The 70,486-nt window shown below is 50.2% G+C and overlaps 3 protein-coding genes across 3 annotated transcripts; 2 read left to right on the forward strand and 1 right to left on the reverse strand.

The window, feature by feature from the left end:
• The first annotated feature begins 16,892 nt into the window (after positions 1-16,892).
• Positions 16,893-27,314, forward strand: MTX1 (metaxin 1). Its single transcript, XM_066608947.1, has 8 exons — positions 16,893-16,995; positions 18,948-19,017; positions 19,086-19,165; positions 25,983-26,075; positions 26,176-26,358; positions 26,437-26,513; positions 26,600-26,754; positions 26,834-27,314. The coding sequence occupies exons 1-8, from the start codon at positions 16,915-16,917 to the stop codon at positions 27,049-27,051; spliced, it is 957 nt and encodes a 318-aa protein (XP_066465044.1). The 5' UTR covers positions 16,893-16,914; the 3' UTR covers positions 27,052-27,314.
• Positions 27,315-31,733: 4,419 nt separating this feature from the next.
• On the reverse strand, positions 31,734-59,273 carry GBA1 (glucosylceramidase beta 1). The gene is made up of 10 exons (XM_066608949.1): positions 59,178-59,273; positions 58,794-58,985; positions 58,219-58,365; positions 58,013-58,146; positions 57,776-57,948; positions 57,465-57,702; positions 33,433-33,657; positions 32,497-32,660; positions 32,302-32,418; positions 31,734-32,228 (listed from the first exon to the last, which is right to left on the reverse strand). The coding sequence occupies exons 1-10, from the start codon at positions 59,251-59,253 to the stop codon at positions 32,123-32,125; spliced, it is 1,572 nt and encodes a 523-aa protein (XP_066465046.1). The 5' UTR covers positions 59,254-59,273; the 3' UTR covers positions 31,734-32,122.
• LOC136633306 (uncharacterized) lies at positions 47,683-51,971 on the forward strand. The gene is made up of 2 exons (XM_066608948.1): positions 47,683-48,555; positions 51,656-51,971. The coding sequence occupies exons 1-2, from the start codon at positions 47,714-47,716 to the stop codon at positions 51,672-51,674; spliced, it is 861 nt and encodes a 286-aa protein (XP_066465045.1). The 5' UTR covers positions 47,683-47,713; the 3' UTR covers positions 51,675-51,971.
• Positions 59,274-70,486: the final 11,213 nt, after the last annotated feature.

Genomic DNA, 70,486 nt, shown 5'->3' on the forward strand with positions numbered 1-70,486 from the left:
AAGGCCTCACCCTTCACCCACACCGAAGGCCTCACCCAACACCCAACCTCATCAGTCACCCATAGAGAAGGCCTCACCCATCACCCACGAAGGAGGCGTCACCCTTCACTCACATAGAAAGCCTCACCTGTCACCCACGGTGAAGACCTCGCCCGTCACACATGGAGGAGGTGTCACCCACAGAGAAGGCCTCACCTGTCACACACAGAGGAGGGCTTACTTGTCATCCACGGAGGAGGTGTCACCAGTCACTGATGAAGGAGGTGTCACCCGTCACCCACCACACACAGAGAAGGCCTCACCCTTCACCCACGGAGGAGGAGTCACCCGTCACCCACAGAGAAGGCCTCAAACGTCTCCCACAGAGAAGGCCTTACCCGTCACCAACGGAGGAGGTGTCACCAGTCACCCACGGAGAAGGACTTACCTGTCACCCATGGAGGAGGCATCACCCGTCACCCATGGAGGAGGCCTCACCTGTCACCCATGGAGTAGGCCTCACCTGTCATCCAAGGAGGAGGCGTAACCCACAGAGGATGTGTCACCCCTCACTCACGTAGAAGGCCTCATCAGTCACCCATAGAGAAGGCCTCACCTGTCACCCACGGTAGAGGCGACGTCCATCACCCATGGAGGCCTCACCCTTCATTCACATAGAAGGCCTTATCTGTCACCCATGGAGGAAGCATCAGCTGTCGCCCATGGAGGAGGACTTACCCGTCATCCACGAAGGAGTTATCACCAGTCACCCATGAAGGAGACTTCATCCATCACCCACGGAGAAGGCCTCACCTTTCACCCACAGAGGAGGTGTCACCCATCACCTACAGAAAAGGTCTCAAATGTCTCACACAGAGAAGGCCTCATCTGTCACCCACGGAGGAAGTGTCACCCGTCAGTCAAGGAGGAGGGGTAATTGGTCATAGACGGAGGAGGTGTCACCTGTCATCCACAAAGGAGGCGTCACCTGTCACCCATGAAGAGGGCTTCACCCACAAAGGAAGTGTCGCCCATCACCCATTGAGGAGGCGTCCCCCTCAGACACGGATGAGGCGTCACCCATCACCTATGGAGGAGGCATCACCCATCGCCCACGGAGAAGGCCTCACCCATTACCTACGAAGGAAGTGTCAACTGTCAGGCACGCAGGAGTCGTCACCCTTTAGAATCATAGAATGGTAGTTACTACCATGGAAGTTACCTCGAGGCTCATCTGGTCCAACCCCCTGCCCAGTGCAGGATTCACTCCATCATCCCAGACAGATATCTTTCCAGCCTTTGTTTGAACACTTCCATTGAAGGAGAACTCACCACCTCCCGTGGCAACCTGTTCCACTCATTGATCACCCTCATTGTCAGAAAGTTTTTTCTAATATCTAATTTGTATCTCCTGCATTTCAGTTTCATCCCATTGCTTCTGGTCTTTCCTTGTGCAGATGAGAATAAGGCTGATCCCTCTGCACTGTAACAGTCCTTCAGGTATTTGTAGATGGCTATTAAGTCTCCTCTCAGCCTTCTTTTTTGAAAGCTAAACATTCCCAGATCCTTTATCCGTTCCTCATAGGATATGATTTGCAGACCGCTCACCAACTTGGTAACTCTTCTCTGAACTTGCTCCAGTTTGTCTATGTCTTTTTTAAAGTGAGGTACCCAGAACTGGACACAGTATTCCAGATGAGGTCTGACTAAGGAAGAGTAGAGGGGGATAATGACCTCACATGATTTAGACTCTATGCTTCTCTTAATACATCCCAGAATCCTCATAGGACATGATTTGTAGACCGCTTACCATCTTGGTAACTCTTCTCTGAACTTGCTCCACAGGAGCAGAATAAGCCAGGGAGGAGGTGTCGTCCGTCACCTACAGAGAAGGCGTAACCCGTCAGCCACGGAGGAAGCATCACCTGTCACATACGGAAGAGGCATCACCTCTTCAACCCAGATGAGGCATCAACCGTTACTCACGGAGGAGGCGTCACCCGTCACGTCCGGAGGAGGTGCAACACCCCAGAGGGGAGACCCTGGGTACCGGGCTAACGTGAAGAGCTGGGAGGAATAAGCGCTCTCTGGTCCCTGAGGGATGACACGCAGCCAAGGCCAGAGCAGGATCGCAGGCCAGTTTCGACACTCCTTCGGCAGTGCCAATAAAGGGGATGGGGGTTGTAGTAGTATGTATCACTCGTGACGCCACCGTTCCCACACACCATTATTCTATGCGGCGGAGTAATAAACACGGAGACTTATGTATAGTACCTCAGGTCCCTAGGAACGGTTAGGGCCCAGTATAACTTTTACTTGGTAATAACTTTGTATAACAGGTAGTACAGGTACAATTCACTTCAAGTAGTTACAGGCTATAGCTCAGAGGTAGGGAGGATACACAGGATGAATACGGCCCTACAGTCCACTTTATCTGTATGTTACTTGTCCTGGATTGGGAGCACTCCGGAGGAGGAAGGAGAGTAGGGGTCACTCCGTATACACTCTGGCAAAAACTATTATTCAGGAAGGCTTAGCCAATATACACCCCGCATAGCAAATGCGTGGGTGTCTCAATCAAGTACCTCTGTGCGGTGATCCTAATGATGGACGGCCGCACAGGAAAAGCTTGTAGTGTGAACAGGTACCTGTTTTCAGAAAACTGGGGTTGTGCGCTCTCTCTCTGTTGCTGGGACTCACTCCTCTCACATCCACACTCCAAGTGCTATGGGATGTCGCTCCTCTTCCTCCATTTTCACCTACATGGAAGCTAAAGATGCTTCCATTCGGCTCTGTGTTAGCACTCTCTCCTCCTAAAGATGGACCCCTTTCCCACTCTCAATCTCTCTCATTTATAACCTTACTTATAACACATGACACAAGAGAATAGATATATTCAGCAGACAGAGCTGACAGGCAATGATTTTATTACAGTTAACCCTTCAGACACTGCAGTTGTGCAACACACATACAGAAAATGACAAGACAACTTTGCACAGTGCATACACAGGAGACAATACATGTATGACATTTATGGAGGGGACCAGTATGGTGTTCTGGGCCACAACAGGCATCATCTGTCACATACGGAGGAGGCATTACCCATCCCATACGGAGGAGGCGTCACGCGTCACATACGGAGGAGGCATCACCCGTTACATGCGCAGGAGGCGTCATCCCTTTAACCTAGATGAGGCATCACCCATCAAAAGCGGAAGAGGCATCACCCGTCACACGTGGAGGAAGTGTCACACGTGACACGCAGAGATGTCACCCACAGAGGTGACGTCACCTGTCACACATGGCAGAGGCCTATCCTGTTACCCACACGGAAGGCCTCTCCCACGGGGATAGCCCCAACCATCACCCACGGATGAGGCTTCACCCGTCAGCCATGGAGGAGGCCTCACCCGTCACCCACTGAGGAGGCCTCACCCATCACCCACGGAGGAGGGGGTCACCCGTCATCCATGGAGGAGATGTTGTCCGTCACCCACGGAGGAGGCGTCACACGCCACCCATGGAGATCGCCTCTCCCGTCACCCACGGAAAAGGCGTCACCCACGGAAGAAGCATCACCCATTACCTACGTAGAAAATAATAATAATCTTTATTTGTATAGCGCCAACTTATTCCATGTCGCTTTCAAGCACGGGAGAACACAGGCGATACAATAATTACATGTGATATGCAACCAGTTTGAAACAAACATGGTGGGGGGTGATACAGGAGGTACAAGGGTGGGGCGGGGGGATGAGGCATTGGAGGAACACAGGCAGTATGGGAATTACATGTGGAAATCAGTTATTATGAAGCAAACGGGGTGGGGTGGTAAGGAGGTGCAGGGGTAGGGGTCATAGGCAATAAGTAGGGTGGAAGGTGTGGGGAGCCATAGGGAGGGACAGTTGGACTAGGTCAGGAGATTTGGTATGCCTCGCTGAAGAGGTGTGTTTTTAAGGCGCGTCTGAAGTTTCGTGTATCAGGAATTGTCCGGATGCCTTGGGGTAGAGCGTTCCAGAGGATGGGTGCTGCTATAGAGAAGTCCTGTAGGTGAGAGTGTGAGGTTTGTATTAGAGGGGTGTTCAGTAGATAGAGAGTGTTAGCAGATCAGCCTTTGATATGTGATCCTCTCTGCACTGTATCTAAGCCTTTCGTATGTGATCCTCTGTGTGCTGTATCTAAGCCTATCATTTGTGATCCTCTCTGTCCTGTATCTAAGCCTCTCGTATCTGGTCCTCTCTTACCTGTATCTAAGCCTCTGATATGTGATCCTCGCTGCGCTGTATCTAAGCCTCTCGTAAGAGATCCTTTCTGCACTGTTTCTAAGCCTCCTGTATGTGATCCTCTCTGGTCTGTATCTAAGCCTCTGATATGTGGTCCACTCTGGCCTGTATCTAAGCCTTTCATATGTGATCCTCTCTGCACTGTATCTAAGCCTCTCGTATGTGACCCTCTCTGCACTGTATCTAAGCCTCCAGTATGTGATCCTCTCTGCGCCGTATCTAAGCCTATCGTATGTGATCCTCTGTGTGCTGTATCTAAGCCTCTAGTATGTGATCCTCTCTGCGCCGTATCTAAGCCTATCATTTGTGATCCTATCTGTCCTGTATCTAAGCCTCTCGTATCTGGTCCTCTCTTACCTGTATCTAAGCCTCTGATATGTGATCCTCGCTGCCCTGTATCTAAGCCTCTCGTATGAGATCCTCTCTGCGCTGTATCTAAGCCTCCTGTATGTCATCCTCTCTGCGCTGAATCTAAGCCTCTAGGATGTGATCCTCTTTGCACTGTATCTAAGGCTTTCATATCTGATCCTCTGTACGCTCTATCTAAGCCTCTCGTATGTGATCCTCTTTGCCCTGTATCTAAGCCTCTCATATGTGACCCTCTCTGCGCTGTATCTAAGCCTCTGGTATGTGATCCTCTCTACCCTGTATCTAAGCCTCTCATATGTGATCTTCTCTGTGCTGTATCTAAGCCTATCGTATGTGATCCTCTCTGCACTGTATCTAAGTCTATCGTATGTGATCCTCTGTGTGCTGTATCTAAGCCTATCATTTGTGATCCTCTCTGTCCTGTATCTAAGCCTCTTGTATCTGGCCCTCTCTTACCTGTATCTAAGCCTCTGATATGTGATCCTCGCTGCGCTGTATCTAAGCCTCTCGTAAGAGATCCTTTCTGCACTGTTTCTAAGCCTCCTGTATGTGATCCTCTCTGGCCTGTATCTAAGCCTCTGATATGTGGTCCACTCTGGCCTGTATCTAAGCCTCTGATATGTGATCCTCTCTGCACTGTATCTAAGCCTCTTGTATGTGACCCTCTCTGCGCTGTTTCTAAGCCTCTCGTATGTGACCCTCTCTGCACTGTATCTAAGCCTTTCGTATGTGATCCTCTGTGTGCTGTATCTAAGCCTATCATTTGTGATCCTCTCTGTCCTGTATCTAAGCCTCTCGTATCTGGTCCTCTCTTACCTGTATCTAAGCCTCTGATATGTGATCCTCGCTGCGCTGTATCTAAGCCTCTCGTAAGAGATCCTTTCTGCACTGTTTCTAAGCCTCCTGTATGTGATCCTCTCTGGTCTGTATCTAAGCCTCTGATATGTGGTCCACTCTGGCCTGTATCTAAGCCTTTGATATGTGATCCTCTCTGCACTGTATCTAAGCCTCTCGTATGTGACCCTCTCTGCCCTGTATCTAAGCCTCTCGTATGTGATCCTCTCTGCGCCGTATCTAAGCCTATCGTATATGATCCTCTGTGTGCTGTATCTAAGCCTCTAGTATGTGATCCTCTCTGCGCCGTATCTAAGCCTATCGTATGTGATCCTCTGTGTGCTGTATCTAAGCCTCTAGTATGTGATCCTCTCTGCGCCGTATCTAAGCCTATCATTTGTGATCCTATCTGTCCTGTATCTAAGCCTCTCGTATCTGGTCCTCTCTTACCTGTATCTAAGCCACCTGTATGTCATCCTCTCTGCGCTGAATCTAAGCCTCTAGGATGTGATCCTCTTTGCCCTGTATCTAAGCCTCTCATATGTGACCCTCTCTGCGCTGTATCTAAGCCTCTGGTATGTGATCCTCTCTACCCTGTATCTAAGCGTCTCATCTGTGATCTTCTCTGTGCTGTATCTAAGCCTATCGAATGTGTTCCTCTCTGTGCTGTATCTAAGCCTATCGTATGTGATAATCTCTTCCCTGTATCTAAGTCTATAGTATGTGATCCTCTCTGCCCAGTATCTAGATCCATAGTATGTGATCCTCTCTGCGCTGTATCTAAGCCTATCGTATGTGATCCTCTCTGTACTGTATCTAAGTCTATCGTATGTGATCCTCTCTGCACTGTATCTAAGCCTCTCGCATCTGAATATCCCTGCCCTTTATCTAATTCTATAGTATGTGATTCTCTCCGCCCTGTAACTGAACCTCTCGTATCTGTTCCTCTCTGTGCTGTATCTAAGCCTATCGTATGTGATCTTCTCTGTGCTGTATCTAAGCCTATCGTATGTGATAATCTCTTCCCTGTATCTAGATCCATAGTATGTGATCCTCTCTGTCCTGTATCTAAGCCTCTCGTATCTGGCCCTCTCTTACCTGTATCTAAGCCTCTGATATGTGATCCTCGCTGCGCTGTATCTAAGCCTCTCGTAAGAGATCCTTTCTGCACTGTTTCTAAGCCTCCTGTATGTGATCCTCTCTGGCCTGTATCTAAGCCTCTGATATGTGATCCATTCTGGCCTGTATCTAAGCCTCTGATATGTGATCCTCTCTGCACTGTATCTAAGCCTCTTGTATGTGACCCTCTCTGCGCTGTTTCTAAGCCTCTCGTATGTGACCCTCTCTGCACTGTATCTAAACCTTTCGTATGTGATCCTCTGTGTGCTGTATCTAAGCCTATCATTTGTGATCCTCTCTGTCCTGTATCTAAGCCTCTCGTATCTGGTCCTCTCTTACCTGTATCTAAGCCTCTGATATGTGATCCTCGCTGCGCTGTATCTAAGCCTCTCGTAAGAGATCCTTTCTGCACTGTTTCTAAGCCTCCTGTATGTGATCCTCTCTGGTCTGTATCTAAGCCTCTGATATGTGGTCCACTCTGGCCTGTATCTAAGCCTTTGATATGTGATCCTCTCTGCACTGTATCTAAGCCTCTCGTATGTGACCCTCTCTGCCCTGTATCTAAGCCTCTCGTATGTGATCCTCTCTGCGCCGTATCTAAGCCTATCGTATATGATCCTCTGTGTGCTGTATCTAAGCCTCTAGTATGTGATCCTCTCTGCGCCGTATCTAAGCCTATTGTATGTGATCCTCTGTGTGCTGTATCTAAGCCTCTAGTATGTGATCCTCTCTGCGCCGTATCTAAGCCTATCATTTGTGATCCTATCTGTCCTGTATCTAAGCCTCTCGTATCTGGTCCTCTCTTACCTGTATCTAAGCCACCTGTATGTCATCCTCTCTGCGCTGAATCTAAGCCTCTAGGATGTGATCCTCTTTGCCCTGTATCTAAGCCTCTCATATGTGACCCTCTCTGCGCTGTATCTAAGCCTCTGGTATGTGATCCTCTCTACCCTGTATCTAAGCGTCTCATCTGTGATCTTCTCTGTGCTGTATCTAAGCCTATCGAATGTGTTCCTCTCTGTGCTGTATCTAAGCCTATCGTATGTGATAATCTCTTCCCTGTATCTAAGTCTATAGTATGTGATCCTCTCTGCCCAGTATCTAGATCCATAGTATGTGATCCTCTCTGCGCTGTATCTAAGCCTATCGTATGTGATCCTCTCTGTACTGTATCTAAGTCTATCGTATGTGATCCTCTCTGCACTGTATCTAAGCCTCTCGCATCTGAATATCCCTGCCCTTTATCTAATTCTATAGTATGTGATTCTCTCCGCCCTGTAACTGAACCTCTCGTATCTGTTCCTCTCTGTGCTGTATCTAAGCCTATCGTATGTGATCTTCTCTGTGCTGTATCTAAGCCTATCGTATGTGATAATCTCTTCCCTGTATCTAGATCCATAGTATGTGATCCTCTCTGTCCTGTATCTAAGCCTCTCGTATCTGGCCCTCTCTTACCTGTATCTAAGCCTCTGATATGTGATCCTCGCTGCGCTGTATCTAAGCCTCTCGTAAGAGATCCTTTCTGCACTGTTTCTAAGCCTCCTGTATGTGATCCTCTCTGGCCTGTATCTAAGCCTCTGATATGTGATCCATTCTGGCCTGTATCTAAGCCTCTGATATGTGATCCTCTCTGCACTGTATCTAAGCCTCTTGTATGTGACCCTCTCTGCGCTGTTTCTAAGCCTCTCGTATGTGACCCTCTCTGCACTGTATCTAAACCTTTCGTATGTGATCCTCTGTGTGCTGTATCTAAGCCTATCATTTGTGATCCTCTCTGTCCTGTATCTAAGCCTCTCGTATCTGGTCCTCTCTTACCTGTATCTAAGCCTCTGATATGTGATCCTCGCTGCGCTGTATCTAAGCCTCTCGTAAGAGATCCTTTCTGCACTGTTTCTAAGCCTCCTGTATGTGATCCTCTCTGGTCTGTATCTAAGCCTCTGATATGTGGTCCACTCTGGCCTGTATCTAAGCCTTTGATATGTGATCCTCTCTGCACTGTATCTAAGCCTCTCGTATGTGACCCTCTCTGCCCTGTATCTAAGCCTCTCGTATGTGATCCTCTCTGCGCCGTATCTAAGCCTATCGTATATGATCCTCTGTGTGCTGTATCTAAGCCTCTAGTATGTGATCCTCTCTGCGCCGTATCTAAGCCTATTGTATGTGATCCTCTGTGTGCTGTATCTAAGCCTCTAGTATGTGATCCTCTCTGCGCCGTAACTAAGCCTATCATTTGTGATCCTATCTGTCCTGTATCTAAGCCTCTCGTATCTGGTCCTCTCTTACCTGTATCTAAGCCACCTGTATGTCATCCTCTCTGCGCTGAATCTAAGCCTCTAGGATGTGATCCTCTTTGCCCTGTATCTAAGCCTCTCATATGTGACCCTCTCTGCGCTGTATCTAAGCCTCTGGTATGTGATCCTCTCTACCCTGTATCTAAGCGTCTCATCTGTGATCTTCTCTGTGCTGTATCTAAGCCTATCGAATGTGTTCCTCTCTGTGCTGTATCTAAGCCTATCGTATGTGATAATCTCTTCCCTGTATCTAAGTCTATAGTATGTGATCCTCTCTGCCCAGTATCTAGATCCATAGTATGTGATCCTCTCTGCGCTGTATCTAAGCCTATCGTATGTGATCCTCTCTGTACTGTATCTAAGTCTATCGTATGTGATCCTCTCTGCACTGTATCTAAGCCTCTCGCATCTGAATATCCCTGCCCTTTATCTAATTCTATAGTATGTGATTCTCTCCGCCCTGTAACTGAACCTCTCGTATCTGTTCCTCTCTGTGCTGTATCTAAGCCTATCGTATGTGATCTTCTCTGTGCTGTATCTAAGCCTATCGTATGTGATAATCTCTTCCCTGTATCTAGATCCATAGTATGTGATCCTCTCTGTCCTGTATCTAAGCCTCTCGTATCTGGCCCTCTCTTACCTGTATCTAAGCCTCTGATATGTGATCCTCGCTGCGCTGTATCTAAGCCTCTCGTAAGAGATCCTTTCTGCACTGTTTCTAAGCCTCCTGTATGTGATCCTCTCTGGTCTGTATCTAAGCCTCTGATATGTGGTCCACTCTGGCCTGTATCTAAGCCTTTCATATGTGATCCTCTCTGCACTGTATCTAAGCCTCTCGTATGTGACCCTCTCTGCCCTGTATCTAAGCCTCTCGTATGTGATCCTCTCTGCGCCGTATCTAAGCCTATCGTATATGATCCTCTGTGTGCTGTATCTAAGCCTCTAGTATGTGATCCTCTCTGCGCCGTATCTAAGCCTATCGTATGTGATCCTCTGTGTGCTGTATCTAAGCCTCTAGTATGTGATCCTCTCTGCGCCGTATCTAAGCCTATCATTTGTGATCCTATCTGTCCTGTATCTAAGCCTCTCGTATCTGGTCCTCTCTTACCTGTATCTAAGCCACCTGTATGTCATCCTCTCTGCGCTGAATCTAAGCCTCTAGGATGTGATCCTCTTTGCCCTGTATCTAAGCCTCTCATATGTGACCCTCTCTGCGCTGTATCTAAGCCTCTGGTATGTGATCCTCTCTACCCTGTATCTAAGCGTCTCATCTGTGATCTTCTCTGTGCTGTATCTAAGCCTATCGAATGTGTTCCTCTCTGTGCTGTATCTAAGCCTATCGTATGTGATAATCTCTTCCCTGTATCTAAGTCTATAGTATGTGATCCTCTCTGCCCAGTATCTAGATCCATAGTATGTGATCCTCTCTGCGCTGTATCTAAGCCTATCGTATGTGATCCTCTCTGTACTGTATCTAAGTCTATCGTATGTGATCCTCTCTGCACTGTATCTAAGCCTCTCGCATCTGAATATCCCTGCCCTTTATCTAATTCTATAGTATGTGATTCTCTCCGCCCTGTAACTGAACCTCTCGTATCTGTTCCTCTCTGTGCTGTATCTAAGCCTATCGTATGTGATCTTCTCTGTGCTGTATCTAAGCCTATCGTATGTGATAATCTCTTCCCTGTATCTAGATCCATAGTATGTGATCCTCTCTGTCCTGTATCTAAGCCTCTCGTATCTGGCCCTCTCTTACCTGTATCTAAGCCTCTGATATGTGATCCTCGCTGCGCTGTATCTAAGCCTCTCGTAAGAGATCCTTTCTGCACTGTTTCTAAGCCTCCTGTATGTGATCCTCTCTGGTCTGTATCTAAGCCTCTGATATGTGGTCCACTCTGGCCTGTATCTAAGCCTTTCATATGTGATCCTCTCTGCACTGTATCTAAGCCTCTCGTATGTGACCCTCTCTGCCCTGTATCTAAGCCTCTCGTATGTGATCCTCTCTGCGCCGTATCTAAGCCTATCGTATATGATCTTCTGTGTGCTGTATCTAAGCCTCTAGTATGTGATCCTCTCTGCGCCGTATCTAAGCCTATCGTATGTGATCCTCTGTGTGCTGTATCTAAGCCTCTAGTATGTGATCCTCTCTGCGCCGTATCTAAGCCTATCATTTGTGATCCTATCTGTCCTGTATCTAAGCCTCTCGTATCTGGTCCTCTCTTACCTGTATCTAAGCCACCTGTATGTCATCCTCTCTGCGCTGAATCTAAGCCTCTAGGATGTGATCCTCTTTGCCCTGTATCTAAGCCTCTCATATGTGACCCTCTCTGCGCTGTATCTAAGCCTCTGGTATGTGATCCTCTCTACCCTGTATCTAAGCGTCTCATCTGTGATCTTCTCTGTGCTGTATCTAAGCCTATCGAATGTGTTCCTCTCTGTGCTGTATCTAAGCCTATCGTATGTGATAATCTCTTCCCTGTATCTAAGTCTATAGTATGTGATCCTCTCTGCCCAGTATCTAGATCCATAGTATGTGATCCTCTCTGCGCTGTATCTAAGCCTATCGTATGTGATCCTCTCTGTACTGTATCTAAGTCTATCGTATGTGATCCTCTCTGCACTGTATCTAAGCCTCTCACATCTGAATATCCCTGCCCTTTATCTAATTCTATAGTATGTGATTCTCTCCGCCCTGTAACTGAACCTCTCGTATCTGTTCCTCTCTGTGCTGTATCTAAGCCTATCGTATGTGATCTTCTCTGTGCTGTATCTAAGCCTATCGTATGTGATAATCTCTTCCCTGTATCTAGATCCATAGTATGTGATCCTCTCTGTCCTGTATCTAAGCCTCTCGTATCTGGCCCTCTCTTACCTGTATCTAAGCCTCTGATATGTGATCCTCGCTGCGCTGTATCTAAGCCTCTCGTAAGAGATCCTTTCTGCACTGTTTCTAAGCCTCCTGTATGTGATCCTCTCTGGCCTGTATCTAAGCCTCTGATATGTGATCCATTCTGGCCTGTATCTAAGCCTCTGATATGTGATCCTCGCTGCGCTGTATCTAAGCCTCTCGTAAGAGATCCTTTCTGCACTGTTTCTAAGCCTCCTGTATGTGATCCTCTCTGGCCTGTATCTAAGCCTCTGATATGTGATCCATTCTGGCCTGTATCTAAGCCTCTGATATGTGATCCTCTCTGCACTGTATCTAAGCCTCTTGTATGTGACCCTCTCTGCGCTGTTTCTAAGCCTCTCGTATGTGACCCTCTCTGCACTGTATCTAAGCCTCTAGTATGTGATCCTCTCTGCGCCGTATCTAAGCCTACCGTATGTGATCCTCTGTGTGCTGTATCTAAGCCTCTAGTATGTGATCCTCTCTGCGCCGTATCTAAGCCTATCGTATGTGATCCTCTGTGTGCTGTATCTAAGCCTCTAGTATGTGATCCTCTCTGCGCCGTATCTAAGCCTATCGTATGTGATCCTCTGTGTGCTGTATCTAAGCCTCTAGTATGTGATCCTCTCTGCGCCGTATCTAAGCCTATCGTATGTGATCCTCTGTGTGCTGTATCTAAGCCTCTCGTATGTGACCCTCTCTGCACTGTATCTAAGCCTCTAGTATGTGATCCTCTCTGCGCCGTATCTAAGCCTATCGTATGTGATCCTCTGTGTGCTGTATCTAAGCCTCTAGTATGTGATCCTCTCTGCGCCGTATCTAAGCCTCTCGCATCTGAATATCCCTGCCCTTTATCTAATTCTATAGTATGTGATTCTCTCCGCCCTGTAACTGAACCTCTCGTATCTGTTCCTCTCTGTGCTGTATCTAAGCCTATCGTATGTGATCTTCTCTGTGCTGTATCTAAGCCTATCGTATGTGATAATCTCTTCCCTGTATTTAGATCCATAGTATGTGATCCTCTCTGTGCTGTATCTAAGCCTATCGTATGTGATCCTCTCTGCACTGTATCTAAGCCTCTCGCATCTGAATATCCCTGCCCTTTATCTAATTCTATAGTATGTGATTCTCTCCGCCCTGTAACTGAACCTCTCGTATCTGTTCCTCTCTGTGCTGTATCTAAGCCTATCGTATGTGATCTTCTCTGTGCTGTATCTAAGCCTATCGTATGTGATAATCTCTTCCCTGTATCTAGATCCATAGTATGTGATCCTCTCTGTCCTGTATCTAAGCCTCTCGTATCTGGCCCTCTCTTACCTGTATCTAAGCCTCTGATATGTGATCCTCGCTGCGCTGTATCTAAGCCTCTCGTAAGAGATCCTTTCTGCACTGTTTCTAAGCCTCCTGTATGTGATCCTCTCTGGTCTGTATCTAAGCCTCTGATATGTGGTCCACTCTGGCCTGTATCTAAGCCTTTCATATGTGATCCTCTCTGCACTGTATCTAAGCCTCTCGTATGTGACCCTCTCTGCCCTGTATCTAAGCCTCTCGTATGTGATCCTCTCTGCGCCGTATCTAAGCCTATCGTATATGATCCTCTGTGTGCTGTATCTAAGCCTCTAGTATGTGATCCTCTCTGCGCCGTATCTAAGCCTATCGTATGTGATCCTCTGTGTGCTGTATCTAAGCCTCTAGTATGTGATCCTCTCTGCGCCGTATCTAAGCCTATCATTTGTGATCCTATCTGTCCTGTATCTAAGCCTCTCGTATCTGGTCCTCTCTTACCTGTATCTAAGCCACCTGTATGTCATCCTCTCTGCGCTGAATCTAAGCCTCTAGGATGTGATCCTCTTTGCCCTGTATCTAAGCCTCTCATATGTGACCCTCTCTGCGCTGTATCTAAGCCTCTGGTATGTGATCCTCTCTACCCTGTATCTAAGCGTCTCATCTGTGATCTTCTCTGTGCTGTATCTAAGCCTATCGAATGTGTTCCTCTCTGTGCTGTATCTAAGCCTATCGTATGTGATAATCTCTTCCCTGTATCTAAGTCTATAGTATGTGATCCTCTCTGCCCAGTATCTAGATCCATAGTATGTGATCCTCTCTGCGCTGTATCTAAGCCTATCGTATGTGATCCTCTCTGTACTGTATCTAAGTCTATCGTATGTGATCCTCTCTGCACTGTATCTAAGCCTCTCACATCTGAATATCCCTGCCCTTTATCTAATTCTATAGTATGTGATTCTCTCCGCCCTGTAACTGAACCTCTCGTATCTGTTCCTCTCTGTGCTGTATCTAAGCCTATCGTATGTGATCTTCTCTGTGCTGTATCTAAGCCTATCGTATGTGATAATCTCTTCCCTGTATCTAGATCCATAGTATGTGATCCTCTCTGTCCTGTATCTAAGCCTCTCGTATCTGGCCCTCTCTTACCTGTATCTAAGCCTCTGATATGTGATCCTCGCTGCGCTGTATCTAAGCCTCTCGTAAGAGATCCTTTCTGCACTGTTTCTAAGCCTCCTGTATGTGATCCTCTCTGGCCTGTATCTAAGCCTCTGATATGTGATCCATTCTGGCCTGTATCTAAGCCTCTGATATGTGATCCTCGCTGCGCTGTATCTAAGCCTCTCGTAAGAGATCCTTTCTGCACTGTTTCTAAGCCTCCTGTATGTGATCCTCTCTGGCCTGTATCTAAGCCTCTGATATGTGATCCATTCTGGCCTGTATCTAAGCCTCTGATATGTGATCCTCTCTGCACTGTATCTAAGCCTCTTGTATGTGACCCTCTCTGCGCTGTTTCTAAGCCTCTCGTATGTGACCCTCTCTGCACTGTATCTAAGCCTCTAGTATGTGATCCTCTCTGCGCCGTATCTAAGCCTACCGTATGTGATCCTCTGTGTGCTGTATCTAAGCCTCTAGTATGTGATCCTCTCTGCGCCGTATCTAAGCCTATCGTATGTGATCCTCTGTGTGCTGTATCTAAGCCTCTAGTATGTGATCCTCTCTGCGCCGTATCTAAGCCTATCGTATGTGATCCTCTGTGTGCTGTATCTAAGCCTCTAGTATGTGATCCTCTCTGCGCCGTATCTAAGCCTATCGTATGTGATCCTCTGTGTGCTGTATCTAAGCCTCTCGTATGTGACCCTCTCTGCACTGTATCTAAGCCTCTAGTATGTGATCCTCTCTGCGCCGTATCTAAGCCTATCGTATGTGATCCTCTGTGTGCTGTATCTAAGCCTCTAGTATGTGATCCTCTCTGCGCCGTATCTAAGCCTCTCGCATCTGAATATCCCTGCCCTTTATCTAATTCTATAGTATGTGATTCTCTCCGCCCTGTAACTGAACCTCTCGTATCTGTTCCTCTCTGTGCTGTATCTAAGCCTATCGTATGTGATCTTCTCTGTGCTGTATCTAAGCCTATCGTATGTGATAATCTCTTCCCTGTATTTAGATCCATAGTATGTGATCCTCTCTGTGCTGTATCTAAGCCTATCGTATGTGATCTTCTCTGTGCTGTATCTAAGCCTAACGTATGTGATCCTCTCTGCCTTGTATCTAAGCCTATCATTTGTGATCCTCACTTCCTGTATCTAAGCCTCTAGAATGTAATCCTCACTTCCGTGTATCAAAACCGCTCGTATGTGACCCACTGTGAGCTGTATTTAATACTCTCGTATGCGATTCTCTCTGTGCTGTATCTAAGCCGCTCGTATGTGATCCTCTCTGCCCTGTATCTGAGCCTATCGTATGTGATTGTCTCTGCACTGTATCTAAGTCTATAGTATGTGAGCCGCTATGCCCTGTATCTAAGTCCTTAGTATGTGATCCTATCTGCGCTGTATTTAAGCCTCGTATGTGACCCTCTCTGTCCTGTATCTAAGGCTCTCAAATGTGACCCTCTCTGCGCTGTATCTAAGCCTATAGTATGTGATCCTCTCTGCGCTGTATCTAAGCCTATAGTATGTGATCCTCTCTGCGCTGTATCTAAGCCTATGGTATGTGATCCTCTTTGCCCTGCATTTGAGCCTCTTGTATCTGATCCTCTGTGTGCTGTATCTAGATCCTTACTATGTGATCCTCTCTGCCCTGTATCTAAGCCAAAATTGCGATTTTGCACGATCACGATTTTAACATTAACAAGTCCCAGAGACCCCTGCAGAAAAAAACGCCGCGAATTTCGCAGTGAAAAAGAACTGTAGTGGGTAGTCACCCTAAGTTTCTAGTATGTGACCCCCTCTGCGCTGTATCTAAGCCTCTGATATGTGATCCTCTCTGTACTGTATCTAAGCCTCTCGTATCTGATCCTCTCTGCCCTGTATCTAAGCCTATAGTATGTGATCCTCTCTGCCCTGTATCTAAGCCTCTTGTATCTGATCCTCTCTGCCCTGTATCTGAGCCTCTTGTATCTGATCCTCTATGCCCTGTATCTAAGCCTCTCGTATCTGATCCTCTCTGTGCTGTATCTAAGCCTATAGTATCTGATCCTCTCTGCCCTGTATCTAAGCCTCTTGTATCTGATCCTCTCTGCCCTGTATCTAAGCCTCTTGTATCTGATCCTCTCTGCCCTGTATCTAAGCCTCTCGTATCTGATCCTCTCTGCCCTGTATCTAAGCCTCTTGTATCTGATCCTCTCTGCCCTGTATCTAAGCCTCTTGTATCTGATCCTCTCTGCCCTGTATCTAAGCCTCCTGTATCTGATCCTCTCTGCCCTGTATCTAAGCCTCTTGTATCTGATACTCTCTGCGCTGTATCTAAGCCTCCTGTATCTGATCCTCTCTGCCCTGTATCTAAGCCTCTCATCTGCAATCTTCTGTGCATCTAAGCCTTTTATGTGTGATTTCCCTGTCGTGTATCTAAACCCCAGGGGTGTCAATACGGCAGATATATGAGGGGTAGACCCCAGGATGGTTATTGGTGTCCGTGATGAAGGAATACAGCAGTGTTGTCATAGGGTCTCCGCGCACTTTGTAGAGGCTGCAGATGCAGTCCACATCAACCAATCACATGGCTGCTCACATGATACACCTGCCTCCCGGATGTGAGAGCCGCGACCTTATTGGTTGCTATGGGCGGGGCCTATTACTCCGGGACGTCAGCCCTAGGTGCCGCACTCCACGTGACAAGCCGGTGGGCGGAGCGTCCATACAGCAAGATGGCGGCGCCCATGGAGCTGTACTGCTGGAGAGGAGACTGGGGACTGCCGAGTGCGGACCTGGACTGTCTGACGGTGCTGGTGGGTAGCCGTGTGCGCGACCCCGTGCCGGTGGTCAGTGTCCTCGTCACCCGGGGGAAGCTCTCGCCTGTCACAGTGTTATGCACTAAATACGCGCATACAAGCCCGCAGATACGCGTTATGTGCCGCGGTGTTGGTAGGAAACGATGTGAAAAAAATATATTCCGCCTTCGTGTTTTTTTTTCTTGCATTCGTAAAAAATACAGTAAAAATGGCTGCGATGCGTGTGTGTCCGCTGTGCGCTAAGAGCGCCGCCACACGCAGCAAAACCGCTCACGGCGGCGGGCGGCCTGCGCAGGGTTAATGCACGGGCTGTGCTCTGTGTTTGCCCAGGGAGGCCCTGCGGTCGGATGAATGGCGCCGTTGTGCTGGACGCCGTCGCTCCTCCGTGTTTACTGAGCGCAGTGGAAAGTCCTGACGCTGCTGGAGCGCGGTCAGCCGAGGAATGCTGGGGGGGCAAGGGTTAATGGAGCATGGGCAGCTCTCCGCTGCCACGTTGGTTGTCGCCTGGGCAGGGGGCGTGGAGACCGGTTTCTGGCCCGCCCCCACCTACTGAATTACAGGGTCCGAGCTGGCATTAACACTGTAACTGCTGGCAGGACTGTGCGCTCCGCCTCAGGACGGAGCAAGCGGGAGACCACAAGGGGCTCCACAGCAGGAAACCCCTCTGCGCTGGCTGTCTACTGGGCAACCCTGTTCTTCTGTGACCCCAGGGGATCCCCCACCGCTGGCCGTCTAGGGTGACCCCACTACTTTGTGACCGCAGGACTCCCCCACTGCTGGCTGTCTGCAGGGTGACCCCGCTCCTCTGTAACCCTCACCATGAGGTGGTCTGTGACCCCAGGGGCTCCCCCAGCACTGGTGGTCTGCTGGGTGACCCTTGCCCCTCTATGACCCCAGGGGCTCCCCAACCACTGGTCGTCTGCCAGGTGACCCCACTCCTCTGTGACCCCAGGGGCTCCCCCACCGCTGGCCGTCTGCCAGGTGACCCCGCTCCTCTGTGACCCCAGGGGCTCCCCCACCACTGGCCGTCTGCCAGGTGACCCCACTCCTCTGTGACCCCAGGGGCACCCCCACCACTGGCCGTCTGCCAGGTGACCCCACTCCTCTGTGACCCCAGGGGCTCCCCCACCACTGGTCGTCTGCCAGGTGACCCCACTCCTCTGTGACCCCAGGGGCTCCCCCACCACTGGTCGTCTGCCAGGTGACCCCACTCCTCTGTGACCCCAGGGGCTCCCCCACCACTGGTCGTCTGCCAGGTGACCCCACTCCTCTGTGACCCCAGGGGCTCCCCCACCACTGGTCGTCTGCCAGGTGACCCCACTCCTCTGTGACCCCAGGGGCTCCCCCACCGCTGGCCGTCTGCCAGGTGACCCCGCTCCTCTGTGACCCCAGGGGCTCCCCCACCGCTGGCCGTCTGCCGGGTGACCTGCTCTTCTGTAACCCCAGGGGCTCCCCCACCACTGGTCGTCTGCCAGGTGACCCCACTCCTCTGTGACCCCAGGGGCTCCCCCACCGCTGGCCGTCTGCCAGGTGACCCCGCTCCTCTGTGACCCCAGGGGCTCCCCCACCACTGGCCGTCTGCCGGGTGACCTGCTCTTCTGTAACCCTCACCATGAGGTGGTCTGTGACTCCAGGGGCTCCCCCACTGTTGTCTGCCGGGTGACCCCGCACCTCTGTGCCCCCCCCCCCCCCCAGCGGCTCCCCCATCGCTGGTCGTCTGCCGGGTGACCCCGCTTCTCTGTGACCCCAGGGCTCCCCCACCGCTGGCCGTCTGCCGGGTGACCAGCTCTTCTGTAACCCTCACCATGAGCCGGTCTATGACATCAGGGGCTCCCCTACTGCTGGCCGTCTACCGGGTGACACCGCCCCTCTGTGACCCCAGGGGCTCCCCCACCGCTGGCCCAGGTGACCTGCTCCTCTGTAACCCTCGCCCTCCCTTGTTCTTTCAGACCTACGCCAAGTTCTCCGGAGCGCCACTCAAGGTCCATAAGCTGTGGAACCCCTGGCGGAGCCCCTCAGGTACCTGCTGCGCCTGCACATGCCCCATTTCTGTCCCATCTGCCTGCTGACCTGCCCTCTTCTTTCAGGTCGGCTTCCTGCCCTGAAGACTCGCCAGGACGGGGTCATCTTCCAGACCAGTAAGATCATCACCCATCTCAAGAAGCAGGTGAGGCGACATGCGGGGGCCAGCGGGCTCCTCCTGGCAGGAGCACTTACAGGGGTTGTCCAGGGTTAGCATTCCTCCAAACACAGCGCCCCCTTGTCTGAGGCTTGTGTCTGGAATTGCAGCTCATCTCTCATCTGCTTCAGTAGAGCTGAGCTGCATTACCACACACAGCCCTGTGGACAAGGGGGGCGCTGTGTTTGCAGAAAATTGGCCATAATTATCTAAGCCTGCGCAACCCCTTTTAGCACCCCGGTGTAACCCCAAGTCCCTTCCACTTCAGGGACGTCAGTCCGCCCAATCAGGCTTCCAGATGGCAATGAAAATGGTCACCTATAATTTGCAGCTAGCGACTTGTCACAAATAGCCATTAATGATTGTGATGCGGAAATGCTTCAGATTCTGTGGTGGAATTTCATGCGGTGTGTAGATATACCCTAAATGGCTATGGAGGGTCTGGCAGACATTCTTACATGCCCTAATAGACCCACCAGGAACATCACTCACATAAGCACTGCGAGAGACTCTGGATGCCGAGGAAAACCTGACTCCTCCCCATCTCCTATAATGTTGTACCATATGGAGGCGCTGTTACTGCGGGAAGGGAGGGGGACACAGAGAGGGCACCTGTGTAGTGGAGGCACTACTACTGCTGGCAGGGGGGGGGCACAGAGAGGGCACCTGTGTAGTGGAGGCACTACTACTGCGGGCAGGGAGAGGGGCACAGAGAGGGCACCTGTGTAGTGGAGGCACTACTACTGCGGGCAGGGAGAGGGGCACAGAGGGCACCTGTGTAGTGGAGGCACTACTACTGCTGGCAGGGAGGGGGGCACAGAAAGGGCACCTGTGTAGTGGAGGCACTATTACTGCGGGCAGAGAGGGCACCTGTGTAGTGGAGGAACTACTACTGTGGGCAGGGAGGGGGGCACAGAGAGGGCATCTGTGTAGTGGAGGCACTACTACTGTGGGCAGGAAGGGGGGCACAGAGAGGGCACCTGTGTAGTGGAGGCACTACTACTACGGGCAGGAAGGGACACAGAGAGGGCACCTGTGTAGTGGAGGCACTACTACTGCGAGCAGGAAGGGGGCACAGAGAGGGCACCTGTGTAGTGGAGGCACTATTTCTGTAGCCAGGAAGGGGGCACAGAGGGCACCTGTGTAGTGGAGGCACTATTTCTGCAGACAGGGAGGGGGGTACAGAGAGGGCACCTGTGTAGTGGAGGCACTACTACTGCTGGCAGGGAGGGGGGCACAGAAAGGGCACCTGTGTAGTGGAGGCACTATTACTGCGGGCAGAGAGGGCACCTGTGTAGTGGAGGAACTACTACTGTGGGCAGGGAGGGGGGCACAGAGAGGGCATCTGTGTAGTGGAGGCACTACTACTGTGGGCAGGAAGGGGGGCACAGAGAGGGCACCTGTGTAGTGGAGGCACTACTACTACGGGCAGGAAGGGACACAGAGAGGGCACCTGTGTAGTGGAGGCACTACTACTGCGAGCAGGAAGGGGGCACAGAGAGGGCACCTGTGTAGTGGAGGCACTATTTCTGTAGCCAGGAAGGGGGCACAGAGGGCACCTGTGTAGTGGAGGCACTATTTCTGCAGACAGGGAGGGGGGTACAGAGAGGGCACCTGTGTAGTGGAGGCACTATTTCTGCAGACAGGGAGGGGGGTACAGAGAGGGCACCTGTGTAGTGGAGGCACTACTACTGTGGGCAGGGAGGGGGGCACAGTGTGCACCTGTGTAGTGGAGGCACTGTTACTGCGGATAGGGTGCTTCCACATGCAGCTGAGTTTGGTGCGGTTTGCTGTGGGTGATCGCGCCCCGCGTCTTATTATACGAACGCCCTGTTTATACGGAAACGATATTGATATTGCCCAGTGGTGCTCTGTGCTGGCTGTTGCACCAGAGCGCGGCCAGCATGGAGGCGGAGAGGACCAGGGAGCATGTGTGTGTCTCCCCCACCCACCATCCCGGCCGCCTCTGCCTCCAGTCACAGTAAGCAGACAGTCCTTCAGAAGTGCCTGACCGTAGTTCACGCGGAACGGCTCGTCAGTCAGTCGCTGCATGCAGTTACACAGGACTGTTATCACTCAAAGTCCCGCGGGAGCCTGAACAGGAGTCGCCCCGTGTAAAAGGCCGTTAATACATATAATAGAAAGTATAGAGCCCAAAATCGATCCCTGTGGCACCCCACTAGTAACTCCTCCAATACTGCCCCCTCTGGTACCCCACTAGTAAGCCCTCCAATACTGCGCCCTCTGGTACCCCACTAGTAACAGTGACCCCTCCAATACTGCCCCCTGTGGCACCCCACTAGTAACCCCTCCAATACTGCCCCATTGTGGTACCCCACTAGTAATTCCTCCAATACTGCCCCCTGTGGTATTCCACTAGTATCCCCTCCAATACTGCCCCCTATCGTACCCCAGTAGTAACGGTGACCCTTCCAGCACTGCCCCCATGTGGTACCCCACTAGTAACGGTGACCCTTCCAGCACTGCCCCCGTTGTATCTCACTAGTAACGGTGACCCTTCCAGTACTGCCCCCTTGTGGTACCCCACTAGTAACGGTGACCCTTCCAGCACTGCCCCCGTTGTATCTCACTAGTAACGGTGACCCTTCCAGTACTGCCCCCTTGTGGTACCCCACTAGTAACGGTGACCCTTCCAGTACTGCCCCCTTGTGGTACCCCACTAGTAACGGTGACCCTTCCAGCACTGCCCCCTTGTGGTACCCCACTAGTAACGGTGACCCTTCCAGCACTGCCCCCTTGTGGTACCCCACTAGTAACGGTGACCCTTCCAGCACTGCCCCCTTGTGGTACCCCACTAGTAACGGTGACCCTTCCAGCACTGCCCCCTTGTGGTACCCCACTAGTAACGGTGACCCTTCCAGCACTGCCCCCTTGTGGTACCCCACTGGTAACGGTGACCCTTCCAGCACTGCCCCCTTGTGGTACCCCACTAGTAACGGTGACCCTTCCAGCACTGCCCCCTTGTGGTACCCCACTAGTAACGGTGACCCTTCCAGCACTGCCCCCTTGTGGTACCCCACTAGTAACGGTGACCCTTCCAGCACTGCCCCCTTGTGGTACCCCACTAGTAACAGTGACCCTTCCAGCACTGCCCCCTTGTGGTACCCCACTAGTAACGGTGACCCCTCCAATACTGCCCCCCCTGTCGTATCCCACTAGTAACGGTGACCCCTCCAATACTGCCCCCCTGTCGTATCCCACTAGTAGTCCCCTCCAATACTGCCCCCTGTGGGCATCCCACTAGTAACGGTAATACCTTCAATATTGCCCCTGTTGTATTCCACTGGTAACAGTGACCCCTCCAATACTTCCCCCCTGTGGTACCCCACTAGTAGCATTGCCCCTCCAATACTACCCCAAGTGGTACCCCACTAGTAACCCCTCCAATACTGCCCCACTAGTAATGTTGTCCCTCCAATGGTGACCCAGAATATGTACCATTAATAACCCCCCTCTGCTTTCTATCACTGACCAGTTACCCACTTATATACATTCTCACCTAGACCAAGTATTCTCATTTTAAATGCCAACCTTTTATGCGCACAGTATCACACAAGATCCAGTGACTCTTCCTGGTCCAGTCTAGAACTTACCTCCTTGTAGAAGCTGATCAGGTTGGTGTGACAGGAGTGACCCCTCATAAACCCATACTGATACAGAGTTCTACAGCTATTTTCCTTGAGGTACTCCAGAATCGCATCTCTTAGAAATCCCTCAAACATTTTACCCACAATAGAAGTCAGACTTACCAGCCTGTAGTTTCCAGGATCACATTTTAACCCCTTTTTGAATATCAGCACCACATTGGCTACACGGCAATCCAGTGGAACAGGCCCCGTCACTACTGAGCTCTTAGATATAAGTAATAAGGGTCTATCACATTACTTAATTCCCTTAGACTCTGGGGGTGTCTGCCCTCAGGACCCGGCGATTTGTCTATTTTAATCTTTTTAAGACTGCTCTGCACTTCTTCCAGGTCTATGGCCCATCAACACGGGATGATAATCCTTCCTGCTCTCTTGTGGGAATTTGGATAATTGTTCTGTATAAATGCATGTAGCAACTAAACGAGAAGCAGTTGTTTAGCTTTGAACGACTGTCTGCTTACTGTGAATGGTGGCGGCGAGGGAAGAACGCTCCATGACCCGTTCAGCCTCCCCACCAGCAGCGCTGTGAACGACGCCAGCGATACTCGCTCCTTTGTAGCCGCACAGGAACTAGCATCACTGTGACAAGTGTTGAGCCTCGTTTCTTGACAGTTCATCTCATGTGAATGACGCATTAGACTGGTGACATTTAGTGGAGAGTTTACTTTAGCACTCTACATCTCATCTGACATTTCATTTTCCTCTATGAATACACTGGAGAAAAAAAATACAGATTTGCTTTCTCCTCATCACCCTCTACAATTTCTCCTACATTATTTATTAAAGGGCCAATACTCTCAGTATTAATCTTTTTACTATTTACATAGTTGAAGAACAGTTTCGGGTTAGTTTTACTCTCCTTGGCAATAAGTCTCTCTGGCTTCATCTTTGCTGCTTTTTACAGAACGATTTTTTTCCTTTTTGCAGGTGTTTAGTGCTTATCCGCTGCTGCCTTGTAGTTTAAATGCTTTTCTTTTTGCTGTTTATTATAATCCCTTCTGAACAGACTGTAACCTTGTAGGTTCACCGCTCAGTAGCAGCTTTCATCCAACCAGGTCTCTGTTATTTCCACTGAGTTGTAGTTTTTCTCAGACCTTATTCCACTTCCAGATACTTCCAGTTCATCTACGTTATTGGTCAGACTCCCAGCGCTGGTCGCTGCCAGGAACCTACAAAATGCCCTCCAGCAGCAGAAAAATAAAAATTTAAGCATAAAACACCCTTTTTCCATATGTATAATAAAAACAAAGCAAGAAAAAAGCAAAAACATGTTTTGTATCGCAGGATTTATTCCATCTCCCTTATTTGCATATTACCCAGAGGAGCGTGCGTGACCATTTGAGTCTCCTCACTTAGTTTATAGGTATAGTTGCTCTCCCTAAGGAGAAAAGAGCGTTTCTGACCCCCGTCCCAGGCCTCTCACTAGCAAAGACAGACACCTACTGTACACTGATGAAGGGCAAAAACCCTGAAACAGCTGTCTGTACATGGAGTCTGACTTTGCTTTTAATACCTGGTCATTGTTACAAGGCTTGCATAAAAAGTCTGACTTTGGCTTGAAGGAATGCTGCCTTTCAATAGGTGGCGCTGTGGAGGATTTATTCCATCTCCCTTAGACACTTGTAGCTCTTGATCATCTCTAAAGCCTGGTTTAGACAACGATTATCGCTCAAAAGACGGCTTTGAGCAATTTTTGAGCAAAAGTCGTTGTGTCTAAAAGGGCTTTAAGATGTTTCTACATCCTGATTGGAGCCACCTGCGGTAAATTCAGCCGCTTGGACATATATAGACAGCGGGGGTCTTTTAAGGTCTCACTGCTCACAATGCATGTCAGAACCAAAAACAAGCCATGAGGAGGACAGAACTGCCTGTAGAGTTCAGAGACAGGATTGTGTGGAGGCTCAGATTGGGGAAGCTGCACAAACATCTCTGCTGCCCTGAAAGTTCCCAAGAGCCCAGTGGCCTCCAGAATCCTTACATGGGATAACAACCAGGACTCTTTCTAGAGTCGCCGACCACACACACCTTCTTAAACTAAGGAGGAGAAGGGACTTGGTGAGAGAGGTGACCAAGACCCCAATGGTCACTCTAGCTTAGCTCCAAAGATCTTGTGTGCAGATGGGAGAAACTTCCAGAAGGTCAACCATCCCTGCAGCCTCCACCAATCTGGGCTTTATGACAGAATGGTCAGAAAGAAGCCTCCTAGTAAAACACATAAAAGCCCCCCTGGAGTTACCAAAAAGACCCTAAAGGACCCTCCGACTGTGAGAAACAAGATGTTCTGCTCTGATGACCCAAAGATGGAACTTTCTGACCTCTAAGTGTTCTGTCTGGAGGAAACTAGGCGCCGCTTATCATCCTCCCAATACCATCCCTATAGTGACACCTGGTGGTGGAGCATCATCATACTGGGGGAGGGGAGGCCGGTCAGGGTGAATGGAAACCAGACGCCGCTCATCACCTGCCCAATACCATCCCTACGATGAAGCCTGGTGGTGGAGCCTCGTGCTGGGGGAGGGGGGACCAGTCAGGGTAGATGGAAAACTGAATGGAGCGAAGTACAGAGATAATGACAACCTGATCCAGAGAACAAGGGACCTCAGACGGGGCAGAAATGTCACCTACCTACAAGACAATGACCCTGAGACCCCAGCCAAGACCACTCAGAAGTGGGGACAACTCTGTGAATGTCCTTGAGTGGCCCGGCCAGAGCCCTGAACCCAATGGGACATCTCTGGAGAGATCTGACAATGGTTGTCCGCAGACAGCCCCCATCCAACCTGACAGAGGACAGAAAATGTCCACAAACCTTGTGGCATCATCCCCAAGAAGACTGGAATCACTGCCAAAGGGGCTTCACCTAAGTGCTGAGTGTTTAAAAACTTACAAAGAGTTTTCCCGTTCTGTTGTCACTTTTTTGTCATTAGGGGGTACTGAGTGCGGAATGATGAAAATGGGGAGAAAAAAAAAGGGTTGCATCATTAAGGGGTTAAGTGTTGCCTTTGTTTTTTTTGAGCAGTGTATGGATGGAGTGACGCCTCTCTGGCTCCTTGGCGCTAGTGTTGGCGGCTCTATGCCAGGTGCTGGGTGATGCAGAGTATATTGGGGTTTAGCTTGTCTGTATGTTGTATCTCCAGAAATATAATGCAGATTACGATCTGTCCGCCAAGCAAGCAGCAGACACACTAGCCTTCATCTCCCTGCTGGAGGAGAAGTTACTGCCGGCCCTGGTGAGTCTTGCCGTCACCTATACCAGTAATGGCTGGCATTCGGTGTAGTACTGGTAATGCCACAGTCTGAAGGGGCTGACCATTTCATCTGCACCACCAGATCCACACTTTCTGGGTCGATGCAAAAAACTACGTGGACCATACTCGCAAGTGGTACGCCGAGACTATTCCATTCCCACTCAACTTCTTCATCCCAAACCAGATGCACAAGAGACACTTGGAGCGTCTCCAACTGATTCGGGGGGAGAGCTGGCGGGAGGATGACGAGACCCTGGAGAAGCAGGTTTGGAGCGGTATGTGTGTGTGGGGGGGGGGGTGCTTTGTGGTGTCGGGGCATTATTGCTGACCGTCTCCTCCACAGCTCTACACAGATGCCCTGGAGTGTTTGACGCTCCTCTCACAGCGGCTGGGGACACACAGATTCTTCTTCGGAGACTCGTAAGTATAATGCTCACCTTGTATTATAACGCAAGGTGGTCTTGCTGGATGGGGGTCCTCTGATATGATGCTTTGGCTCCTTGCAGACCAGCTTCCCTTGACGCCTACATCTTCAGCCACTTGGCCCTGGTCTTAAACGTCAAGCTGCCCAGCAGCCGGCTACAGCAGCACCTGAGATCTCTGCCCAACCTTTGCCAGTACTGTGCGTCCATCCTCACCATCTACTTTACCAGGGATGGAGGTGAGTATACACCGCCGGCCCCCGCGCCGCTCCTGGCCCTGCTTTTTTGGCTGCTAACTTGTGCTTTTCGTCCCCGCAGAGACCTTCCCTCGTCTATCCCCAAAGAGCCCGACAGCCGAGTCTTCCGACTACGAGGAGGAGCCCAACAAGAGGCGTAACCAGATCCTGTCAGTGGCGGTGGGGCTGCTGGCCATGGTTGGCTACGCGCTGCTGAGTGGCATTGTCTCCATACAGCGCGTCTCGGAGGACAAGGCAGTGGAGCTTGGTCTCGCCCTGGAGGAGGATGAGGAGGACTGACAGGGAGCGGAGCATTTGACTGTCGGGACTGGTTTTCATTCCATTCCTGTCATTTCTGCTGCTGCGTGCAGCGTGTTCTTGATGAAGCCACCGCCTGAGGGTCCCGTGTTTGCAGGGCCCCCCTAATGTGCCGAGGGGTGCAGGGACTGCCCTGTAAGTGCCTTTATCTGTTGTATTAGATGGCCTGTGGCTTCCTGAGGGTTGGCCTGTGGCCTGCTGACTCCAACTTCTTACTGTGTAATAAAGCAGGATGACACCATGTAGTCGGTGATGAGCTGTCCTCGCTTAAGGTTGGAGGGGTAACCAACACTCCATTGGCCTCCATTATGGAGGTGCCGCTCTTACACCTCCTTGCACACGTGTAGAATAAGGGTCTGGGTTGAAACGACTGCTGGGTTTTCTAGCCTTCCGGCCCCCTAAGGCCTCGCAGTCCCTGCCACGGTGGCCGTAACAACATCCTAAGGAATGGAACCCCTGCATAAAATGGAAGAAGAGCGGGATCCTAAACCACTGATGGCGCACTCTTTGCCCTAAGGATGCCTACCTACTAGCGATATTTTTTCTTGCGATGCAAGAGCAATGATTATGAAACCAATGATTTTCAATAGTTTCATACTAATTTGCGATTTTTTTTTTTTTTACTCTCAAGCTTCGCAGAACAGAGAAAAAATCAGCGATATCACTCAGTGTTCTCAATGGGGCCGGCGGCAGCAGCATCACCAGCCCCATTGAAGGCATAGGGAGTACAATGCTGCGGCCCCATTGAAAGCGGTGGATTGCAGGCAACCACCAAAGCGATGATTTTCAGGGAAGGGCTTGAAATATAAGCCCTTCCCTGAAAGTCATCCCTAGCTGTAAAAAAAAAAAAAATTATACTCCCCTAGAAGAGCCATCCGGCTCTTCTCCCCGGCCCCATTGAAAACAATGCTTGATATAGCTGAGTTTCCTCTGTGCTGCGAGGCTCTCGCATTGCTAGAAAAAATATTGCTAGTGGGTAGGCACCCTAACTTTGCTGTGCCCACAGGAAGCTCTTCGGCACTTCGGCTAGCGGCACGTGAACTTGGGAGGGAAGAAGCGATGCGTCAGTTCTACATGTTTACAGAGAGCAGAGCCGGCACTGCAGGTCCCGAGAGGGAGAGCGGGTGCCAGACAATGCTGCTTACTGGCATGAGGGGGGGGCTGCACAGGGTGGGGTGGGCTGCTTACCTACACTAGGCTGCACTTATGTGCTGTGCACATGGTAACCTGCAGGGGGCAGCACAGGGTGGGGGACAGTCATTATGTTCTATGTACAGTGAACCATAGGGGCAGCCCAGGGTGGCCATGTTGTCATTGACAAGGGGCAACATTGGGTAGTGGTCTTTATTTTCTATATGCAGTGAGCCATGGGCAGCATGGGGTGGTGGTTTTTATGTTCTATGCACAGTGAGCCATAGGAGGCAGCATTGGGTGGCCATGTTGTCCTTGGCAGGGGGCAGCTCGGGGTGGCGGTCTTTATGTTCTATGCAGTGAGCCATAGTGGGCAGCATTGGGTGGCCATGTGGTATTTGGCAGGGGGCAGCATTGGGTGGCCATGTGGTCTTTATGTTCTATGTATAGTGAGCCATAGGGGGCAGCATTGGGTGGCCATGTGGTCTTTGGCAGGGGGCAGCATTGGGTGGCCATGTTGTCCTTGGCAGGGGGCAGCACGGGGTGGCGGTCTTTATGGTCTATGCAGTGAGCCATAGTGGGCAGCATTGGGTGGCCATGTGGTCTTTGGCAGGGGGCAGCATTGGGTGGCCATGTGGTCTTTATGTTCTATGTATAGTGAGCCATAGGGGGCAGCATTGGGTGGCCATGTGGTCTTTGGCAGGGGGCAGCATTGGGTGGCCATGTGGTCTTTGGCAGGGGGCAGCATTGGGTCGCCAGGTGGTCTTTGGCAGGGGGCAGCATTGGGTCGCCAGGTGGTCTTTGGCAGGGGGCAGCATTGGGTGGCCATGTGGTCTTTGGCAGGGGGCAGCATTGGGTGGCGATCTTCTCCATTTGGAAATTGATGGCAGTAACACATCTCACACAAAGCTGGAAGAGTAATACTAACGAGAGCGCGTTGTCTTTACATGTTGCAGGGCGGCTGTCTGGCATTGGGGTTGTATACACACAGCAGTCTGTATGACACGGGGCTACTTTCAGGGCTTTGCAAAACTGTTCACCCCCCTCGCTGTGTTCCTGTTTTGTTGCATTACAAGCTGGGGTTGATATGGATTTTTGGGGTGTTTACAGCGTGGCGTTACACCAAACAGCGGCTGCGCTGAAGGGGCACCGTATGTAACTAAACAGTCGTTACAGAGCACTTCACTGTAAGTATCCACCCCCGGGGGTCAGTCAGTACCCTGTGCAGCCGTCTCACTGCCCCCCGGGGTTTGTAGCTGCTCCGCTGCTGTGTGTTCTACCTCACTCTAGTTCTGGGCACGGACTAGGTAATGTATTTACACTGCTACAGCCAGAGCCCCGTCAGCGCCCCCTTGTGTGTCACACAGAAATGTCTCCCTTCGTGTTCTAAAGACGGTCAACTGCACTTTTGGAGAAGCCGTGATGGAATCTATGTAACCCACGGCAACCAATCACAGCGCAGCTTTCACTGTACCGGGGCAGACCATGAAGAGAAAGTTGCGCTGTGATTGGTTGCTGTGGGCAACAGGGACAGATGTGAAGTGATTGGTTGCCGTGGCCTCTGCTGTGACAACCGGAGCACCCCGTAATACTACCTTGAAGAAATGGCGGCTCTATTTGCGCGCACAGCTCGCCTGGAGACTTCTTCTCTTGGGGGTGCGCAGAGACCCTACAAGTACGATGGAGCGCCTGAGACCACCAGATAGGAGGACACATTTATCACACCGTCTTCCACCCAGGACAGATAGAAACAGTCGTCCGAGCTGCTGCTCCCATGAAACCGGAAAGCGTGGCAAGTGCAACCGCCAGCCGCGCCTCTTAGCCGGAGGATTGAAGGGAGGTGCTCGGGACCCCCAGTCAGTAGTAGAAGGGACTCAGACGGATTGTAGTTTGGGCCCTAGAGGTAAAAGGTCATTCGCTGCGTGATGGGCGAGCGCGGAGGAGGCTCCATTACGGTCAGGGAGGTGCAGTTGGCGACTTACTAAAAATCTAAGGAATGGTGGATTCCAGGCTCTACCGCAAGATCCTGGGGCGCCGGCCCTTCTGGCCCCCATCTTGTTGGTTGTCGTTTCACACTACAGCAGGACAATGACCCAAAACATGCAGACTGGACATCGGGGGTGAAGAACGCGGCTTGTGACCCAGAGTCCTGGTTACCATCCAGTTCAGCGCCTTTGGGGTCATCAGCACCGATGTGTAGGTCACTGACCAGAGTCACCCCTGGGGGGTGCTGCAAGTGCAGCTGAAACATTAGCCAATGTCATGGAATGCCTGGCATCTGCGCGGCTGAGTGGGAATACAAGTCATCGATAGCAGGCGTGTCCGAGTGACATCCGCCATCACGTACTGACGTGAACGAGCAGTGGTGCGGTAATTACTAGCAGGGCAGAAGCACGATTCTTGGGGGAGAGTCCCTGCACACAAGGATGACACAGATGTAGCTGACAGGCAGTAAGGAGTTAACACATTCTCCATAGCGCTTTCCAAGCCGAAAGCCTGTGACTGAGGCTGGACCCCTACTCTATAAAGTTACGTCACTGCCCAGCAATGCTGCCGGCTGCCAGGAAGTGCAGGGTGGAGCCGTTGTCGTGAAGCTTCTGGCACTATGGGCGTCTAGAACGATGAGTGCAGCTGTAGACGAGGAACGCTCCATAGCTGCCAGGAAATATTCAACAGGCCAGAGGTAGACATGTGTCCAGTACTCCACAACTGCCAGGGCGAGAGCGCCACCTGCTGGCCCCAATCCCACATTTACTGGGATGGATGAAGGGTTCATGTATGGTAGAATGCCTCCACAGTGCCACCTCATGGAGGACAGCTGCCTTATAAGTCAATGTATGACCTTCTGCCCAGCCTTATAACATGAACCCTAAAGAAGGCGTTGGGGATTGTATGAGGTGGGAGCCGATCTCAGTCCATACACGGCGGGTGCCGGCTGTCTGACACCCCCAACAACAGCCGTTAGCCCTTTACATGTTAGCGGTAATCCTGACTGCAACGTCTACATGCCCTGATCCGTGTTCAGGGGTCCTAAACAGCCCATAAGGGGCTGTTGGGTGTCATGGCACCCAGAGGCCTTCTACAGGCCCCTAGGGCTCACATGACTGATTGCCTGTGACACGTCTTAATATACTGCCTATCTAACATAATCCCAAACACTCACAGGTTCGGGCCTCCGACGGGACTATAAAAAAATGAGTAAAAGGAAAAATACAGTTTTATGAATTAGAACTTTTTTTTTTTTTTTTTAAAAACAACCATATTTGGTATCACCGCAGCTAAAAAAATCCAACCAAAGTAACGTGTGTACCCCGCCTGGTGAACGGCGTCAGAACATACATACACACCGCCAGCAGGGCACTTTTTTGGTTGCCCCGTCTCCAAGAGAATTTTTGAGAAAAAGCGATGAGTCACACGAACTCCATTATGGTACCGATAGAAACGACAGGACGTCCCGCGAAAAACCGAGCCCTCGCACAACCGTGTCAACGGAGAAATGCAAAAGTTAAGGTGGTAAGAAAATGGCGGCAAAAAATAATTTAAATCTTTAATAGTAGTACAGAGAGAAAAATCACTAAGTTTGGTGCCATAATTGTACCGCCCCACAGAATAAGGCTGCCTTCAGACCGGGATTTTGCGCAATGCGAGAAAATGCAGAATTATGAAACCCATGCTTTTCAATGACTTCATTCCCATCTTCCTTTTTGAAATTGCAGAGGAAAAAACAAAACAAAAAAAAGGGCCACCCCCTTAAGGGGTTAAGGGTACAAGCTGAAGGCACAGCCTTCTCCAGAAAGAAGAGGTAACCATGGGTAGACAGCTGTGCTGGGGTTCTTGCCCCTCAGCAGGGCACAGTAAGGTTCTGGTTGGCAGCCCCTGGTGGAGGTTGCAGAACACGTGATCAGTGCTGGAGGCGGAGGGCTCAGTGGCGCCTCCACAGGTACGTCTGGATGGAGTTTGCGGGTGAAACGGCTTCTATCAGCCCCAGAGAAGGATCAGAAATGGAGAAGTGGATGTCTTGAGAATACCTGCAGCGAGAATAGAAATATGAGCAACATCTACCCGAGCCGCCATGCCCCGTACAGCAGCACGCTCACTTACCTGTTAAGGACAACGACTGCGGCCGAGCCATCTGGGCGGAGGAACGCCACCCACTCCAGGCATGACTTCTGGTTGGCATCCAATCCAACACGTTGAGCCCCCACTGGGATAAACTTACTGTAAGCAGCAGACAGCAGAGGTCAGCCATGCAGCAAGGGCAACACACACATCTACGGGCACAAGGGGGCATCTCACCTGAAGTGTGCCATGTGGTAGAAGGTGGGCTGCTTATAGAAGACATCGCTTTCCACGTCCACAATGATGGGGCTGTCCACATTGTTACCCACCCATGTGGGACCACCACTCACATCCAAGGCCAAGTTCCAGTCCGTCCAGCCAGTCACATGGTGATTAAGATCCTGCGGATGACAAATACCCTCGTCGGAGGGGGGAGAGGTGACACTTTAACCCCTTAGTGACGCGCCCTATTTTGGGTCTAAGACGTGATGATTTTTGGGGGGATTTAATCTCCAGTTTTCAAAAGCCATAGTGGTGGTATTTTGGCTCCTTTCTGCTTCTTCTTTCATAGTGCTTGCTGTACGGACAAAGAGGGGCTTTAGTGTAATTGTATGGCATTTTTTTATGTCCCTGTAGGGACTTGAACCTGTGAATCTACGATCACTCTGATAACACACTGTAGTACTTCTGTACTGCAATGTATTATTGCTTCTTATAGCAATCACAATCCATGGCAACTCATTGGCCCTCTGTGACAGCCCTGTGCCATGTAATTGCAGAGCGAGCACCGCCCTCTGTGAACACTTTACACTGATCATAGCATGTAAGGGGTTAACAGCAGGGATCGGTCTTCTCATCAATCCCCGCTGTTGCAGCAGGAGGCTGGCGGTGAGGCACTCATCTCCTAAGATCGGGCTATTCATAACTGTACATCCATTAATGGGAACCCCTTCCCAGCCAAGACGTACATTTACACCCTGGGTTGGGAAGGGGTTAAAGAATCCAGACAGCTAGCCATCACATTGTCTGGTCTACAGGGGGTGTACCACTTCCTGCCAGAGGAGGAGGGCAGAAGTGGTACCCACTATGTACATCGCTGTGCCCTCCATACACAACAGACGCAGCTGCCGCTGGGGGTCACTGTGGAGGGTAAGGTCATTCCTCGGCACTCACCTCCAGGATCCGCTGGCTGTACTCGTTCCCCCTTTCCCAGCATCCCAGGCACACCCCCTTATCCAAGGGAGAGAAGCCGGAACATGCCTCCGTGGCAAACAGGTAGTATTCGGGGTAGAGGCGGTGGGTGCTGCCGAGACTGATGTCTGCTGGGATCCAGGCATCCAGGTACCAGTGTACAGCGATGCCATGCACATGGCGGGCGGCCCGTAGGTCAGAGAGGATCTGCAAGACAAGAGTAGTGATGTGTAAGGAAGAAGAGCACCACTGGGGGTGCCACATGCTGCATCGGTATGACGCTATAAAGAGGGACCACAAGCTTACTGCTGCTATTAAGAACCACCAGAATAGTGAGTGCAGCTCTGGAGTATAATACAGGGTGTAACTCAGGGTCAGTACAGGATAAGTGATGTATGTACACAGTGACTCCACCAGCACAATAGTGAGTGCAGCTCTAAAGTATAATACAGGATGTAACTCAGGCTCAGTACAGGATAAGTAATGTATGTACACAGTGACTCCACGAGAACAATAGTGAGTGCAGCTCTGGAGTATAATACAGGGTGTAATTTAGGATCAGTACAGGATAAGTAATGTATGTACACAGTGACTCCACAAGCAGAATAGTGAGTGCAGCTCTGGGGTATAATACAGGATGTAACTCAGGATCAGTACAGGATAAGTAATGTATGTACACAGTGACTCCACCGGCAGAATGAGTGCAGCTCTGGAGTATAATACAGGATGTAACTCAGGATCAGTACAGGATAAGTAATGTATGTACACAGTGACTCCACCGGCAGAATAGTGAGTGCAGCTCTGGAGTATAATACAGGATGTAACTCAGGATCAGTACAGGATAAGCAATGTATGTACACAGTGACCCCACCGGCAGAATAGTGAGTGCAGCTCTGGGGTATAATACTGGATGTAACTCAGCATCAGTACAGGATAAGTAATGTATGTACACAGTGACTCCACCCGCAGAATAGTGAGTGCAGCTCTGGGATATAATACTGGATGTAACTCAGGATCAGTACAGGATAAGTAATGTATGTACCCAGTGACTCCTCCAGCAGAATAGTGAGTGCAGCTCTGGAGTAGTATACTAAATGTAACTCAGGAGCAGTAAAGGATAAGTAATGTATGCACACAGTGACTCCACCAGCAGAATAGTGAGTGCAGCTCTGGAGTAGAATACTAAATTTAACTCAGGATCAGTACAGGATAAGTAATGTATGCACACAGTGACTCCACAAGCAGAATAGTGAGTGCAGCTCTGGAGTAGAATACTAAATGTAACTCAGGATCAGTACAGGATAAGTAATGTATGTACACAGTGACTCCACCAGCAGAATAGTGAGTGCAGCTCTGCAGTATAATACAGGATAGTACTCAGGATCAGTACAGGATAAGTAATGCATATACACAGTGACTCCACCGCCAGAATAGTGAGTGCAGCTCTGGGTTATAATACTGGATGTAACCCAGGATCAGTACAGGATAAGTAATGTGTGTAAACAGTGACTCTACCAGCAGAATAGTGAGTGCAGCTCTGCAGTATAATACAGGCTATAACTCAGGATCTGTACAGGATAAGTAATGTACGTACACAGTTACTCCACCAGCAGAATGGTGAGTGCAGCTCTGGAGTATAATACTGGATGTAACTCAGGATCAGTACAAGATAAGTAATGTATGTACACAGTGACTCCACCAGCAGAATAGTGAATGCAGCTCTGGAGTAGGGTGTGTGTTTGAGAGCTCTGCAAGATCCATGGTGTGGTAACCAGCGAGAGGAAAACTTACCCAGCAAAGGCTACAGGTGCTGGGCTTGCTTCAGCCATGGAGTCCCGGACCTCCTCCCTCCGGCTTCGGTTGGGGGAAGGGAGGACTGCACCCCAGGGGGAAAGAAGATCTGGTCAGGGTGGCAGCAATGTCACCCTGACTCCCCTGGAAAAGCCCAAGATGACTCGCAGCCAGAGGAAGAAAGTGGAGGACCATGCAGCAAAACAACAACAACGAGGGCAAGTCGGCGACGGATGTGGCAACCCGTATTGCCAAATATATGAAAGATTATGGGCAGGTTGGGAGGCAGCTGAATAAATATAGGCAGAAACTGCGTGCTGCCCGCTATGATGCGGAGCGGGCCAAATCCCGTACCAGGAAATTAACCATATCACGGCAGATTAAAGCCGGTGAGGCCATTGACTTCTATGAGGAAGAGAGGGAAAGGATTCTGGAAACAAGTGAGGAGAATTTCAGCAAAATGGCACTTGAGCAGCGGCAGCATTAACTCCTTTAGTGGCATGTCCGGAAATTTTCCGGGACGAGCTCCACTGCCCATAGTGATATAGCCTGGAAGATTTGCGGGCTATGTTTCACTATGGGAGCTGCAGAGCACAATGCCATAAGCTGTGACAGTGTGCTCTGCCTGCACAGTCCCACAGAGAACAATGCAGGACTTTTAAAAGCGTCATAGCCTGTCTAATACCCTGCAGAGTAATAGACGAATTAAAAAAAAAAGTATTATGCAAGTCCGATAAGGGACAAAAATTGAAAAAAGTTTAAAAAAAAAATAAAAAAAAAAAGCCAAAACCCCACCTTTCTCTTTGTAAAAAATTAAAAAACAAAATTATCAATGTGGTATCCCTGCGTTCGTAAAGGCTCAGAGAAGGAAGTTAATACATTATTTAACCCCTTAATGACGCAGCCCCTTTTTCTTTTTCCATTTTCGTCTTTTCCTCCCCCCTTTTAAAAAAAATCGTAACTCCTTTATTTATCCATCGACGTCGCTGTATGAGGGCTTGTTTTTTGCGGGACGAGTTGTAGTTTTCAACGGTGCTATTTAATGTACTGAAAAACTTTTTAAAAAATTATAAGTGGAGAAAAAGGAAAAAAAAAAAAAAGACATTCCTCCATCTTTCAGCGCGTCTTGTTTCTACGGAGCACAAACTGCAACAAAAGTGACATGATAACTTTATTCTATGGGTCGGTACGATTACTACGATACCAAACTTTCACTTTTTTTCAAAGACATTTAATTAAAAAAAAAAATTATTTTCTGCCGCCATCTTTTGCGCGCAATAACTTTTTTATTTTTCCGTCAACGTAGTTCAGCAAGGGCTCATTTTTTGCAGGATGTCCTGTATTTTCTGTTGGTACTAATTCAGAATACAAAACGACTTTTTGATCGCTTTTTATTGCATTTTTTCTGGGAGACAGGGTGACTGACAAAGTGCATTTCTGGCGTTTTTTTTTTTTTTTCGGACGACGTTCACCATGCGGGGTAAATAATGTGCTACTTTGATAGATCGGACTATTACAGACGCGGCGATACCAAATATGTATTTTTCTTTTAGGATTTAGATTTTTTTTAATCATAGATATGACAAATGGGTGGTGATTTAAACTTTTAACATTTTTTTTATTTTTACAATTAATAAAACTTTATTGATCTTATTTTTACTCTTTTTTTAAAGCCTCACCCCAGCTTTTCCCCGGAGAACCACAACTAGCGATGCTTTGATCACTCCTGCAGTATGACATAGTGCTGTAGCATTATGCCCTACTGCGATTTGACAGGCAGTCTATCAAGCCACCCCCCCAGGGAGGGCTTGATAGGCAGTCTGCTAAGGCAGCTCTGGGGCCTTTCAGAAGGACCCCAGCTGCCATGACACCTGTACAGCTCCCTGCGATCTCATGCGGGGCGGCCATGCGGGACCCCTGAACATCCTTCGGGGGATTTAAATACCGCTGTCAGAATTGAGAGCAGCAGTTGAAAGGTTATAAACTTGGTATCGCCGGGATCGTGCTGACTCAGAGAATAATGTTATCACATTCCGCACGCTGAACGCCGTAAAAATGAAATAAAAAAAAACAAATGGCAGAATTTCTTTTTTTTCCCCAATCTCCCTACAAATTTTTTTACAAAAGTTATGCAATACATTATATATACCCAAAAATGATGTCATCAAAAAAATACAACTTGTCCCACAAAAAGCAAGCCCTCATATGGCTGTGTGAATGGAATAATGAAAAAGTTATGGCTCTTGGAACGCGACTGGAAAATTAGTCGAAATTAAATGATTGGCCCATTTTAAAAACCTGCCCTGGTAGGTCTGACAGGGTGGTGGGAAACCCGCCACTGAAGGGGTTAAAGAGCGCTCTGCCAGGCACTCAAGCAGCAGCTCAGCAGAATCTGAATGTGGTTAGGATGGGCAAGCTGGGTGTTCGGGTGAGCAGCAATAGTCTCCGCCAGGTGGGAATACTGGGTCCAGCGTTCCAGCTGAACAGGTTGGCCTGCCGCCTACATCGGGCAAATCTGACTTGGAGGATGCTGATGACAGCTGCACCAGCAGTGGAGAGGGGGCACTAGTAATGTGGCAGATTCGGCTGCAAGGGTCCCCAGATAGACTGCGGTCCTTCCACTTTGGAAAAGATTCACCCCCGGAAACATCTAGCAAGAGGAGAAGGAAAAAGAAAAAAAAATCATATTCAGGAAAAATTTATTTATGTCACCAAGCATTCGGTTTGGCTGCAAAGTCAGACCCAGGTACTAACCCTGAGCTCCTAGTCCCGGGCTCTGTGATGGTTCAGGTGCAGGGTACTGGGGAAGAGAGGGTTAATGCTGCCCAAAACTCCATGCCCGCTTGTGCCAGTAGTGGAAATGGAGAAGTAAAGGAGGTAAAGAAGGGCGCTGGGAAAGTGAAAGGTCGCAGCCAATCCAGAGGTGCTGACGCTGTTGGTCACGTCCCAGTGAGAGGGGGTGATCTGGCGCCAGGTCCCACCTGTGGTGGCTTTGCTTTCCCTCCTATGACCCAAAAACACCTTTCAGGAGCAGAGAGGGTGCAGTGGGTAGTGGCCAAGTCTGCCAATCCTCCCACCCATGGTGAGCATCTGTTGCCAAAAGGAAGGTTGGAGGAACTACAACTCCCAGAGTGGTTAAGGTGGGCGAAGCTACGGGCACAAAAGCCAAGAAAAATGTTGAAGGACTAGACACTGAAGCTGCTGGTGTGCATCTCCTCCAGCCGCCCACTGGAGGTGCCATGGACTTGCTCTCTGGGCATAAAGGGAAAAATAAGGTAATATGGGTTCTGGTCCAGCAGCTAATGGAGAGGTGAGTGAAGTAATGGATGTGGCTGTTGGTACCCCTGCTGCCCCTGTTGTAGGGACTTTGGGAACTCCATGTGTCTCCAGTTAGTATGCCATCTTGTGTACAGGTGGGTGGGGCTTCAGAAGGTAGTCAGGGGGTGGGTCACGATGCAGTTGCCCGTCCAGCGGAGGCAACATCTGGTAGAAGTTATGCTAGTGTCGCCGCTAGAGGGAGGGGAGCGGTGTTCTCCTTGCCTTTAGGCTCTGGCGATGGCATTTTACAGCAAGGCCTCCGGGAGGCTTTGAGGAAAGGGGAGAGCTCAATGAACATAGGGGGTAGAGTAGTGGATTTGTCTCTATGGATAGAGAGACACGGACTCGGTGCCTTCTGAGAGCAAAGGGGAGAGACCGTATGGTCCCCGCCAACAACCGGGCAGGACACTGGCCGCAGGAATGTGGCCCGTCTTCAGTGGAGAGGCAATGATGCATGCCCCTCAAGGAGTAAGGTGGGGTAGAGCTTCTGCTGAAGATGGCGTTCAGGGCAAATGACATCTATGCCCTGATCCATCCTTACGGCACGCCTGAGTTCAACATCAGCTTTGTTCGCCCGGAGGGTCTAGAACTCTTCTAGGGGGAACTACGAATTGGTGACGGATGAGCCCGGCTGGCGAGGTTTCGCTGCGCAAGTGGTAACCCACCAAACTGGGGTCAAGAGAGTGACCATTTGGACTTGCAATGAGTCACTCTCTTGCTATGATATTATGATTTGACTAAGACGTTATGGTGAGGTGGTAGACATGTCCAATAAGAACTAGGATGAGCACAGCATTTGGTCAGGAGCCTGGACTTTTATGGTGAAACTGAAGCGTTCAGGGAACTCGGTGGCCCACATACCATCTGTGGCCTTCCTCGGTAGGGATCGTATCTTGGCCTTCTACCAGGGGCAACCAAAGCTTTGTCACAAGTGTGGTGACCACACATATTTGAGTGCCGCCTGTAAAGTTATCAAGTGCGCTCTGAGTGGCAAGGTCGGTGATCTTGCGGCATCTTGTGCGGCGATTAGATGTCACCTGCGTGGTGACCTCGGTCACCCATTCAGGTCGCTGTCCACGCTCTTCGCCAATGTGGCCATGGCCCCAACGGAGGAGAGCTGTGAGGTTGCTTCTGCAGGGGAAGGGACCAGTAGTGGGCGATGAAGCCCAGAAACTAAGGAAGAACAAGCATGCTGAAGATGCCAAGCTGAGGTGCCAAGAAAGGTGCAAAAGGAGCAGGGACCTGATGGAGGATCATGTGGCAGGTGGGTCAATGCTAGTCCCTGTTTCAGATGTAAATCATGTGGCTGAGGCTCCAAGGGACGGAGAATTGGATGAGGAGGTTTGGAGGATCCAAAAGGGAGGAGGATGCTACTTCTTCAGATTCCTCCCACTATAAAAAAGTGTGGGTGAGGATGACAAGGAGTGGTGAAAGAAAAAATGCAAGCAGGGCACTGGGAAAGGAAAAATGAGGGAAAAGAGATCTTTTCCTACACGAGGCCAGATGCAGGAAGGTAATCCCAACTCTCCTCTTGTTGAGCTCTCCAACAGTTTCAAACTCTCTCCTGTACTTCGGAGGAGGCAGGGGTGAGGTACCTAGGACAAAGGTGAGGCCTACAGGGGGCGCTAAGTCTTCCTTTTGTGAGGGTTCAGTGACCTCCAGGGGGAGGGCTGGCCTGGAGCCCGGCAGTAAGGAGGACAGTGTCGAGGAGCCTCTCACTATGCACCTTTCACTATGGACCTTTCAAAATCCAAAACACATGGCAAGGTGTCATCCTCAGACCCTGAGGAGAAAAAGGTGGGAAGAAAAAAGCCATCTATCCCAATCACCAATGATGGCGGCACCCGGTCCGTTGACGGCAGCATCCTTTAATGTTGCCAACATTAAGTATGATATGGCTAGATTTGCAGCCCTTGATTTTCTTGGCTGCGTTGAAGCCGCCATTTTTTTTTTTTTTGCAAGAGACCATAAGGCAAAGAGGGAGTGGAGGTCTGGTCCATCTTGCTGGTCTCTTGCGGCCGAGCCAAATAGCGGAGTGGCAGTCCTTTTTAATGCAGCGGTTGAATGCTGACGGGTTATTGAGTTAGAAATAGGGAGGTGCCTGATCATTGATGTCCTCATGAAGGGACAAGAGCTTTGGCTTATCAACATCTCAGGTCCACAAACCAAGCAGGACCGCAAGGATCTCGTTATGAGGATCAAGCCGTACCTTTTTACCAGTCGGCAGGTGATTTTGGGGGGTGACTTTAACGTAGTCACGAAGACCCGTCACAGGGGAAGCTCCCAAGTTAAGCTGGCTTAGGATAGAGTCGTGCTTAATGGCATAGCTAGTGAAGCTCGCCTGGTGGATGTCCATATCCGGCACACACCAGGCCATGAGGGGTTCACCTACTATAGAGGCCAGAGCAGGTCTAGAATAGACAGATTTTATTTGGAGTAGGCCATCTCTTCAGTTTCTGTTGTTGAGGTGGAATTCTTCGATCACTGTTGGATGCTGTTTTCCCTGAATGTTGCAGAGACACCCCCCCCCCCCCCCCCCCTCCGGATGGGCAGAGGCTTATGAAGGCTGAATTCGTCACTCCTGGAGAAAGCAGAGATAAGACAGTCCTTTAAGGATTTTCTGCAGAGCCAGGTGCAGTTACTGGATCTTTGTAGCAGTAAGTCAGAGTGGTGGGAGATGCTCAAGAGGAGGGCGGCAAGATTCTTCTACCAGCTCTCTAGCCTTAGGAGGAAACTTGAGTATTTTGTCTTTACTGGAGGTAGCCGCGAGGAGATCTTGAGAGTGAAATCTTTGCTCAGACGGTGCCAGTATAATAGGCATGCATCTTTAGTTTTTGAGAGGGATTTCGGGAAGTACCACTCAAAACACACACAGAAACTGTAAGATGTCAGTGAATCGAAAAGTTGTCACTGGACTGATTGACGGTACTGAATCCCTTAACAGGTCCAGATCAGGGATTCTGGAAGTTGTCAGATCCTTTTACTCGCATCTTTTTAGAAAGAGGGATCTTGATCAGGGATGTGATCAGGGATGTGAGGGCTTTCCAGGGGGCTGTCAAGGAAGTTCCTCGACAAGAGGGTTCTGTTGACCCATTTCCAGAAGCCCCTGGCGCTCAAGGACTGCCCAAGTCGGGACCTGGTGGTAGGGTTGCATTTATTAAATTCTAACAGGATCCCCTTGAAGTTTTGGGCCTTGACTTGGCGCTGTTTCCACGGGAGACTGTATGTAAGGGGTAACTTAAAGAGCAGGCCTCTGATTGATAGGGGTTGCCCCCATCAGGAGTGCAGCAATGTACTGGAATGCATGGAGCATTTCCTGCTTCAGTGTCCCTTCAATACAGGTACAGTACAGTACAATTGGGTGGGAGCCTCCATTGGTTGGCCCAGGTTGGCACGCCTTTCCTATGTGGAATGGGTCTATGGGGCATTCAGGGACCTTGGTGGTAGGGACCGCTGCACTTTATTCCTAGTCAGCTTAATGGTCAGGTTTCACATTTGGAATGCACGGTGTCTAGTGTCGACGGAAGAGAAAATCCTCCCCGCGGATGAGGTGAATAGAAACATCTTGGGTGACCTGATGAAGGTGCGCTCTCTGGATTATGAGAGGTTCGGCACGGATAAGGCCTCTCTCCTATGGAGAGGGTTTGTCTTTCGTTAGGGTCATTTTAGGGGCAGAATAAGGAGAGCTAGGGACTGTTTTTCTGAGGGCAAATTTAAGGGAAGAAGTAGGAACATTTTAGGGATAGACTAACCATAGGAATAAATTTCTTTATTTATCGGTGCCCGGCTTATCATATCCAGGCCTTGTGGAGGGCTGTGTGACACTAGTAGAGTTTTTGTTTTCAGTTTAAGATGAAGTAGCACGAAGTATGGCTGCAGTTAACTGAACTTTAGGCTTTTGGGTAATATTGCGTGATATTTTGCTTCGTTCTTGTTGTAGGGTACGGTATTGTATAAGAGGTTATAGATAGGTTGGTTGGGGGCTTGTTGGGGAGGGGGGATTTATGCCTCAGCCGTAGTTTGACACGTCCCAGACAACGAACACTGGGCACAGACTGTTGGTGCAGATGTGGCCCTCAGGCTGCGGTGGGCAGGGTGTGTGTATGCGGTGCAGCTTGGCCATGACAGAGACATGGAGCACGGACTTGGGATGCAGGCATGGCTCCCAGGCTGCACCAGGGGTGGGGGGTGTGGTGTTTTGTATGTAACTAAACAACAAACAAAATTGATGGTTTATTATTATTGTTAGGTAATTGTTTTTGGAATTTGTTGTTTTTTTAGGTCCTTGTTTCATTTCTGACTGGATCCTGTGGGTTGTGTTTATGGTTCTGTATATATTATTCCTGTCATGGGGTGTTATGTGTATCGGTAAGGGTGAGTGAGTGCGGTCTATGTGTGGTGTGTGGATTAGTTTAGACCAGATGAACCTTTTGGTTTTCCCTGAATTAAGGCGGGTCTTGTTTTTGTTTTGTTCTGTTTATGTTTTCTGAATGATATTTGTGCTCATGTCATTGATATGTTTTTAATTTTATAATAAAAGATCTATAGGATGTAACTCAGGATCAGTAATGTATATAAAAAGTGACTCCACAAGCAGAATAGTGAGTGCAGCTCTGGAGTATAATACTGGATGTAACGGAGATTTGAATGTCACCTGTGTGGTGACCTCGGTCACCCATTCAGCCGCTGTCCGCGCTCTTTCGCCAATGTGGTCGTGGCCCCAAGGGGGAGAGGCATGAGGTTGCCTCTGCGGGGGAAGGGACCAGCAGAGGCGGAAGAGTCCAGGAGCCATTGAGGAACAAACATGTTGGGGGCTGCTGCGCTGAGGCGCCAAGAGAAGCGCAGAAGGAGCAGAGAACTGGTGGAGACGCATGTGGCAGGTGGATTAATGCTGGCACCTGTTCTGGATGCGACTCATGTGGCTGAGGCTCCAGGGGATGGCGAGTTGGATGAGCAGGTCAGAAGGATCCAGAGGGAGGAGGCTGCTACTTCTTCAGATTCCTCCCACTATGAAAGTGTAGATGAGGATGGTAAGGAGTGGCGACAAAAAAAGCGAGAACAGGGCACTGGGGGAAAAAAAGAAAAAAAATGAGGGCAAGAAGATCTTCCCCTATACTGGCCCAGGTGCAGGAAGGTAAACCAAATTCGCCTCCTGTTGAGCTCTCCAACAGGTCCCAAGCTCTCTCTTCTTGAGAGGAGGAGATGGTGGAGGGTGTGGATCCTGGGGCAAGTATGCGGCCTACAGGGGGCGCCGAGTCTTCATCTTGTGAGAGTACAGTGACCTCCAAGGGGAGGGCTGGCCTGGGGCCCGGTGATAAGGACGATGAGGTTGAGGAGCCCCTTGCCATGGACCTTTCAGTGTAAAAAAAAAAAACGTGACAAGGGGTCTTCCTCAGACCCTTAAGTGAAAAGGGGTGGGAAGAAGAAACCATCCAACTCAATCATCAAAGATGGCGGCACCCGCTCCGTTAACGCTGGCATCAATTAACGTTGCCAGCATTAAGTCAGATATGGCGGGATTTGCGGCCTTTGATTTTCTTGGCTGTGTTGAAGCCGACATTTTTTTTTTGCAAGAGACCAGGCTGCCAAATTTAGCAACTATACATAAAGCGAAGAGGGAGCGGAGGTCCGGGCCATCCTACTGGTCTCTTGCGGCCGAGCCATATAGCGGAGTGTTTTTTTGCTTTACCGCAGCGGTTGACAGGTAATTGAGATAGAAATAAGGAGGTGCTTAATCTTAGACGTCCTCATGAAGGGACAAGAGCTACGGCTGGTTAACATCTATGTTCCCCAAAACCCACGGGACCGCAAGGATCTCTTTATGAGGATCAACCCATACCTTTTTACCAGCCATCAGGTGATATTTGGGGGTGACTTTAATACCGTCACGAGGACCTGTGACAGAGGAGGCTCCCTAGATCGACTGGCTTACGATAGCGTCGCACTTAATAGCATAGCTAGTGAATCTCGCCTGGTGGATGTCCACATCCGGCACACCCCGTGTCACGGCAAGTTCACCTATTATAGAGGTGAGAGCAGGTCTAGAATAGACAGGTTTTACTTGAAGGAGGAAGCCATCTCTTCACCAGTATCCGTTGTTGAGGTGGAGTTCTCCGATCACTGTTTAATATTATTTTCTCTGCTTGTTGCAGAGACCCCCCAGATGGGTAGAGGCTTATGGAGGCTGAATTCGTCACTCCTGGAGGAAGCAGAGATAAGACAGTCTTTTGAGGATTTTCTGCAGAGCCAGGTGCCGTTACTGGATCTTTGTAGCAGTAAGTCAGAGTGGTGGGAGATGCTCAAGAAGAGAGCGGCGAGATTCTTCCGCCAGCTCTTTAGCCTCAGGAGTCTGAGGAGGAAACTCAAACATCTCGTCTCGACTGGAGGTAGCCGCGAAGAGATCTCTAGAGTGAAGTGTTTGCTTAAAGGGTGCCAGCATAATAGGCATGCATCTTTAGTTTTTGAGAGGGATTTCGGGAAGTACCACTCGCCCGACCCCTACAGGAACTGCAAGATGTCAGTGAATCATAAGGTTGTCACAGGACTGATTGACAGTACAGGATCCCTGAACAGGTCCAGATCAGGGATTCTGGAGGTCATCAGATCCTTTTACTCGCATCTTTTGGGCAGGAGGGATCTTAATCGGGATGTGATGTCGGCTTTCATGGCTGAGGCTGTCCCTGAGCCAGGTGATGACATCTCTTTTAATGTTTTGACAGAAGAGATCAGAGTAGAGGAAGTTAGATTGGCGATTGATGGGCTTCGGCTCAAAAAGTCGCCAGGTCCGGATGGATTAACATCCGAGTATTATAAGACCTTCAAGGACCCCTTTAGTCCTCTCTTGACGGAGGTATTCAATAAGTATCTTTCCTCGGGCACTCTGCCAAAGTCAATGAGGAGGTCGGACTTGATCATTCTGTCAAAGGCTAGAGATTCGAGCCGTATTGAGAACTGGCGTTCCATAACACTTCTCAATACGGACAGGAAGGTTCTGGCAAAAGTGCTGTTTAATCGGTTGGTGAAATTTGCAACTCTGCTCCTCTCGGGGGCCCAGTACTGCTTTGTTCCAGGCCGTAGCACATTTAGTGCTGTTCTCGGTGTCCGGGAGGCAGTGGAGCAGAGTAGGGCTGGTCACTCGGAGGGGTACTTGCTGTCCCTGGATCAGGCCAAAGCATTTGATCGGGTTAACCACGAGTACCTCTGGTCTGTCCTTCTGAGATATGGCCTGCCAGTGGGGTTTGTCAATTGGCTTCGCACCATTATACGCAGGGGCTAAGACTTTCCCGCTGGTGAATGGTTGGGTCGGCCGCCCTTTTGAGGTAGGGTCGGTCTGGTGTCCGTCAGGGCTGTCCTCTAAGCCCCTTGCTGTGTTTGTCATTGACCCTTTCCTTAGGAGGCTTGATGGTGGACCCGTGGCAGAGGTCGGGATGGATCAGGTGGTGCTGGAAGCCACTCTGGGGGTGGTGGCATACGCTGATGACATAACTGTCTTTGTGTCCTCGAGAGGGGATGCAGAGTACGTTATGGCAGAGGTGGAACACTATTCGGAAGCATCCAGATCTGACATCAACTGGGATAAGTGCAAAAGTCTCTGGCTAGGAAGGAGAGATTCAACTTTCAGTCTCCCGGACACCCTTCCAATGCCCCAGGATTCAGCTAAAGTTCTTGGCATCGAATTTGGCCGGGGAGATTACCCTAAGCTAAATTGGGTGGCTAGGCTTCATGTTGCCACTCAGAGGGTGGTACAGTGGAGGGGTTGGTCTTTGACCCTTCGGGAAAGGGTAAATCTGATCAAAATATACCTGCTCCCATTATTCATTTACTTGGGCAGCATATGCATTTTGCCAGAACCTCTCTGGACTCGGATCTACAACCTGTTCTTCCTAATGTTGAGGGGGAACAGGTTGAACCTAATCAGGAGAGATGTTACATATCGCATGAGGAGACTAGGGGGGTTATTTATGGTCAACCCCGTGGTGTTTCTTGTAAACACCTTTGTTAAGAGCAACATAGGCAACCTCTGGCAAGAGAGTGCTCCTCCGTGGGTATTCTCCTGTCAGGGATGGCTTCGGCCTTTCTTACAGGACTGGGAGACAGGAGGGCAAGTGAAGGACCTTCGCACGCTGCATGGGCATCTTCCGGCTTACGCTACCTTGGCTCTGCAGGTGATCCGCCGGTGGGGTCTGGGAATGTAGGAGATCAGGACTCTGTTGAGGAAGCTCTTTGAGAAGAGGGTCCTGTTGACCCATTTTCAGAAGCCTCTGGCACTCAAAAACAGCCCAAGTCGGGACCTGGCGGTGGGGCTACGTTTGTTGAATTCTGACAGGATCCCGTTGAAGTTTTGGGACTTGGCGCTGTTTTTACGGAAGACTGTGTGTAAGGAGCAACTTGAAGTGCAGGCCTCTGAGTGATAGGGATTGTCCCCGAGCAGAGTGCGGCGATGTGGAAAGCATGGAGCATTTCTCGCTTCAGTGCCCCCTTAGTACAAAGGTGTACAATCAGGAGGGAGCCTCCATTGGTTGGCCTAGGCTGGCAGACCTTTCTTATGCGGAATGGGCTTATGGAGCATTCAGGGACCTTGGTGGTAGGGACCGCTGCACTTCAGTTACAGAATGTATAGGACGTGATGGTTTGGATGGTGTGTAGTGTGTGTTGTATATTAGCCTGACCACCAGGACTGTTTAGTTTTAATTTTAGCCTGAATTAGGACAAGTTTCGTTGACCGAGAGCCGGACGTTTCAGACACATTTTTATGTATTTAGTATTGGTATTACTTTGCATCTGGTTATTGTCACTATGTGAGCCGTCGGTCTGTTCTGTCTTGTTGCTGTTATGTTTTTTAATTTTAGAATAAAAAAAGATCTACAGGATGTAACTCAGGATCAGTAGAGGATAAGTAATGTATGTACACAGTGACTCCACCAGCAGAATAGTGAGTGCAGCTCTGGAGTATAATACAGGATGTAACTCGGGATCAGTAGAGGATAAGTAATGTATGTACACAGTGACTCCACCAGCAGAATAGTGAGTGCATCTCTGGAGGAAGGTTGTGTGTCTGAGAGCTCTGCTGAGATCCAGAGGGTGTGGTCGCCTAAGGCACAGCTCCAGAGTTTTGGCCCAGCAAGGCGTGCAGTTTCTGGGGCTTCCAGGAGCAATGGAGCCCCTGGCCTCCTCCCTTCGGCTTCGGTCGGGGGGAGGGAGGGTTGAATCCCAGGAGGGAAGGCGAGCTAGTCGGGGCAGCAGCAATGTTACCCCGACTCCCCGGGTGGATACAGAGTCCAGGAGGACAAGATCCCAAGCTAAAGAAAAGCAGGTCAGTGCTAAAAAACAGCCTATCAGTTGGGGCGAACGCCAAAAGGGAGAGTCTGTGGAGGAGCTGGCATCCCGCATCGCCACACATATGCGGGATTATGAAGAGGCTGGGAAAGAGCTGGTGAAACAGCGCAGAGAGCTACAAGCAGCCCGCTGTGACATGGAGCGAGCCTCCCGTGGTAAAAAGGTCGCAATAAGCCAGAAAATTAAAATCTGTGAGGAGGCTATAGAAATGTATGAGGAGGAAAGGGAGAGGATCCTGGAGACCAGCGGTCCCTTCAGGGAAAAGTTGCTAAATGACAGGCGGTTCTCCCAGATGGCAGCCAGGAGCCCTGGCAGCAGAAAAACTGCGTGTAAATACCAACCCAGCAGCACAGAAGAATCTGAAGCTTTGGAGGGGCGGGCGGCATGCTCTGCTGAGCAGCAGTCCTCGCTGCAACCAGGAACGGGCACCAGCATCCCTGCGGAGCAGATTGGCCTGCCCTCATCATCAGATGACTCGGATGGCAGTGAGTACGGGAGCAGCAGCAGCGGACAGGGGGCGCTGTTGTTGCAGCAGATCATGCTGCAGGAGTCCCCTGCAAGGATGCAGGCTATGCACTTTGGGGATGAACTACCACCGGAAACAGCAGCGGGGGGAAAAAAGGCAAAGAAAAAGAAGAATCAAGCTTACATCCAGGAGAGGTTTGTTTACGTAACCAAGCACCCTGGCCTGATTGCAAAGTCAGGACAGGGGGCTAGCCCTGGGCTCCTAGACCCGGCCTCTGTTGTGAGTCCGGTGCAGGGGACCAGGGAAGAGAGGGTTAATGCGACCCAAAACTCCAAGCCCGCTTGTGCCAGTAGTTGGACTGGAGGAGTTAAGGAGGCAGAAAAGGTTAAAATGAAGGGTCGTGGCCAGACCGGAGGCACTGACGCTGTTAGTCGCAATCCAGTGGGAGGGGGAGGCGATTTGGCGCCAGGTGGCATAAGTAAAGATGGCGGCTTGGCTGTCCCCCCTGTGTCCCTGAAGTGCCTGTCGGGGGCTGAGGGGCCGCAGTGGGTGGTGGTCGGGTCGGCCAATCCTCCCACCCATCCCGTATGTCCCGCTGCAGATCCCGGAGTCGCTGGTGTGGGCGGAGCTTTAACAAAAAATCCATCTAAATTGCGCAGGGCGAATACGGTTTTGCAGCCTCTGTTGGCTGCTGAGGTTGGGGACTTGCCCTCTGGGGAAAAATTAACTAAACAGAAGACAGGTCCTGGTCAGGAGAAGGGTGTGAATGTGAGTACCCCTGTTACCCCCGCTACTGCTGCTGTTGTTTCTGTACCTCCAAATGTCCCCAAACCCCCAGGTTCATTGCCTGCTGATCAAGCAGGTACAGTTTCAGTAGATGGTCGGGGGGTGGGACAGGATCCAGTTGGCCCTCCAGCGGCGACAACATCTGGCAGAAGTTATGCCAGTGTCGCCGCTGGGGGGAGGGGAGAGGCGTCCTCCTTGTCTTCGGGCTCCGGGGACGGTGTCTTACAGCGGCGTCTCCTGGAGGCTTTGAGGAGAGGGGAGAGCTCAATGACTGTAGGAGGTAGAGTTGTGGACTTGTCTCTTTGGGTAGAGAGACATGGACTTGGAGCCTTCCGAGAGCAAAGGGGGGAGACCGTATGGTCCCTGCCGACAACCGGGCAGGACATTGGCCGTAGGAACGTGGCTCGTCTTCAGTGGAGAGGCAGTGATGCATGCCCATCGAGGGGCAAAGTGGTTGAGCTTCTGCTGAGGATGGGTTTTAGGGCGCAGGACATCTGTGCCCTTATCCACCCCTACGGCTCGTCTGAGTTCGACATCAGCTTTGCTCGCCCAGAGGGCCTTGAGCTCTTCTGGGGGAACTATGAGCTGATGAAGGACGAGCCCGGCTGGCGTGGTTTTGCCGTGCAAGTGGTAACCCGCCAAACTGGAGTGAAGAGAGTGACCGTTTTGACCCGTAATGAGTCACTCTCTTGTTATGACATCATGACTTGGCTCAGTCGGTATGGTGAGGTAGTGGATATGCCGCAAAAAAACAGAGATGAGCACGGCATCTGGTCCGGAGCCTGGACATTCATGGTAAAACTAAAGCGTTCAGGGAACTCGGTGGCCCACATACCATCCGCGGCTTTCCTCGGTAGGGATCGCATTCTGGCCTTCTACCAGGGGCAACCGAAGCTCTGTCACAAGTGCGGCGACCCCACACATTTGAGTGCCGCCTGTAATGTCATCAAGTGCGCTCTGTGTGGCGAGGTAGGTCATCTTGCGGCATCTTGTGCGGAGATTAGGTGTCACCTGTGTGGTGACCTCGGTCACCCATTCAGCCGCTGTCCACGCTCTTTCGCCAATGCGGTCATGGCCCCAACGGAGGAGAGCCATGAGGTTGCCTCTGCAGGGGAAGGGACCAGCAGAGGCGGAGGAGTCCAGGAGCCTGTGAAGAACAAACATGTTGGGGCTGCTGCACTAAGGCGCCAAGAGAAGCGCAGAAAGAACAGAGAACTGGTGGAGACCCAGGTGGCAGGTGGGTCAATGCTGGCACCTGTTCTGGATGCGACTCGTGTGGCTGAGGCTCCAGGGGAGGGCGAGTTGGATGAGGAGGTCAGAAGGATCCAGAGGGAGGAGGCTGCCACTTCTTCAGATTCCTCCCGCTATGAAAGTGTGGATGAGGATGGCAAGGAGTGGCGACAGAAAAAGCGAAAGCAGGGCACCGGGGAAAAAAAGAAAAAAATGCGGGAAAGAAGAACTTCCCCTATACTGGCCCAGGTGCAGGAAGGTAAACCAAACTCGCCTCTTGTTGAGCTCTCCAACAGGTTCCAAGCTCTCTCCTCTTCAGAGGAGGAGGTGGAGGGTGAGGATCCTGGAGCAAGTGTGCGGCCTACAGGGGGCGCCGAGTCTTCCTCTTGTGAGCGTACAGTAACCTCCAAGGGGAGGGCTGGCCCGGGGCCCGGTGACAAGGACGACGAGGTTGAGGAGCCCCTTGCCATGGACCTTTCGGTATCAAAAAAACGTGGCAAGGGGTCTTCCTCAGACCCTGAAGTGAAAAGGGGTGGGAAGAAGAAAGCCATTTAACTCAATCATCAAAGATGGCGGCACCCGCTCCGTTGACTCTGGCATCAATTAACGTTGCCAGCATTAAGTCAGATATGGCGAGATTTGCGGCCTTTGATTTTCTCGGCCGTGTTGAAGCCGACATTTTGTTTTTGCAAGAGACCAGGCTGCCAAATTTAGCAGCTATACATAAAGCAAAGAGGGAGTGGAGGTCCGGACCATCCTACTGGTCTCTTGCGGCCGAGCCATATAGCGGAGTGGCGGTTCTTTTTACCGCAGCGGTTGAATGCCGACGGGTTATTGAGTTAGAAATAGGGAGGTGCCTGATCCTGGATGTTCTCATGAAGGGACAAGAGCTTCGGCTAATCAACATCTACGGTCCCCAAACCAAGCGGGACCGCAAGGATCTCTTTATGAGGATCAAGCCGTACCTTTTTACCAGTCGGCAGGTGATCTTTGGGGGTGACTTTAACGCAGTCACGAGGACCCGTGACAGGGGAGGCTCCCTAGGCAAGCTGACTTATGATAGCGTCGCGCTTAATAGCATAGCTAGCGAAGCTCGCCTGGTGGATGTCCACATCCGGCACACCCCAGGCCACGCGGGTTTCACCTATTATAGAGGCGAGTGCAGGTCTAGAATAGATAGGTTTTATTTGAAGGAGGAAGCCATCTCTTCACCAGTTTCTGCTGTTGAGGTTGAATTCTCCGACCACTGTCTGATTTTGTTTTCCCTGAATGTTGCAGAGACCCCCCGGATGGGTAGAGGCTTATGGAGGCTGAATTCATCACTCCTGGAGGAAGCAGAGATAAGACAGTCCTTTGAGGATTTTCTGCAGAGCCAGGTACCATTACTGGATCTTTGTAGCAGTAAGTCAGAGTGGTGGGAGATGCTCAAGATCAGGGCGGCAAGGTTCTTCCGCCAGCTCTCTAGCCTCAGGAGCCTGAGTAAGTACCGTCTTTATCAGGGCCTGAGGAGGAAACTCGAACATCTCGTCTCGACTGGAGGTAGCCGCGAGGAGATCTCCAGAGTGAAGTCTTTGCTCAAAGGGTGTCAGTATAATAGGCACGCATCCTTGGTTTTTGAGAGGGACTTCGGGAAGTACCACTCGCCCGACCCTTACAGAAACTGCAAGATGTCAGTGAATCGTAAAGTTGTCACTGGACTGATCGACGGTACGGGATCTCTGAACAGGTCCAGATCAGGGATTCTGGAAGTCATCAGATCCTTCTACTCGCACCTTTTGAGAAAGAGGGATCTAGATCGAGATGTGATGTCGGCTTTCCTGGCTGAAGCTGTTCCTGAGCCAGGGGATGACATCTCCCTTAATGTTTTGACAGAGGAGATCAACATAGAGGAAGTTAAACTGGCGATTGATGGGCTTGCGCTCAAAAAATCGCCAGGACCGGATGGCTTAACATCCGAGTATTATAAAACCTTTAAGGACCTCTTGAGTCCCCTCTTGACTGAGGTTTTCAATGAGTGTCTTTCCTCGGACACTCTCCCAAAGTCAATGAGGAGGTCGGCTTTGATCCTTCTGTCAAAGGGTAAAGACTCGAGCCGTATTGAGAACTGGCGTCCCATAGCGCTTCTCAATACGGACAGGAAGGTTCTGGCAAAAGTGCTGTTTAATCGGCTGGTCAAGTTTGCACCCCGGCTCCTCTCGGGCGCCCAGCATTGCTCTGTTCCAGGCCGTAGCACCTTTAGTGCTGTTCTAGGTGTCAGGGAGGCAGTGGAGCAGGGTAGGGCTGGTCACTGGGAGGGGTACCTGCTGTCCTTGGATCAGGCCAAAGCGTTTGATCGGGTTAATCACGAGTACCTCTGGTCTGTTCTTCTGAGATATGGCCTGCCAGTGGGGTTTGTCAATTGGCTCAGGACATTGTACGCGGGGGCTGAGACTTTCCCGCTGGTGAACGGTTGGGTCGGTCACCCATTTGAGGTTGGGTCTGGCGTCCGTCAGGGTTGTCCTCTGAGCCCCTTGCTGTACGTGTTTGCCATTGATCCCTTCCTTAGGAGGATTGATGGTGGGCCTATGGCGGGGGTCGGGATGGATCGGACGGTGCCGGAAGCCACCCTCAGGGTGGCAGCGTACGCTGATGACGTCACCGTCTTTGTGTCCTCGAGGGGGGAGGCAGAGTACGTGATGTCAGAGGTGGACCGCTACTCGGAAGCATCCGGGTCCGGCATCAACTGGGATAAGTGCGAAAGTCTCTGGTTAGGAAGGGGAGATCCTACATTTGGTCTCCCGGACACCCTTCCAGTGCCCCAGGACTCGGCTAAAGTTCTCGGCATCAAATTTGGCCGGGGAGATTACCCCATGCAAAATTGGGTGGTCAGGCTCGATGGTGCCACTCAGAAGGTGGCCCAGTGGAAGGGTTGGTCTTTGACCCTTCGGGAAAGGGTTAACCTGATCAAAACATACCTGCTCCCTTTATTCATCTACCTGGGCAGCGTATGCATTTTGCCAGAGCCTCTCTGGACCCGGGTCTACAACCTGTTCTTCCTAATGTTGTGGGGGAACAGGTTGAACCTAATTAGGAGAGATGTCACATACCGCACGAGGAGATTAGGGGGGTTATCTATGGTCAACCCCGTGGTGTTTCTCGTAAACACCTTTGTTAAGATCAATATAGGCAACCTCTGGCAAGAGAGGGCTCCTCCGTGGGTATTCTCCTGTTGGGGATGGCTTCGGCCTTTCTTCCAGGAATGGGAGACAGGAGGGCGAGTGAAGGATCTTCGCACGCCGCACGGGCATCTTCCGGCTTACGCTACCGTGGTTCTGAAGATGATACGTCGGTGGGGTCTGGGGATGTGGGAGATCAGAACTCTGTCGAGGAAACTCCTCGATAAGAGGGTTCTGTTGACCCATTTCCAGAAGCCCCTGGCGCTCAAGGACTGCCCAAGTCGGGACCTGGAGGGAGGGTTACGTTTATTGAATTCTGACAGGATCCCCTTGAAGTTTTGGGACTTGACTTGGCGCTGTTTCCACGGGAGGCTGTATGTAAGGGGCAACTTGAAGAGCAGGCCGCTGGTGGATAGGGGCTGTCCCCGCCAGGAGTGCAGCGATGTGCTGGAAAGCATGGAGCATTTCCTGCTTCAGTGTCCCTTTAATACAGAGGTGTACAAACGGGTGGGAGCCTCCATTGGTTGGCCCAGGTTGGCACGCCTCTCGTATGCGGAATGGGTCTATGGGGCATTCGGGGACCTTGGTGGCAGGGACCGGTGCACTTTATTCTTAGTCAGCCTAGTGGTCAGGTTTCACATTTGGAATGCACGGTGTCTAGTTTCGACGGAAGAGAAAATCCTCCCCGCGGATGAGGTGAATAGGAACATCCTGGGTGACCTGGTGAAGGTGCGCTCTCTGGATTATGAGAGGTTGGGCACGACTAAGGCCTCTCTCCTATGGAGAGGGTTTGTATTTCGTTAGGGACAGTCTTCTTATTGTTAGGGTCTTTGTAGGGACAGAATAGGGAGAGGTAGGGACAGTTTCTCTGGAGTAAGTTTTAGGGAAGGAGTAGGGACATTGTAGGGACAGATTAACTATAGGGATAGTTTTTTCTCTACCTGGTCGGTGCCCGGCTTATCATATCCAGTCCTTGTGGAGGGCTGTGTGTGCCACTAGTAGAGTTTTTGTTTTCGGTCAAAGATGAAGTATGTACGGCTGCAGGTAACTGAACCTTAGGCTTTCGGGTATTAATATGTAGTGTTGGTTTGTAAGTATGTAATATAAGATATGTTATATGTTTTGTTTTGTATATAGGGCTAGGGGTTATAGATAGGTTGGGTGGGGGCTTATTGGGGGGAGGGGGGATTTATGCCTCAGCCGTAGCTTGACACGTCCCGGACAATGAACACTGGGCACGGACTGTTGGTGCGGGCGTGGCCCTCAGGCTGCGGCGGGCAAGGCGTGTAATGCGGTGCAGCTTGGCCCGTCCTGGACAGAAACATTGGGCACGGACTTGGGATGCAGGCGTGGCCCCCAGGCTGCAGTGTATGGGTGGAGTGCTGGGTGTGTGGTGGCGGGGAATTAGCTAAGGAATAGTTGGGATAATTGAATTCATTTTAGTTTTGTGTGCATTTATATATTTAAAAAAAAAAAAAAAAATACAAAAAAAAAAAAAAAAAAAAAAAAGCAGTTATATTGATAAGATTTATTATGTGTTTTTTTTCCCCCTCATTTATGCGCTGTTTATTTTGGTTTGTTCTTAGCTTATTATAATTTGGACCGAAGCAGGTCTGGATCAGGTCAGACTGGATCCCTTGAGTTAGGTTGTTAAATATAGCTTTATTTTGTCTCCTCCCCCAAACCCTTAGTTTAGTATCCCGTTTTTTCATGTTTTCTTCAGTTGCAGATTCTATAGGTTGTGATGGTTTGGATGGTGTGTAGTGTGTGTGCGGTATTTTTAGCCTGACCAGAAGGACCGTTTCGTTATAATTTAAGGACAAGTTTCGTTGACCGAGAGCCGGACTTTTGTATTTAGTATTAACAATTTGTATTTGGTTATTGTCTCTGTGAGCCGTGAGGCCGGTCTGTTTTGTTGCTGTTATGTTTTTTAATTTTATAATAAAAAAGATCTACAGGATGTAACTCGGGATCAGTAGAGGATAAGTAATGTATGTACACAGTGACTCCACCAGCAGAATAGTGAGTGCAGCTCTGGAGTATAATACAGGATGTAACTCAGGAGCAGTACAGGATAAGTAATGTGTGTACACAATGACTCCACCAGCAGAATAGTGAGTGCAGCTCTGGAGTATAATACACGATGTAACTCAGGAGCAGTACAGGATAAGTAATGTGTGTACAAAGTGACTCCACCAGCAGAATAGTGAGTGCAGCTCTGGAGTATAATACACGATGTAACTCAGGAGCAGTACAGGATAAGTAATGTGTGTACACAATGACTCCACCAGCAGAATAGTGAGTGCAGCTCTGGAGTATAATACACGATGTAACTCAGGAGCAGTACAGGATAAGTAATGTATGTACGCAATGACTCCACCAGCAGAATAGTGAGTGCAGCTCTGGAGTATAATACACGATGTAACTCAGGAGCAGTACAGGATAAGTAATGTGTGTACACAATGACTCCACCAGCAGAATAGTGAGTGCAGCTCTGGAGTATAATACACGATGTAACTCAGGAGCAGTACAGGATAAGTAATATATCTACACAGTGACTCCACCAGCAGAATAGTGAGTGCAGCTCTGGAGTATAATACAGGATGTAACTCAGGATCAGTACAGGATAAGTAATGTATGTACGCAATGACTCCACCAGCAGAATAGTGAGTGCAGCTCTGGAGTATAATACAGGATGTAACTCAGGATCAGTACAGGATAAGTAATGTATGTACACAGTGACTCCACCAGCAGAATAGTGAGTGCAGCTCTGGGGTATAATACAGGATGTAACTCAGGATCAGTACAGGATAAGTAATGTATGTACACAGTGACTCCACCAGCAGAATAGTGAGTGCAGCTCTGGAGTATAATACAGGATGTAACTCAGGATCAGTACAGGATAAGTCAGGTATGTACACAGTGACTCCACCAGCAGAATAGTGAGTGCAGCTCTGGGGTATAATACAGGATGTAACTCAGGATCAGTACAGGATAAGTAATGTATGTACACAGTGACTCCACCAGCAGAATAGTGAGTGCAGCTCTGGAGTATAATAAAGGATGTAACTCAGGATCAGTACAGGATAAGTAATGTATGTACACAGTGACTCCACCAGCAGAATAGTGAGTGCAGCTCTGGAGTATATTACAGGATGTAACTCAGGATTAGTACAGGATAAGTAATGTATGTACACAGTGACTCCACCAGCAGAATAGTGAGTGCAGCTCTGGGGCATAATACAGGATGTAACTCAGCATCAGTACAGGATAAGTAATGTGTGTACACAGTGACTCCACCAGCAGAATAGTGAGTGCAGCTCTGGGGTATAATACTGGATGTAACTCAGGATCAGTACAGGATAAGTCAGGTATGTACACAGTGACTCCACCAGGAGAATAGTGAGTGCAGCTCTGGAGTATAATACAGGATGTAACTCAGGATCAGTACAGGATAAGTAATGTATGTACACAGTGACTCCACCAGCAGAATAGTGAGTACAGCTCTGAAGTATAATACAGGACGTAACTCAGGATTAGTACAGGATAAGTAATGTGTGTACACAGTGACTCCACCAGCAGAATAGTGAGTGCAGCTCTGGAGTATAATACATGATGTAACTCAGGATCAGTACAGGATAAGTAATGTATGTACGCAATGACTCCACCAGCAGAATAGTGAGTGCAGCTCTGGAGTATAATACAGGATGTAACTCAGGATGAGTACAGGATAAGTAATGTATGTACACAGTGACTCCACCAGCAGAATAGTGAGTGCAGCTCTGGAGTATAATACAGGATGTAACTCAGGATCAATACAGGATAAGTAATGTATGAAGACAGTGACCCCACCAACAGAATAGTGAGTGCAGCTCTGGAGTATAATACTGGATGTAACTCGGGAGCAGTACAGGATGGGTGGGGGCACTCACCACTTTGGCCCAGTAAGGAAGCAGGATCCGGTTATCGTCCACTATCATGATTTGAACGTTCTTGTGCGAGCTGTTAGCGAACGCGGGGCCTAAATCCAAGGCGATGAAGTCCCTCATGAGTTCTGGGGTGAAGCCCAAACTCTGGAAGGGGTAGTCGGTCAGCAACCCGGCCGTTGGCTCATTCTCCACAGTCACCGCCCAGAAGGTCAGGTTATGTTTGGCGTACTCATCCAAAAACCTGAAGACAGGAAATAATCAGATTCGTACAGGCGACTGGCCAATGAAGACAGGGAGCAGGTGGCGCCACGGACCTGATGAAGTACTGTGCCCAGGTCTTGTAGTACTTGCCTCCGGGAGATCCTTTCAGGGTGCCTTTACCGCTGATCTTCCCATTAGTCTTCATCCACGGTGGCGCTGTCCAGGGACTAGCAAACAGGGCTAGGGGCTGACTGGACAAGGCCTTGGCTCTCTGGATGACGGGGATCTTCAAGGACAAAAGCGTTGTACATATGAGGATGACGAGCGGCGCCCCCGCCCACTGCTCTCACCTTCAGCTTCAGGTCTTCCTCTTGCATACTGAACGTCTTCAACTCAAAGTCGCCGTCCTCATCGAGGTAGGTGTAGATGCGTGTGGAGAAGTCACAGCTGGCCATGGGGACACGGAGGACGCTGTACCCGATACCTGCGGGAGAACAGCAGTTACAGGGTGCCCCCACATTGTAGTGGCACTGCGCCAACGCACGAGCGGTCTCACCTTCCTCGGAGAAGTACGAGCGCAGGAGGTTGTCCCGGCACCCCGCGCTCACAGCCAGGATGTTCATGGCTGCGGAGTCCGTCACCGCGCCGCCAAACCCCTTCATGACCTGAAACCGCTGCCGGTCATCCAGGGTGAGGGTCAAACCTGCAGGGAGAGGCGCCTGTCAGCGGGCACCGAAACACAAGGGGGCGTGGCTTATCACAACCTAGGTTTGCCAGTGGCTCAATAGTCAGTGACCCCCACAGTGCCCTCCGTAATAGGGCCCCCTATAGCGTAAGCCCTAGTGATGATAGGGGGCCCCGCAGTGCCCTCCGTAATAGGGCCCCCTGTAGTGTAAGCCCTGGTGATGATAGGGGGCCCCGCAGTGCCCTCCGTAATAGGGCCCCCTGTAGTGTAAGCCCCGCTAATGATAGGGGGCCCCGCAGTGCCCTCCATCATAGTGCCCCCTGTAGTGTAAGCCCCGCTAATGATAGGGGGCCCCGCAGTGCCCTCCATCATAGGGCCCCCTGTAGTGTAAGCCCTGCTAATGATAGGGGGCCCCGCAGTGGAAGCTCTGTACTCATAAGGGTTACCAGGTGGCCCCTGCTTCTTGACGACGGGGCCCTCACTCCTCTCCAGCCGCTTCCCGGTCCTGCTGCTCTCGTAGACGGTGAAGCCCCCCGGGGCCGGCAGCGCCTCCGGCTCCACGTTGTCGCAGTAGGTGGCATTACATCTGCAGACCACCGAGCTGTGCCCGAAGCCCTGTGGCACACACGGGCGCCAACCTGAAAGAGACCCTCGTCAGACTCCATGCACGACCCCTCTACCAGAGCCGACCCGTCTACCAGAGCCGACCCCTCCCCCGCCAGGCACCTCCCCAAACGCCCGGGCCTCTCCCCCGCCGGCCGGAACCCCCTCACCCAGAGCCGTTACCTCCCCCCTTCCCCGGGACCCGTCCCACAGAGCCGCCCCCTCACCCAGAGCCGCGGACAAGCACGCCAGCACCACCAGCACACGGACGTCCGGCATGCCGCAGCACCTTACAGAGGTCATGTGACTGGGCGTGGCCTCCGTCTGCTTGCCCCCTTGGATAAGGGACCGCCTCTGTGGGGGAGGAGTCACGGGGAATCCCGGAGCGACAGGAGGGAAGAGAGAGCAGTGCAGAGCTGATGCGAGGAGTAATGGATACCCGCTGCAGAGGATGGGTAGAGTAGTATATCCACCTGGATGCAGAGCTGAGGGGTAGAATAGGACCCACCTGGCTGCAGAGCTGATGGGTAGAGGAGGACCCACCTGGGAGCAGAGCTGATGGGTAGAGTAGTACCCACCTGTCTACAGACCTGATGGGTAGAGTAGTACTCACCTGGCTGCAGAGCTGATGGGTAGAGTAGGACCCACCTGACTGCAGAGCTGATGGGTAGAGTAGTACCCACCTGTCTACAGACCTGATGGGTAGAGTAGGACCCACCTGGGTGCAGACCTGATGGGTAGAGTAGTACCCACCTGTCTACAGACCTGATGGGTAGAGTAGTACCCACCTGTCTACAGACCTGATGGGTAGAGTAGTACTCACCTGGCTGCAGAGCTGATGGGTAGAGTAGGACCCACCTGACTGCAGAGGTGATGGGTAGAATAGTACCCACCTGTCTACAGACCTGATGGGTAGAGTAGGACCCACCTGGGTGCAGACCTGATGGGTAGAGTAGTACCCACCTGTCTACAGACCTGATGGGTAGAGTAGTACTCACCTGGCTGCAGAGCTGATGGGTGGAGTAGGACCCACCTAGGAGCAGAGCTAATTGGTAGAGTAGTACCCACCTGGCTGCAGAGTATGGATAGAGTAGTATCCACCTGGCTGCAGCGTATGGGTAGAGTAGTACCCACCTGGATGCAGAGCTGATGGGTAGAGTCAGACCCACCTGGCTGCAGAGCTGATGGGTAGAGTAGGACCCACCTGACTGCAGAGCTGATGGGTAGAGTAGTACCCACCTGTCTATAGACCTGATGGGTAGAGTAGGACCCACCTGGGTGCAGACCTGATGGGTAGAGTAGTACCCACCTGTCTATAGACCTGATGGGTAGAGTAGTACCCACCTGGCTGCAAAGGATGGGTAGAGTAGTACCCACCTGGCTGCAGAGCTGATGGGTAGAGTAGTACCCACCTGGCTGCAGAGCTGATGGGTAGAGTAGGACCCACCTGGCTGCAGAGCTGATGGGTAACGTAGGACCCACCTGTGTGCAGAGCTGACGGGTAGAGTAGTACCCACCTGGGTGCAGACCTGATAGGTAGTACCCTACTGTCTACAGACCTGATGGGTAGAGCAGTACTCACCTGGCTGCAGAGCTGATGGGTAGAGTAGGACCCACCTGGCTGCAGAGCTGATAAGTAGTGTAGGACCCACCTGTGTGCAGAGCTGAAAGGTAGAGTAGTACCCACCTGGGTGCAGACCTGATAGGTAGTACCCTACTGTCTACAGACCTGATGGGTAGAGTAGTACACACCTGGCTGCAGAGCTGATGGGCAGAGTAGGACCCACCTGACTGCAGAGCTGATGAGTAGAGTAGGACCCACCTGGCTGCAGAGCTGATTGGTAGAGTAGTACCCACCTGGGTGCAGAGCTGATGAGTAATGTAGGACTGACCTGGGTGCAGAGCTGATGGGTAGCGTAGGACCCACCTGGGTGCAGAGCTAATAAGTAGAGTAGTACCCACCTGGGTGCAGAGCTGATTGGTAGTGTAGTACCCACCTGGCTGCAGAGAATGGGTAGAGTAGTACCCACCTGGCTGCAGAGGATGGGTAGAGTAGGACCCACCTGGCTGCAGAGGATGGGTAGAGTGGTACCCACCTGGATGCAGAGCTAATAAGTAGAGTAGTACCCACCTGGGTGCAGAGCTGATTGGTAGTGTAGTACCCACCTGGCTGCAGAGAATGGGTAGAGTAGTACCCACCTGGCTGCAGAGGATGGGTAGAGTAGGACCCACCTGGCTGCAGAGGATGGGTAGAGTGGTACCCACCTGGCTGCAGAGGATGGGTAGAGAAGTACCCACCTGGCTGCAGAGGATGGGTAGAGAAGTACCCACCTGGCTGCAGAGGCTGGGTAGAGAAGTACCCACCTGGCTGCAGAGGATGGGTAGAGTAGTACCCACCTGGCTGCAGAGGATGGGTAGAGTAGTACCCACCTGGCTGCAGAGGATGGGTAGAGTAGTACCCACCTGGCTGCAGAGGATGGGTAGAGTAGGACCCACCTGGCTGCAGAGGATGGGGAGAGTAGGACCCACCTGGCTGCAGAGCTGATGGGGAGAGTAGTACCGACCTGGCTGCAGAGCTGATGGGTAGAGTAGGACCCACTAGGCTGCAGAGCTGATGGGTAGAGTAGGACCCACTAGGCTGCAGAGCTGATGGGTAGAGTAGGACCCACTAGGCTGCAGAGCTGATGGGTAGAGTAGGACCCACCTGGCTGCAGAGCTGATGGGTAGAGTAGGACCCACCTGGCTGCAGAGCTGATGGGTAGAGTAGGACCCACTAGGCTGCAGAGCTGATGAGTAGAGTAGGACCCACCTGGCTGCAGAGCTGATTGGTAGAGTAGTACCCACCTGGCTGCAGAGCTGATGAGTAGAGTAGGACCCACCTGGGTGCAGAGCTGATGGGTAGAGTAGGACCCACCTGGGTGCAGACCTGATGGGTAGAGTAGGACCCACCTGGGTGCAGACCTGATGGGTAGAATAGTACCCACCTTTCTACAGACCTGATGGGTAGAGTAGTACTCACCTGGCTGCAGAGCAGATTGGTAGAGTAGGACCCACCTGGGTGCAGAGGATGGGTAAAGTAGTGTCCACTTGACTGCAGAGGATGGGTCAAGTAGGACCCACCTGGCTGCAGAGCTGATGGGTCAAGTAGTACCCACCTGGGTGCAGAGCTTATGGGTAGCGTAGGACCCACCTGGGTGCAGAGGATGAGTAGAGTAGTACCCACCTGGGTGCAGAGGATTGGTAAAGTAGTTTCCACTTGGCTGCAGAGGATGGGTCGAGTAGTACCTACCTGGCTGCAGAGGATGGGTCGAGTAGTACCCACCTGGGTGCAGAGCTGATGAGTAGAGTAGTGTCCACCTGGGTGCAGAGGATGGGTAGAGTAGTACCCACCTGGGTGCGCAGCTGATGGGTAGAATAGTTCCCACTTGGGTGCAGAGGATGGGTAAAGTAGTCCACACTTGGGTGCAGAGGATGGGTAGAGTAGTACCCACTTGGGTGCAGAGCTGATGAGTAGAATAGTGTACACCTGGATACAGAGGATGGGAAGAGTAGTATATACCATAGTAACATAGTTTGTTAGGCTGAGACAATGTCTATCTAGTTCAGCGTGGGTCCCCCTCCCCCAATGCCTTGTTATTCCAACTCCATAATGGCAGCCAGAATAATCCCTGGATCAACATTTGATAGTTCCTACCTGACTCCAAGACCCGGATCAACAACCCCACTGGTTATTTAATGTCTATATCCTGTAATATCATAGCGCTCTAGAAAGACATCTAGTCCCTTCTTACACTCCTTTATGGATTTTGCCATCACCAGGTCCTCAGGCAGAGAGTTCCACAGTCTCACTGCTCTTACAGTAAAGAACCCTCTTGTTACCGTCGCAGTCCTGAGTATGAACAGATCATGGCAGAGATCCTTGTATTGTCCCCTCATGTATTTATACAGTTATTTGATCACCCCTTAGCCGTCCTTTTTCCAGGGTAAATAATCCCAATTTGGATAGCCTCTATGGGTATTCCAGTCCCTTCATTCCATTTATTAGTTTAGTTGCCCTTTGAACCGCTTCAAGCACAGAAACATCTTTCCTGAGCACCAGTGTCCAGAACTGTACACAGTATTCCATGTGAGGCCTGACAAATGCCTTGTATAGTGGAAGAATAATGTTCTCGTCCCTCACCCCTATACCTAATTTAACCCCTTAGTTACCAGCCCATTACCTTTTTACATCCTGGCCTGCTGGGCTTTAATCCCTGAGGACGTAAAATCATGCTTCCTCTGGGGATTAAAGCCCTGCAGGCTCTGAATGTGACAGCTCCAGGCTGTCGGTTACTGGAGGTAGGCGACAGCCTGGAGCTGTCATCCCAGGCTGCGGGACCCCTTCCCCGGTCGCACGATCGCCGTAAGAGGAGCTGAGAATACTCACTCCCGTCCTCCGCGATGTCCCCCGTCGTTCCGGTCCTGCAGGACCTGACACCGGGGTCTGCGTATGCGCGCCAGATGGCATTACGTCACGCGCAGAGGGCCGGGTAACTTAAAAACTCCCTGCTCCCGGCTAGAATGAGTAGCCGAGAGCAAGGAGCTGTCACTGGGAGCTTCTGTATGCGGTTCCTGTTCACATGATCCCTGCTATCCAACGGATAACAGCGATCATGCAAAAGTTTAAAAAAGTTGAAAAAAAGTGCAAAAAAGTTTGTTTCAACTCCCCTCATGGATCATATCCTTGATGGGAGATAGAATTGGGTACCTAAGGCCCCCAGATTTATCCGCAGACCTTATGCCAGCTTCTGCGTGTGCGTACGTCGCCAAAATTGCAGACGCATGCGCAAAAGCCACAGATTGCCGGGGTAATTTAAAATCTCCCCGCACCTAGCTACCAAATGTAGCCAAGAGCCGGGAGATCTCACGTGATCGCCGTTCTCCAAAGGAGAACGGCGATCATGTAAAAGTAAAAAAAAAGCTAAAGTTTCACCTCCCGTCATGGATCAGAATCGTGAGGGTAGGTGAAATTACTTAACTTAGGCGACCGGTGATGTCCCCTGACGAGATCCTTATTTGTGGACCTTTCCCCAGCTTTGGCGAATGCGCCCGTCGCCAAAATGGCGGACGCAATCGCAGAAGCTGAGGAGGGCATGGGAAATTTAAAATCTCCTTGCTCCTGGCTACTAAATGTAGCCGAGAGCTTAGAGCAGTAACCGTGGGCCGCAGTGAGTGGCCCCCGCTCACGTGGACGCCGGTAGCCAATGGATAATGACGATCACGTAAAAGTTAAAAGACAGTTAAAGTTTGATGCTCCGTTTAGTTTGGGCCCCGTTGTGCATCCAGACAGAAGATTAGGGCCACAATGGGTATGTCTCTGAACACAGGACAAACGGGGGGATCCATTTTGGGGTACAAGTCTTCATTTATATGTGTGCTGTACAAAAAAAAACCTTTTTAAAATGGGTCATTCCACATCAATTGGACCAATTTTCAAAATCGTCCCCACTCGACCGTCTCCGATTTTGCTGAAAATTTACTCAGATATATGTATACCGTATATACCGGCGTATAAGACGACTTTTGAACCCCGAAAAATCTGCTCTGCAGTCGGGGGTCGTCTTATACGCCGGTAATTCAAAAAAAAAAAAGTGTAAAAAAAAAAAAATTTATTACTCACCTCCCACGGCGTTCTGTCGCGCTCCGGCAGGATGTCGCTCGCTCCGGCAGGCTGTCGCTCGCTCCTCGTCCCCGGCGCAGCATAGCTTTCTGAATGCGGGGCTTGAAATCCCCGCTTCCAGAAAGCTAATACACACGCCGGCAGCCATGACAGCATTGAATGGCTGTGATTGGCTAAAGCACACGTGGCTTCAGCCAATCACACTATTCAATGACATCATTGAATGGCTGTGATTGGCTGAAGGCGCACGTGTTAGCAATCACACCCATTCAATGATGTCATTGAATAGTGTGATTGGCTGAAGCCACGTGCGCCTTAGCCAATCACAGCCATTCAACGATGTCATGGCTGCCGGCGTGTGTATTAGCTTTCTGGAAGCGGGGATTTCAAGCCCCGCATTCAGAAAGCTATGCTGCGGCGGGGACGTGGAGCGAGCGACAGCCTGCCGGAGCGAGCGACATCCTGCCGGAGCGCGACAGAACGCCGTGGGAGGTGAGTAATAAAATTTTTTTTTTTTCTCCACTGAATACCGGCGTATAAGGTGACATTTGGGGGGTCGTCTTATACGCCCCGTCGCCTTATACGCCGGTATATACGGTATGTTTGAAACGAGGTTCTGTGAAGTTTTAGCTCCAGATCTTAAATACCTGTGGCACTGTCGCCTTTACACTGGAGGTCCCACTGAGCTCGCGGCTTCAGCTACAAGGATTTTGCAAACTTTGGCACATAGGCATTATAGAAATATACTGGCTATGATGCTGAAATTGGACATACTAGCTCAACTTTTGCTGGTGAACACAAAAAAATTAGTACCGGCTATCACAAAAGAATATATCGGCCACAATTTTGTGTCAAAGTAGCTTGAAAATCACGCCGCATGACATTTACACCAAACTTTGGCCAAGTATAGCTCAAGACCAAAAACCACTTGTAACCGGTGCTTTGCTCTGTACACCAAACAGCTATATGGCTTTGCACTGCTGCAATATCACGGTCAAAGCATATGTATTTGTGAAGATATTCACACCCACATATGATGAAAAATGTTAAATGATCAAATCTGACCTATGTTTAAGGTCAAATATCTAAAAAAGGGTACCCCTCAAATCTATTTATTTTGATATCAGTCGAAAGAGCAAATTTTTCTCTACAAGGATCATCATTTTATTTTTTGGAGTCTTTCAGTTTAAGAAAAGAAAAATGCCACTGAACATGGCGTTTTTAAACATACGCAATGAATGATAAATGCACTATTCAAACCCTTGCGTTGGTCCATGGTGGTTATACCACTACCAATTCCCTAAGAATTAACAGTAATTGTGGAGTATCTCAAGACTCTCATCTATGGAATTCGTCATATCCACTACTTCAGCGATGGATCTGCAGCCCAGTACAAAAATTTCAAAAATTTTCTCAACTTGTGCCACCATAATGCTCATTTCAATATCAGTGCTGAATGGAATTTTTTTGGTACCAGTCATGGAAAGTCGCCCTGTGATGGGATTGGAGGGACAGCAAAGAGGTTGGCAGCTCGTGCCAGTCTTCAACGCCCAACTGAAAACCAAATACTGACCCCGGTGGATTTATTCAACTTTTGCAATGAGCAACTGCATGGAATCAAGTTTTTGTTTGTTCCAAAAGAAAAAATTGATGAAATACGGGTAGTTCAAGAAGAACGGTTCAAAGATGGACATACAATTGCTGGAACACGAGAAAATCACCAGTTTGTGCCAATTGATGACAAAAAGATTCGCATTTCAAGGGTGTCAAATGACACATCATCTTTCATTGCCCATGTAGATCGATCTGTCAGATCAGAAATGCCTTTTGTGCCAATTGCAAACCTCCAGCCAGGGCAATACATTGCCTGCATTTACGATAACAACTGGTGGATTGGAAATATTTCTGAAATTTCAGTCGACGACCATGATGCATTAATAAATTTCATGCATCCTCATGGACCAGCTAGCTTCTTTCACTGGCCTGTGAGAAATGATACCTGCTGGATTCCTGAGCAGTCAATCATTGCAATACTGCCAGCACCAGCTGCAACAGCAATGGGACGACAATACAGCTTCTTGGAGCCAATTATGTTGCAAATTCAGCAACAGTTCCAGACCACTTAGACTGAACATTATGGCTTGGGAACCAACAAAAGAGACCCAATATTAGGCTTGGGATCCTAGGCTAAGACACCCACCCTCAGGCTTCGGAACCTGTGATAAAGAGACCGCCCGTGGCTGGCCTTGCACGGCTATCGGGCGTGGCCCCTAGGCGATGGGGCTGCCAATTCTCAAAAGATTTGGCATTATTACAATTCTTAATAGGATTATAATACCAATTCTTAGGGAATTGGTAGTGGTATAACCACCATGGACCAACGCAAGGGTTTGAATAGTGCATTTATCATTCATTGCGTATGTTTAAAAACGCCATGTTCAGTGGCATTTTTCTTTTCTTAAACTGAAAGACTCCAAAAAATAAAATGATGATCCTTGTAGAGAAAAATTTGCTCTTTCGACTGATATCAAAATAAATAGATTTGAGGGGTACCCTTTTTTGGATATTTGACCTTAAAAATAGGTCAGATTTGATCATTTAACATTTTTCATCATATGTGGGTGTGAATATCTTCACAAATACATATGCTTTGACCGTGATATTGCAGCAGTGCAAAGCCATATAGCTGTTTGGTGTACTGGTCAAAGCACAAATTACCAATGGTTTTTGGTTTTGAGATATATTTAACCAAAGTATGGCTTAAGTTTGCAAAATCCTCGTAGCTGAAGCCGCGCGCTCATTGGGACCTCCAGTGAAAGGGCAACAGTGTCCCAGGTATTTGATATCTGGCCCTAGAACTTTACAGAACCTCGTTTCAAACATACATGTACATCCTTATAAATTTTCAGCAAAATCGGAGATGGCCGAGTGGGGACCACTGGTCCACTTGGCATGGAATGACCCAAATGACAATTGCTAAAAAAATAAAAATCATAATTTTTTCCTTCTGCTTTGCTTAGATTCATTCAAAAACTGTGGGGTCAAACTATGCAGTACACCCCGAGATGAATTCATTTAGGGGTCTATTTTCCAAAATGGTGTCATTTGTTGGGGTCCTCTGTGCAATGGGGCCTAAAACGCCTTCAAACAAAATGTCTGTTCTGAAAGCCACCAGCTGCTCCTTTCTGTTTGGACCCCGTTGTGCATACGGACATAATATTAGGGCCAAAATGGGTATGTTTCTGAACACAGGACAAACGGGCTGTCCATTTTGGGGTGTAAATCCTCATTTTCATGTGCACTATAGAAAAAATCCTGTCTTTAAAATTACATATTTGCAAAAATATGAAATTTTATTTTTTTCTCCTCTAAGTTGCATTAATTCCTAAAAAGAAACTGTGGGGTGAAAATACTCCTGACCCCCCCCCCCCTCAGTGAATACATTAAGGGGTGTAGTTTTTAAAATGGGTTCATTTGTGGGGGTAGCTATTATTCTGATAGATGAGATATTGCAGTTGGAAATGTGAAAAAATGACAATTTTTTTTCAAAATTTTTCCAATTTTGATGCTTTTGATAAATATGCACAAATTCTATCAGTCTATTTTTACATATGTAGCAGAGATGTGGGTGGAGGGGCGTGCATATGTAGCAGAGTTGAGGAGGGGAGGGGTGTGCATATGTAGCAGAGCTGTGGGGAGAGGGGCGTGCATATGTAGCAGAGCTGTGGGGAGAGGGGCGTGCATATGTAGCAGAGCTGTGGGGAGAGGGGCGTGCATACGTAGCAGAGCTGTGGGGGGAAGGGCGGGCATATGCAGCCGAACCGCGCGCGAATATGGTGCATGCAGCAGAGCAACACGCGCGAGTATGGTGCATGCAGCAGAGCCGCGTGTGAGTATGTTGTGCTCGTAGCAGATCTGGGTGTGTGGGGCGTACATATGTAGCAGAGCTCTGTGTGTGTGCATGTGTGGCGTGCTTGTAGCAGAGCTCTGTGTGTGTGTGGCGTGCATGTAGCAGAGCTGTGTTTGGGGGACAACTAGCATATGTAGCAGAGCCGTGTGTGTCGTGCATGTAGTAGAGTCGTGTTTGGGGAGGCATACGTAAGTAGTAGGGCTGGGGGGGCATGTATATGTAGACCTAGGCCTCCTGCACATGACAGGGTTGGATTCGGCATGCAGGATCCAACCCTTTGCCCAGCTGGTGGCCCAGCTTACACTGTCCAGGTTCTTCTTTCTCTGTACTGCGGGAATGCTGGCGCACATGCGCAGTGCAGAAAAAGCTGCGTCATCGCCTGACGATGATGCGGATCCCCCGAACCTTCAGCAGTGCTCACTGCCACGAGTGGAAATTTCCGCTTGTGTGCAGGAAGCAGCGGTTCTCTATAGAAGGTCATTAGCGGTATTTGCTGCGGAATCCAGGGACAGCCGCCAACCGCAGATTCCGCAAATCAAGTACGACCATGTGCAGGAGCTCTTATCGGCCTGTAGTTACCAGGCTCTCTTCTTGACCCCTTTTTGTATATTGTAACCACATTGGCAATACGCCAATCCAGTGTTACAACCCCGGTCTCAATAATTTCCTTGGCTGCAGATGATGGGTAGAGTAGTACCCACCTGGCTACAAGGGATAGAGTAGTAACCACCTGGCTGCAGAAGATGGGTAGAGCAGTAAGCACCTGGCTACAGAGGATGGGTAGAGTAGTAACCACCTGGCTACAGAGGATGGATAGAGTAGTAACCACCTGGCTACAGAGGATGGGTAGAGCAGTAACCACCTGGCTACAGAGGATGAGTAGAGCAGTAACCACCTGGCTACAGAGGATGGGTAGAGCAGTAACCACCTGGCTACAGAGGATGGGTAGAGTAGTAACCACCTGGCTACAGAGGATGGGTAGAGCAGTAACCACCTGGCTACAGAGGATGGGTAGAGCAGTAACCACCTGGCTACAGAGGATGGGTAGAGCAGTAACCACCTGGCTACAGAGGATGGATAGAGTTGTAACCACCTGGCTACAGAGGATGGATAGAGTAGTAACCACCTGGCTACAGAGGATGGGTAGAGCAGTAAGCACCTGGCTACAGAGGATAGAGTAGTAAGCACCTGGCTACAGAGGATAGAGTAGTAACCACCTGGCTACAGAGGATGGGTAGAGCAGTAACCACCTGGCTACAGAGGATGGGTAGAGCAGTAACCACCTGGCTACAGAGGATGGGTAGAGCAGTAACCACCTGGCTACAGAGGATGGGTAGAGCAGTAACCACCTGGCTACAGAGGATGGATAGAGTTGTAACCACCTGGCTACAGAGGATGGGTAGAGCAGTAACCACCTGGCTACAGAGCATGGGTAAAGCAAAGCAGTATACAGCTAGATGCAACTGATGGGTAGAGTAGCACTCACCTAGCATGGTCTGAATGGTAGAGTAGTACAGGTTTTGCAGTGACTAAAGCGATAAGCTAAATGTGCCATATTCTGGCTGAATTCGGGTCAGTGTAGTGTAGCAGGGAATCTGGTTGATTCTCAATGCTCAGTGCAGTGTAATGGGGGGGAGAGGGGGGTCTGCTAACTTGCCAGTGTTCAGCACAGTGTCATGGGGGTCCAGTAACCTGTCAGTGGTTAGTACAGTGTAATGGGGGAGACAGTAGATCACAGTGGTCAGTACAGTCTAATGGGGATCCAGTAACTTGTCAGTGGTTAGTATAGTGAAATGAGGAATCCAGTAGACTCACAGGGGTCAGTACAGTGTAATGGACATCCAGTAACTTGTCAGTGGTCAGAACAGTGCAATGGGGAATCCAGTAGATGCACAGGGGTCAGTACAGCATAATTGGGAATCCATTAGATTCACAGGGGTGTGTGTCGTGCATGTAGCAGAGGTGTG

This window comes from Eleutherodactylus coqui, chromosome 6, assembly GCF_035609145.1.
Source record: "Eleutherodactylus coqui strain aEleCoq1 chromosome 6, aEleCoq1.hap1, whole genome shotgun sequence".
Classification (NCBI taxonomy): Eukaryota; Metazoa; Chordata; class Amphibia; order Anura; family Eleutherodactylidae; genus Eleutherodactylus; species Eleutherodactylus coqui.

Coding starts and splice junctions, on each gene's coding strand:
- LOC136633306 (XM_066608948.1), top strand. CDS start 47,714: ATGGAGCCCCTGGCCTCCTCCCTTCGGCTTCGGTCGGGGGGAGGGAGG.
- GBA1 (XM_066608949.1), bottom strand. CDS start 59,253: ATGACCTCTGTAAGGTGCTGCGGCATGCCGGACGTCCGTGTGCTGGTG. Junction 58,147..58,218: donor CTCGTACTTCTCCGAGGAAG/GTGAGACCGCTC, acceptor GTTCTCCCGCAG/GTATCGGGTACAGCGTCCTC. Junction 32,419..32,496: donor TACCACATGGCACACTTCAG/GTGAGATGCCCC, acceptor TGCTGCTTACAG/TAAGTTTATCCCAGTGGGGG.
- MTX1 (XM_066608947.1), top strand. CDS start 16,915: ATGGCGGCGCCCATGGAGCTGTACTGCTGGAGAGGAGACTGGGGACTG. Junction 19,166..25,982: donor TCACCCATCTCAAGAAGCAG/GTGAGGCGACAT, acceptor TTGTATCTCCAG/AAATATAATGCAGATTACGA. Junction 26,514..26,599: donor AGATTCTTCTTCGGAGACTC/GTAAGTATAATG, acceptor GGCTCCTTGCAG/ACCAGCTTCCCTTGACGCCT.